This window comes from Leucopleurus acutus (genome assembly GCF_964270905.1).
Source record: "Leucopleurus acutus genome assembly, chromosome: 2".
NCBI lineage: Eukaryota > Metazoa > Chordata > Mammalia > Artiodactyla > Delphinidae > Leucopleurus > Leucopleurus acutus.
The window spans coordinates 173,934,144-174,004,965 of NC_139143.1; the positions used below are offsets into that span (position 1 = coordinate 173,934,144).

Consider the following 70,822-nt stretch of genomic DNA (forward strand, 5'->3'; position numbering starts at 1 on the left):
TATTTTTTTTTTCTTGAGTCTATTCCAGTCTGGTTTTCATTCCCAGTAACCCATGGAAACTGCTATTGTTGATGTCAACTATGCCCTGTTGTTTTCTGTACTTTTAATCAAAACATTTTCACAGAATGTCAAGGAAAAATTGTTAAAAATTCCTTTAGTGAATGAATTTGTCCTCATGACAGAGGATTCTGAAAGTTATAGAAAGGAAGCTAAAGGTGTTCATTATGGGCAGGATTTTATCGTTGCATTCTACAGTGCATAATAAGGTGTGAGATTATGCATTTTTACAGTATAGCTGACTGTTCTAGGTGTCTGTTTAAGGGGAGCATATGTTAGGGTTAAAAGCCTTTTGAACCCTATTCCCCAAATCCTGCAAGTGTTTTCTTCCTTCCAATCAAGTAAAGCTATTTACCATCTCAGTGTATTCAGTCAGCTTTTGAAAGGTAGATTCAGTATTTCTGACAAACTAGGACCCTGCTGCTTGATAAGCAGATGTTCACATTCATGGTTCCCCATAATCTGCCCCAATTCTACATCTCCAGCTTGATCTTCCAAAATTCCACACCACAAACTCGTTGCTCTAGCCAAGCTGGTTTGTTTTCTGTCCCCAAGTTATAAAATGGGCAATTCTATTTCTATCATTTTGCTAAGAACTTTGTTCCTGTCTAAAACATTCCCTTCCTTTCCAGAATTCCCTGGTGGTCCAGTGGTTAGGACTTGGCGCTTTTACTGCCATGGGCCTGGGTTCGATCCCTGGTTGGGGAACTAAGATCCTGCAAGCCGCGTGGTGTGGCCAATAAATAAATAAAATAAAATAAAATATTTCCTTCCTTTCCCTCTGCCTGCTCTTCAAGATTTATTTGAGAGTCTATGCCATTTGCTTATTCAGTAAACATCAACTGAGTGCCTTCCATATGCCATGTACTGTCTGGAATACTGGGGTACAATAAAAACAAGCCTGTCCTTATGTAGTTTATATTCTAGCAGGAAAATGACACATTACAAAATGAATTAAAACGTTATTACAGTTGTGATAAATGCTAAAAATATGAGGCACAGGAAAATAGGATAACCTATACTGGGAAAAATTAACTGGTCTGGGGGATCAGAAAGGCTTTCTTTCAGACATCATTGCTTTTTGGAAAGCAATATGGCGATATATTAAATCACACAAAAACTTTAACCCAGAAATCCCACTTTTGAGACTTTATCATATAACAATAAAAGTACCAGTACTTAAAAGTACCAGTACTCAGTGACTCTGACTCCTAGTAAAGTTGCAAGCATTATAATGTATAATATCCCACCAACCCAGGCTGCCCAAGAGGTCAAATCTCCAAGTCAGACTGGTGGATTGAGGAAAGCAAATGCAGGTAACCCAGTAAGTCATTAAAAAATATTCAGGTGGGTGGACTCATCACGAGATGCTTAGAACATTCCAGATAAATCAGATTTAGGTCCAATCGCATAATACAAAGTATCCAGCACCTGAAAGCTTGCTATAAGGTCCTGATGGAAGTCTCCCAGTAAAAGTTTATCCATTAATGGGGTTTGATGAAATGGTTGTTGAACATGGGGGCGATGGCTAGTTCTGGCTACCTGGAGCACATTTGTCTTACTGGCCAAACTGGCTGATATGTATGGTCCTTTGCCTATGGGAGGCAAATTGCTGTATGAGATCCTGTTCCATTGGTAAAACATCACAGTTGCATTACATTGTACCTTGAAGTAAAGCTCACCTGTTGTTAGATTGAGGACAGAATAGTTTACCTTTACATAGGGCAAGACAAGTGCTGAGTCTCATGAGATAATATCTGTGATTATTTGGTTGTTGAGCCAAGGTCGCAAAAATTGAGTATGGTCAAGTAAAGGCTGTGAGAAGCTTGAGGGAGCAGGACACAGAGTAGATTGCATGACATGTATCCTTTGAAAAGGAAGTCTCGTACAGAATCAATAGTGTAGCCTTGTGCAGTATTTCTCCGTTTTCTATGCTGGACCCATCGACATTCTCGTTATTACATTGCCTCTGACTGTGCCTTTACTGAAGTCAAATTCCTTGTGCAGGTCTTATAACCCACAGACGTACAGTTAGTTATGGTTCCTCTGATGTTCAGGTGCGTATGGCCGAGACGGCTCATCTGATTGAGGAGCAGCGCTCTACTGAGCAAAGGTGTGCCCTGAAGAGTTATATTGCTGTGCAGAGTAGAGCAATCCTCAAACAAGCAATACAGGTGGCCATTAGGCATGGACACAAATGTCACATTCTTAGTTAGGCAGAGGCACCGATCAGTCCTTATATTGTAATGACACCACTTTTGTGGGTTATTGGGAATGCTATTGACAGGTACACATCTGGATTTGTGTGCTGTTTGCTTGCTTTTCCTGGCTTCTGAGTAGAGACCCAAAAGCCAAATGACATGGTACAGGAGACTTCTTAACACCTCTCGATGGTGGCTGCAATGGGGACATGGTGGTCAGCTTCCATGGTGATACTGTAGATAACATCCTCCTGTGATAAGTCTTCATGGCGGGAAACAGCTGTGTCAAGCTGGTACATCGAGGGGTGCCTCCTGAATAGCATTGCAAGCCTGGTATTTCCATGCCAGAGCCACCAACCCAAGAAACATTCATCTGGAGGAGCAGTAGGAATAACAGCCTAGTTATAGCGAGGCTCAGTAATCACAGGCAGTGGAGTGGCGAGCCCACATGGGGTGATGTTTGAATCAATGGCAGGAGTTCCTTGGGACATCTTGGAAGACAGGAATGTCACATCAGGCTGGAGTTTATTGATCTCTGTGTTAACTGCCTTGAATGCTGCACTGGTTGACTGTAGCTAATGATTCTATAGCAGCTCTAACAACAGAGATGTCTCATCTCAACTCATCTCTGATCTAAGATCAATGAATATGTCTTCTGTGTCAGAATTCCTCTTTGCAGCTCTCACTCTCTAGATGAGCTCCGTGGTTGCAAGTTCATCTTATCCTGTCGTCTGAGAGAGCTAAGCTTACTTCCTGAGCTACTATCTCAGGTACTTTGGAAGTAACTCCTCCAGTAGTGCTGGAGTCTTCATTGCAATCAGCTGCTCCAAGTTGTATCCCGGACATGGCTCTGTTGACCTTGAAACATGTATTAAGAGCCAGTGGAGTAGCTCCACTCTGCAACTGTTCTTATGTTTTTGGAATCTGACTTTGGTTCCAAAGCATAGTTTTTAGTGGTGGAAAAACTGGATACCACATGAATGTCCATGAACAAGCAATAAGGGATAAAAGATTAATTTCTGGTTTTTCTAGACATTGGAATATTAGATAGCTGATTGGAAATAAATTAGGTCTAAATGGTTTGTCTTAAAGGATATTGATTGTAAGAACAAGTTTCAAATCAGTTTGTTTAGAACGAGCCCATATTCATAAAAAATACCATATGCTTGTATATTTGAAAGAGTTTGAAAATGTTAACGTTGGTTACTTCTAAGTTATGGGGAAGAAGAATGGGGACCTCTTTTAGAGGATTCCATACTTCTAGGGAATGGATTATTAGCTTTTACTTTATATATCTTTGGATTTCCTCACCTGTCACAAAATTAGCTGTTATTAAAATTAATGAAAGAATTTAATTTTGGTAGGGGAAAGGACTACTAAATTTTTCTTAACCTACCCTACACCATCTAATACGGTAAACATTCTATAAATATTTATGGAAGGAGATATGGGGGAGGAGGAACAGGTTAAAATATGTTTCACAGTGCTAAAAAGATAACCCTTAAAGCATTAATGTATGATGAAGCATTGCAGAACCTCTAAATGAACAGTAGGAGGGAGGAAGAAAGAGATACTTGATTAGGCTGGCAGAATAAAATGGGAAGAAGTGAAAAAAGCAAAGTATTATAAAATAAATAATAGGCACCAATGGAAAAGATAAGATCAATATTGCAGTTACTCCAATAAATGTAAATGGGTTGAATTTACCTATCGAATGACAAAATCTTTCATACTGGGTATAAACACTCAGGTAGGTGTTATTCACCTAACTAGATGTTGTGTACCTTTCAAAACACATACAACAAAGTGAACCTTTAATAAAACGTGATCTCGGGTGGCCTTGGCCTGCAGTGGCTTGCAGCAAGATTTTGGTGTCCGGCCTGAGATTGAGGTTGGGCAGCGGCAGTGAGAGCACTGAATCCTAACCACTAGACCACAAGGGACCAGTGGCCCGGGACAAGGCCCTGGCCCATCAGCTGTGTAGAAATGAAGCTCCACATGGAGACGGAAAGTAGTGAAGCAGGTAAACTGTTTATTAGGAGGAAAAAGACTACAGTACGTGCGGATAGACACACGGGCGGGCTCAGAGAGAGAGTCTTGCCCTCCTGGAAGTTGGAATCACTTTTATGGGGCATTTCCTCTGGGTTTCCTTTGACCAATCATCTTGCTTTGCCTGGTTCTGAGTCCGTATTTGGTACCTCTCACCATCCTCCCCTGTGTGCGTGTGCCTCTGTTAGCCAAGATGGATTCTAGTGAGGAGGCCTATGGGCAGCTGGCATCACTTACTATGAGGTGGCACCCCTCCTTTTTTGAACTCCAAGGAACCCTTCTGTGCATGTGTAGTCGGTGAAGTCTCCTTGACTTCAAGAATGAGGAATACGTGGTCTTTTATCTCTTTTCTGGGCAGGGCCCAGCCTCCTCCATTATCCTGCTTTTATGGAGTTTCTGCTATTATGGAGTTTCTGTCCACAGGGGAGAAACTGTTCAGCCTGGGGCTCATCTATCTTCTGCCTCAGAAGGATACTATTTGCAAGCCACAAGTACCGTCAAAATATTTTAGAATACACCTAGCAAGACAAGTACAAGATGTGTATGGAAAACAGCTACAAAATTTTGGTGAATGTATTAGTTTTCTATTGCTTCAGTAACAAAGAGCCACAGACTTAGTGACTTAAATCAATCCCAACTTATTATCTTACAGTTCTGTAGGTGACACGCCTCACGGAGATAAAGTCAAGGTGTCAGCAGGGCAGAGAGTGCATTCTTTTCGTAAACCTAGGGGAGAATCCCCAGCACTGCTCCTTCAGGTGTTGGAGGAATTCACTTCTGAGGTCATTGGATTGAGATCTCTGTTTCCTTGGTGCTGCCAGCTGGGAGCCATCCTTAGCTCCTAGACATCTCTCAGGGGTCCTTGTGGAGACCCCACATTTCAGAAGCAGCAATAAAATGTGGAAGTCTTCCGCGCTTTTAATCTCTCAGGTGATTAGATTAGGCCCACCCTATATAATCCAGGATAAGTGATTTCCTATCTACCTCCCAAGAAAGTAGCTTTTGTAAAAATGCCTGCAAAGCAGCATTGACTTGCAAAAGCAGCTCATAGGACTAATGCTCCTTACATAAGTGGTTAGTTCATTCGATGAAAACTTATTTCAAGGCAACTGTCATGCTTTATTAACAACAATAAATATGTCTAAAATGTATCCTACTTATAAATCCCTGGAAATAAAACAGTCACCATTGTCTAATCCTTAGCACCAAGAACACTGTCCTCAGAATAGACATCTCAGACGTCATTCTGAACCTTTAGACTAACTTAAAGGTCAGCTATGAGTGCCCTCTGCATTCTGTCTCCACCTTTCTGACTTTTCCTAGCCAAAACACGGGAGTGAAAAACGTTTTCTAAGATAATGCATTGACAGGCATCCTGTGACGTCCCGGGGAAGGCGGCCCGCCGGCCGGACATGGGTCAGGACGAAGTGGCCAAGAAGGGTCCCGGGAGGCACAGCCCGAAGGGGAGGAAACGACCCAGTTAACATCGGCCAGGCACTCAGCCCCAGAGTCCGGTGTAGCCGGCGCGAGGCCCCCTCGTTTTCACCCGGTTTCAGCCAAGAACACCGAAGAGCCACAGGTTGCTACCCGGATGGAGCTGCGGCTCCCCCTGCCCACCTTCCGTGCTAGGGCGCGCATGCGCATCCTGGAGGCCATTGGGTGAGGCGGAGGGTGGGGCTCGGGGTGGAGAGAGGAGGGGAGCGGCGGTTGGACGAGAGGGGAGCCGCGCCCACCACGCAACGTCTCTGCGCAGGCGCGGGGCGCCAGCTTCTGGTATTTTCGACACGTCTGCCGCGACCCCGTTCAGTTCGCTTTTGGACGTTGGACGTCGGAGGTAGAGGTTGTGAGTCCGCCGTTCAGGAGAAGCAGCGAAAAGCCTCTCTCCGTCCTTAACTTGAGAAGGAAGGCGTCCGTTGGGCCTTTCTCTCCTTGAGTGAGGCGTCGACGGCCCGTGGTGGGTTTCCTGGTGACGGGGTGGCCCTGCGGTCGGTTACCTCAAGGCGAGCGTAGCCGGGCCCTGTGGCCCCGCGGAGCGGGGACGGGGACGGTGGCGGGGCGGGAAGGCCGGCAGCAGACGGCGCCACAGCCGGAGTTCCGTAGGCCGGGAGGCCCGTTTCTTTCTCGGCCCGAGGCTGCCCGCGCGGCCCACTTCGGGACTTCACTTGTGTTTTGTTTCCTCCCGTTTGTTTTTAGGAACTGAGTTCTCGGGCAGGGGTCGTCAGAGCAAAGGAAGCTCGGAAGCTGCCGTCCGAGATGTCCAGCTACGTGAACGACCTGTGGCCGGGCTCGCCGCACAAGGCCTCCCCCTCGTCGTCGCGGTCGGGCCCGTCCAGCCGGCTGTCCTCGGCGTCCGGGAGCCGCTCTCCCCCGAGCTCTCCGTCCCGATCCGTCGTCTCGACTCGGTCGTGGTCGCGGAGCCGCAGCCGCGGCCCGCCCCGGCGGAGGAGCAGGTCGAGGTCTCGCTCCCGAAGGCGCCACCGGAGGAGGTACCGGCGCTACTCGCGCTCGTACTCGCGGAGCCGCTCGCGCCCCCGCAGCCGGCGGTACCGGGCGAGGCACCACGGCTCCTCCAGGAGGTCCTCCCGGCCCCTCAGCCGCCCCCGCTCCCGAGGCCGCTCGCCTTCCCGGAGGGCCTACGCCTTCGCGCGGGACCGCCCGTACTACGGCTTCGGCCGCACCGTCTACCCGGAGGAGCGCAGAGGCTGGAGGGGGCGGTCCCGGACCAGGTCGCGCAGCCCAACCCCATTTCGTCTGAGTGAGAAGGGTGAGTCGTCGGTCGTCGAGAGAGGCGTTAGGGGAAAGAGGAAGGACTCCAGTAGGTTAATAGTTAAAACTACACTGTAGTGGGCGCCCAGTTTTATAATGGACGGCATGCTTTCCCCTTGGGGGTAACGCTGTGCACGTTAAATGGCTTGGTGGAGGGCGGTTCTGGGTGGAGCCTTGAAGTTGTCAGGGAGGTAGTTATTTACCCACCGTGTGCTTTTACTTGTTGATCATTTAGGGATGCTTGTTTTTCTCAGCAAAATAAGTAGAGTTCTTTTTCCATCAATAGAAATATATCTTACATGTGGAAGTACCGTGTAAATGTCTAGATACTACTAGTTTAAAAGCACAAACATAGGGCTTCCCTGGTGGCGCAGTGGTTGGGAGTCCGCCTGCCGATGCAGGGGACGCGGGTTCATGCCCCGGTTCGGGAGAATCCCACATGCCGCGGAGCGGCTCGGCCCCTGAGCCATGGCCGTTGGGCCTGCGCGTCCGGAGCCTGTGCTCCGCCACGGGAGAGGCCACAGCAGTGAGAGGCCTGTGTACAGCCAAAAAAAAAAAAAAAGGCACAAACACAGTTTGTGATTTTTGAGTTTTCTGGAGAAATACTACAGGATAAATGAACACTTTGTGTTTCTTTTGTAGATCGAATGGAGCTGTTAGAAATAGCAAAAGCCAATGCCGCAAAAGCATTAGGAACAGCCAACTTTGACTTGCCAGCCAGTCTCAGAACTGTTTCTGTATCTAAAGAAACCAACCGTGGAACAGCTGTACTGAATAATGGTGCAAAGTCTGAGGTAAGTGTTTTAGATTTATCCAAGCAAAATCTTCAGGAAACTACTACCAGAAAGATCTGATTAGCCATTTTTATTTGATTTGCCTTAGACTGCTTCCTGGAAAGGCTAGCTAAATATAATTTAAAATAACAGATCTGACAATACTAGATAGTCTCCCCCCGTGAAAATGGGAGACTAATGAACTTTATTTTCAGTTGACACAGTACTAATTACTTTCATAATTGTAGCTGGTACTTTGGTGATTTCTATGTAGTTACCAAGTTTTTCTAGCTAGTTTTTTACGGAGTATTTATCTGTAGCGCTCATTTGCAGCATTATGTTCCCACAAATTCCGTACTCAACATACAGTATAGTTTATCTGCTTTATTTCTGTCTTATAGAAATCATGAATGTGGTCTCCAGACATTGATGAAGAAAATCTGTTGGTAATTGATACATGCACAAAAGCATCAGAGGTTTAACTAATTTGAAGTTTATGTTGACACACTGAAAACTTAGTTTTTTGTTGGTAGATCCCTGTGCATGCTAGAATTTGGGACAGGTACTAAACTAAACAAAAGTGTACTTTGTAATGGTGGGGCATCTGATATAGATGTCCCTTTCATAATATATGCAATATATTCCAGATATTTTGAGAGATTACAGAAGAAGAGGCCTGCTTCACTTGCAGATAAGTTTATTACAATTCTCCAGAAATGTGCAGCATAAAATCCATAGCTTAAAGGTTTAAGGTAGTTAGGAATTGATAACACTCAGTTAACATAGGAAAGATGGGTTATCTCCTGTCATTCAGATCCAGATGTGGGTTTGCCTAAGTATTAGTGGTGGACAAGAAAGATCTTAGTTCAGTCGCTTTTTCAGACGGTTAGGTTCCCAACTGGATGGGCAAATGCCTTAGTTCTTTGAAACTAGGTGTTTTCTGGTATGACTTGACTTTCAAAGTTACTTGAATTTGCATCAGGGGGATACAATACTCCTTTATGGGGAAGAGTGTCTTAAGCCTATCATTGAATCGGTTTTGTTATGGGGAAAACTTAACAGAGTACTATGTTATTTATTTTAGGATGTTAACTATTTGGTTACATCCAACTTGATTTGTGTCTCTACAAGTGAATTTGTAATACAGTTGGGGTGCTTTTTATACCTACAAGGGTATGGTTTTTTAAAATTTACTTTCTCTTACCTGTCTAGCTGTCAGATAAGTTAATAGAAGATGAAACAGAAAATCCCAACGAGAAGTCTTCCCAGCAAAAAAGCATAGCTTTTAGCTCTAATGTAAGTATATCTAAGCATTGACCACTCAAAAACTGGCCTTAAACATATTTCTGTTATGTGGGTTTTTATTTTTGTTGGCTCATTGTTTTTATGCTGATAATTCGAGGCCTACTAAGCCGCTAAATAAATAGAATTAAAAGAAATTTTTTTGTATGGTTCTTACAAGTGACCAATATAATGGGCTCCTACTTTAATATCTACATTCTCAGTCTCAATGTTTTGTCCTCCTTTTAATTATTCCTGTTTTCTTTTTTAACTGTTAAAATATTCAAAAAACAAGTCTCAGAATATCCTGTAGTCAGAATATTTTTTTTTTTTTTTTTTTTTTTGCGGTATGCGGGCCTCTCACTGCTGTGGCCTCTCCCGTTGCAGAGCACAGGCTCCGGACGCGCAGGCTCAGCAGCCATGGCCCACGGGCCCAGCCGCTCCGCGGCACGCGGGATCCTCCCGGACCGGGGCACGAACCCGCGTCCCCTGCATCGGCAGGCGGACTCCCAACCACTGCGCCACCAGGGAAGCCCTGTAGTCAGAATATTTTAAAATGAGCTAAGGGCTTAATAAACATAATTCAAAACTATTTTTAATACTTCACTACTGCAGTAGTGACATATGCCTTGCATATGTCTGATTTGATTGAATCAAGTTGCAAGTGCAGTCCGTGGCTTTGCATTTATTTGGTTGGTGTCTCTTTTAAGTTCTAGTCTTAAATGGAATTATTTAATGTATTTTGTAAAAAGCGAGTATTTTAAATATGTATAATAATATTTGTTTGGGAAGCTAACTTAAGAACTTGTTCTCTTACAGAATTCTGTAGCAAAGCCATTGCTTCAGAAATCAGCTAAAGCTACTACTGAAGAGACCTCTTCAGGATCCCCAAAAATAGATAAGAAGAAAAGTCCATATGGACTGTGGATACCTGTCGAAAAGAACATCAATAGCTAAGGTTGCCTGAAATGCATTTTTTTTTTTGCAAGTTTGTTTCCAGCATTATTCCATTCCTTTGAACCATTTAGTGATAATTGTTGCAATTACAGATGACAACACAGAAAGATGTAAATACTTAATATTTAAATATTAACATTTTAGATTTCTCTTGCAGATAGGAGACAGCACAAATGGACCAGAGGTTACGCACAGGTGGCATTCTTGTATATATACTTGTAAATGTTTTATATAATATGGATTGGTTATGTAGAAGTGAAATTTTTAAGACAAACAGTAATTGAACTGTTTGTGTTGTATATATTTTATTAATAAATTTGTTTTTATTTTAGTTTCACTTTATTGTATATATTTTACATAATGGGTTTTTATTTAATGAAGAAGAATGAGGTGGTATCTCTTGTTTAAAGCCTTGCTAATCCCAGATCCAAATCCATGAACTGACAGCATAGGGCTCTGTGATCTTACCTGAGAGTTTGTGAGAAATGTTGAATCTGAAATCTACCCCAGAACTGAATTAGAAGCTGATTTGTAAAGTACTCCCGGTTGATGTAGATACTCATTAAAATTTGGGAAGTTTGGCCTAAGACTTAAAAGAATACTGGCATAGTGTTATCCTGGAAGAATTGAGCTTCACGGCAGGAAACTAAGCCAGAGAGGGGTTGAAACAATGCCTCACTGGGTTATAAAATCAGCGGTTTCGTTGCATTTTTTTCTTATTATGTTTTAAAAAGTATTTATTGATTTGAAATTCTTCATTGTTTCTTACTGTAGCTGGGAAAGACCTTAACTAAGCACATAAAAATTTAGAGATGAATGTTAACACTTAACTGAAAGGTCTGGGCAGTTGGTTTAAACGTTAGCTGATCATGGATTTTTGTGGTTTTTCCTGTTAATACATTCTAGTGGATACCAAAACTAGGAGGATTTAAGCCAGTTTTAGATGGTCTCTCCAAGTGTTAATTTGACTTAATCAAATGTTTGGATTAAACATAAAATGCCAGCTTAATGAATTTATTTTGCCTATGTGCTAGGCTTTAGCAACAAAACATGTCTTGCTAGAACCTAAGCAAAAAATAAAAATCCTAGTAGATCAAAAACATGCATGAGGTTTTATTTTAGTGATGGGGGTGGGTACTATTGATTGCTTGAATGTTTTTCTTTTCTACTCCTTGGAATCTTGCCCTAATTTTGAACAGACTCTTTAGTTTGGGAAATAATGAAATAGACTTCCAATAGGCAGGGATAACAAGTTAGAGAATAGGATGAGGAGAACATTAGAAGCAAGACAAAAAACCTGGGAAAAGACAAACACCCAGAAATTAGATAACAGATGAGCAGGCTTAAGTCCTAAATTTTTAAGTAGAAGTTGACTTTAAAAAGATGGTGAAGAATCCTCAAGTGCAATGTAATACTGTATTAACTAAAGCTGTGCTGTCCAGTATTTTACCTGCATTTCCCATGAAGACAGCCACCAGCCACTGTGGCTATTGACCACTTGAGAAGTTGGCTACTATGACTGAGGAACTGAATTTTAAGTAACCACTTACTGGAAAGTGCAGATAATAGAATACTTCTATGGTAGAACATTGTATTGGATAAGAGCTGCTCTTAAATTTGACCCTATGAAAAATTTAAATGTACAAATTTAGACTTGGATATATACATTCCTGGACATATAATTTCTATTCCTATAGTAAAGCTATAGAACTCAAGGATTTCCTTGTAAGGGAGACTTTTGCAATGAATTGATGACATAATGCTAAGATCATTTTCACCTTCACTTAGCTGGTAACAGAAAAGCACCTGCTTTGATTATGACCTTATGTAAGACGTTTGGCTAGTTGCCATGGATATGTGCCACTTCTGAGATTTCACTTCTACAGTGGTCTTTTCCTTCAGCCTTGGAACTTGCCTATTTTCCCTTTATTAGTTCATTTTCTTTTTACTACCCAGTATCCTGAAAAGAACGTACACTTTCTCCATTTTTTTTTCATAATCACCCCATGAAGTCCTGTCAGTCCTTGTCTAACCTGACCTTGTCGTTTGTGTGTGGCCAGGACAACTGTGCTCAGTCTCTCCTAGGCTTTGTAACACAGAAGATAACTCATTGTGCATATTCCCAGACTGCCTGTCATTACATAAGTGGGATGCAGTTGCCCAGGTGTGATACCACGTCATTACATAACCTGCGGACAATATAGCAAACAGGCACTGACAGTGAGAAATTGTACCAAGAGACTAGATTTAGTGCTGTCCAATAGAAGGGAGAGCTGCAATGAATAGTAAAAAGGTGAATTCGTTTTTTACCCCAGTAGATGTTAAAATATTTAAACATATAATGTAGAAAAGTGGTATTTTACTTTTTTTGGGTAGGTGTTGTGATTCAGTGTGTATGTTACACTTAAAGCACACCTCAATTTGCCCTAGTCACATTTCAGATGATCACTAGTGACATATGGTGGGTGGAAAGCACAGCCCTAGATTGTAGGTTCAGGTGTGTAATGCTTTGCTTTTTTTCTAGAGAAGCCATGATTACTGAACCAACCACAGCATGCTGTCCTTTGGTTTTCTTTGCTGAAGCACTTACTAAACTTACCTAGCAAAATAAAACTTGTTCTTATGCGGGCTCACTTTTCACTATTTCTTCATGGAGTCCTTTCTCAAATTTTTCTGTCATTCAGGCAGAGATTTCCATGCATTTGTCTTCTTTTCTTTGACCTCTTCCATTATCTACAGTGGCTTTTTGTCCTTTGCCCACTGTTAGGATTCTATCCTTAGCCTACTCCCTCTACAAGCTCTTTTGCTAATTTCCTCCACTCTGTCTTTAACTACCATCTACTAACTGAAGAGTATCAATTTCTGAACTCTAGTTTCCAAAGCTTGCCTCAGCTCTTCACAATGAACCTTTCCCATACTGAGCTAATGACAGTATTGCCTGTTTGAATTAGTGGCTTTTACCGTCCACCTAGTCACCTTCAGAGTAGTCTTCAGATCATGCTGACATCTGTTTTTTTGGTTGACTGTTGGGAGCACTTTTCTCCTCTGGGGAAATCCTATTTGTCCTTTAAGCTCAAGTCAGTATGATGTCTTTGAAGACCTATTAATATTTCCCTCCCCTCCTTTTCCCTTAGTAGAAAGGTATTATTAAATGTTTCTTTGAAAATACAGGAGAAGAAAAAACTACTGGAATGTTATTACTCTTGATAAGATTGGGCAGCATGGGTGTGTATTTGTGTCAAATTATTTTAAAAAGTAAGTAAAATTACCACATTTGTTCCCATTCCCAGGAGCAATCACTATAAATAGTATGGTGCACATCCTGGATTTTATTTCTGTGCCTGTACAAACCTCTTTATATAGGTAAGAGCATCTTTTCATGTTAGATCTGTCTCATTCTGTAGTTGTATGACTGTACCACAATGTTAAAATTTCCCTATTCACAGTACACTGAATATACCTTTATTATTAGCATTTATATTACCATCTTTATAAACCCGTCATTAGCTAAATCGGAGCTTCCTACTCGTTGATCAATAAGTGTGCCCAGCTTATACTGATCTCAAGCCTAGGCATGTTTTTATTCACGTAACATGGCACAATCTTCACTTTCATGGGATACTCCTGACTTCAGGTTTTCTATCCTCTGTTTCCCATAATTGCTACTAAAATCGCATGTCCTAATTTTTTAGTTACAGTTGAAATAAGGTTAGAATTCCAGTTAGCCTTTAAAAAAAAAGATTGTATTATGTGTATTTTAATATTTTCACCAAGTGTTTTAACTTACCTTCTTCCAAGGGATATTTGCTTTTTGAAGGATGGCATATTTGTAAAATGCTACTGGAGAATCAGTCTCCCACCCTCTATGCTTGCCCCATAAATGCACCTGGGCCATAGGATACAACATGGGACAGGCAAGCACCTGCTAATTGTGACCTCTTGGAGCAGGGAGGGATTAGGTTGAATTTCCAGTGACCACTGCCTGCCTTTCACTACCTACCATAGCTTATAAGAAGAATTAGTGCCAATTTAGCAACTCACCTCTGAAGCTCCCAAGTTCAACTCCAGGTCAAGTCAAATGTATGACAGATTTCAGCATGATGATGACTTGTGTTCGTATCTAAGGATTTTAAGCCTAGCAGAGTGCACACATTAAGCACACACTTCAAACACAGAAATACAAGACATTTTTCTAAAACAAATGAATAATAAATATATAAGTATGAAAATACACAGATTTGTAGAACATGTCTTTACAAATTATAAAAGGAAAGAGTCCTGATTTACTGGTACAATTTGGCAGAACAGTTCCTGAAGGAGATTAGACAGCTGTTCTTCTTTCCAAGTTTTGTTTAATTTAAGCTGTATATTTCCCATAGAATCTTTCTGCCTTGTTGAATTTGGCATTCCTTTCATTAATGTAGTCAATATCTGCATCATTGTTATAAGGACGTCTCCGGCTGTATTTGTCTCGTTTTTCAATTCTGTAACGGAAACAAATATGCAGAATTCAAAGCGGCATTCCTTTTTTTTTTTTTTTAATTTATTTATTTTTGTGTTGGGACCTCGTTGCTGTGCGCGGCCTTTTCTCTGGTTGCAGTGAGCAGGGGCTACTCTTCATTGTGGTGCACGGGCTTCTCATTGCGGTGGCTTCTCTTGTTGCAGAGCATGGGCTCTAGGACCGCGGGCTTCAGTAGTTGTGGCTCGCGGGCTTAGTTGCTCTGTGGCATGTGGGATATTCTCGGACCAGGGATTGAACCCATGTCCCCTACGTTGGCAGGTGGATTCTTAACCACTGTGCCACCAGGGAAGTCCCTCCTTTTTGTTCTTAATAGTTAAGCCTGAAAGCAATATCTTTAGAAAGCATCCTACAAGGATATGTGTTCAATGAGCATTCTTCTTGAATTTAATCTTAACAGTATCATCAGATGATCTGGTCTGAAGTTTGGGAAATTACCCAGGTTCACGCTGAAATATGAGTGGTCACATATTACGTTGAGAGAATTTCTATACGTACTCTGTAGATTCTGCCTAGTAGTTACCCCATTCAAAACACATATAAGCCACATAAGTGTCCATTGACAGATGAATGGATAAAGATGTGGCACATATAAATGGAATTCTACTCAGCCATAAAATGAAACGTAATTTGAGTTATTTGAGGTGGATGGACCTAGTGTTTGTCATACAGAGTGAAGTCAGTCAGAAAAAATACCATATGCTAACACATATGGAATCTAAAAAAAAATGGTTCTGATGAACCTAGGGGCAGGACAGGAATAAAGACACAGACGTAGAGAATGGACTTGAGGAGGAGGGTGGGGTGGGGGGAGGGTAAGCTGGGACGAAGTGAGAGAGTAGCATTGAAATACATACACTACCAAATGTAAAATAGCTAGTGGGAAGCAGCTGCATAGCACAGGGAGATCAGCTTGATGCTTTGTGACCACCTAGAGGAGTGGGAGAGCGAGGGTGGGAGGGAGACGCAAGAGGGAGGGGATATGGGATATATGTATACATATAGCTGATTCACTTTTTTATACAGCAGAAACTAACACAACATTGTAAAGCACTTATACTCCAATAAAAATGTTAAAAAAACCACATACATATAAAAGTGGTGGTGAATGGGACCATTCTTCAAACTAATAATTCAAATGTTCCTTAACTTCAATCCAGTTGCTACACTTCAAGACCATATAGTTAATTTTGTTATTAAGCATGAATCACTACTAAAACTTTAGGCTGCATTTGTAGTACTTACTGCTTTTCCAAGTCTACGACCATCCTATCAGTTTCCTCTGTGGAAGGCACGTGTGTTCCGTGAAGAAGACTGTTAGATGTTGAGTAGAACTCCTCTCCACTGAAAAAGAGTGAAGTGGTGAGTAACACAAAAAAAGATCCTATACCTTCAGAACTGGATAATGTTTAGTGGTCAAAAGTGGAAAACTTTGAGATACTTGATTTCAAAGAAATAGAATTCAGACCAAAAATATATATATTTAAGAAATATCTACTCCTGGGACTTCCCTGGCAGTCCAGTGGTTAAAACTCCATGCTTCCACTGCAGGGGGCGTGGGTTCGATCCCTGATCTGGGAACTAAGATCCTGCATGCTGTGTGGCCAAAAAATAAAAAACCTCCAAAGCCCAAATGAGTTAGCTGAGGACCACAGGTTAATGGGATTAACGGAGTTCATACAGTAGGAGAGCTTGGGTAACATGCTCAATTGAGGGCACAATTTACAGCCCTCTCCACTATCTACACTATCACTATTAAAACAGTCTTGATCTTTAGCACAGTACCTGTCTTACATAATTAGGTAAGGAGTGTAGTTTACCATTGTTTACTGTGCATGACGAAAGAAAGTATTACTGTGTCCCCTACCTGTGGATAAGGGTAATAGCAACAGTAATAATCAATGATAACAAATAATAGCCAATACATATACAGTGCTTTCTATGTGCCAAGCACTGACTGAGGGCATTGTATGAATTTATTTAATCTTGATAATAACCCTGTGAGGTGGGCACTGTTGTTATTCCCTATTTACAGATGAGGAAACAGAGAAAAATAGTGTGACACAGCTACTAAGTGGTGGAGCCGGGACCCAAGGCCAGGAAGCAAAGCTCCAGAATCAGCACTCTTAAATTCAAGGCCTTTCAGTAACATACATAATGCATGCTTTTAAATCACATTGACTTACTGCTTTTCTCTCAGTCTCTCATATGTTTCCATGTCAGGTCTGATCTGCTTTGTCAACCTATGATACTGGTGTAATTGGGCAGCAGCATAATCTGAAAAAATGAGAACCCATACTATCTTAGATGTTGGGTGGGGCATTATTAGACTTGTTAAATGGGCCATTAATAGGCCCATTCAAAAGTAAAAGCCATTTTTACCTGAAAATCCCACATTGGGGTTTTTCCTCCTCTTTTTCCTCTCCCATTTTTCTGCATCTTCTGCACTGATCTCGAGCAACTTCACTTTCTTATAGTCTTCCCCTCTTGCTGTACATTCCTAAAACGAGGGGAAAAAACATTAGCTTTATTGCCTTATACAATTCCTTAATTCCTTTCAAATCAAAGGCTTAAAGACTGCCATCAAGACAGTAAAATGGCCAGTTTACAAAGAAAATTGTGGAATCTGCTATATCTGTAAGAATACATCTATAAAACTGACACCAAAAATAGCTGTGGGGGACACATTAGATGTCCATCAAAATCCTTGCTTGCCTCCTTTCTGGGCTCATGGCCGCCCATTTCTCAACATCCCTTGCAGCTGCATCAGGCCAGGTGACTTGGCCTGCTCAGCTGGGAACTGATACAGGAGAGGCTCATGAGCTTTATCTTTTCTTATTGTTGGAGCTTTTGTTACTGTAGCTTAACCTTTTACCCTAATATCCATTATGTGGCTGCAACTATGTGCCAGGCAGTGTTGTAAATGTCTTCCATATTTTATTCTCAAAACTCTCTAAGGTACAGATGAGGAAACCAGAGCTGGAACGCTTAATGCTTAACTACCATGCAATATACTGCCTGAACAAAACACAATATAATATTTGAATCCACAGCTTATGAAGGTGGCAGGAGTGTACTTACTTTTTCTTTTCTTTTTCCTGCAATTCCCATTCCAAATGAGCTTTCTTAGCTTCCCAATTTGCAGGTAATTTAAGTCTTTTATCTTCCTCCACAACTTCCTGGTTTCGAGCTTCATTCTACCACCAGGACACAAAGTTTGTCAGCAGAGGTATGGAAACAAATCCAAATAAATGTTACCTATCTTGTATGGTAGGCCATCCAAAATGGACTTATGGATTTTATCCTGAAAGGAAGGGAGCCACTGGAGAAGTTTGTGTGAGAGTGTGTTTGTACTGAAGAGATTTCATGTAGGGGGAAGAGAGGTAAACACCAATATCTATACCTTTAAGTATTATGTTACTGCCTTCAAGGAACCATGTGGTAAAGATGGAAAGAGCAATAGTTTGGGAGTAAGAAGACCTGAGAAATATACTGATTTGACTACTCCCTAGCTGTGTGATGTAAGCAAGTCGCTTAGGATTGGATTGAAACAGCATTTCCCAAAGTATGAGTTCCACTGTACAGAGGTACTTGAGATGATTTTAGATACTACTGAATGACACAGTCACATACTGAGAAAGTGATTCCATTTCTCATTCCTTTTTTAATTCAGATTGGGTTGAAGACAAAATTTCAGTTTTAACACGTCTAAAAACACCTATCTTAATGCCTCATTTAGTCTCCCTTTAAAAACAAACAGAGGGGGCATTCCCTGGTGGCGCAGTGGTTAAGAATCCGCCCGCCAATGCAGGAGACATGGATCGAGCCCTGGTCCGGGAAGATCCCACATGCCTCAGAGCAACAAAGCCCGTGTGCCACAACTACTGAGCCTGTGTTCTAGAGCCTTCTAGCCACAGCTACTGAGCCTGCGTGCCACACTACTGAAGCCTGCACTCTAGAGCCTGTGAGCCACATCTACTGAGCCTGCGTGCACAACTACTGAAGTCCACGTGGCTAGAGCCCATGCTCCACAACAACAGAAGCCACTGCAATAAGAAGCCTGCACGCCGCAACAAAGAGTAGCCCCCGCTCACCACTAGAGAAAGCCCACGTGCAGCAACGATCACCCAATGCAGCCAAAAATAAAATAAATATTTATTAAAAAAATAAAAACACTGAGCAAGTGGACAGGTGGTCACATTTACAGTATAAACCATGAAGGTGGTATGAGAAGGACTACAATCTGATTTTCCTATTATCTATGAAGTTCAGAAAGTTTTAGGTGACAGAGTTAGTGGCAGAGTTAGGCCAAGAACCCAAATTTCCTGATTTCTAGCTGGTTTTCTTTTCTACCTATAATATTGTAATATCTCTTTAACCACAATACCATCAGCATACTCCCCAAATAATTCCTTATTATCAAATATCTTGTCAGTGTTCACATTTTCCTGATGGTCTCATAAGTGTTCATTATTATTTTTACAATCTGTTTGAATTGGAATTCAGACAAGTCCCACATGTTGCGATTAGTCAACATGTATGTACACCTCTTAAGGTTTATTTAATGTATAGTTTCCTTTTCCATCTTTTTTATCCATTGCTTTTTTGAGGAGTGTGAAAATGTGTTGACTGTCCTATTGTTTCCCAAAGTGGCATCTGCTAGTTGCCTCCCTATAATGTCCTATAACATATTTTTTGACCCCTGTATTTCCTGTAAATTGGTCAATAGATCTAGTGGCTTCATCCAATTCAGGTTAGATTTATTTTTTTTTTAAGATTTATTTATATTTATTTATTTAATTTTATTTTTGGCTGTGTCGGGTCTTAGTTGCGGCACGCGGGATCTTCGTTGAGGCATGCAGGATCTTTCGTTGTGGTGCGCGGGCTTCTCTCTAGTTGTGGCGTGCGGGTTTTCTCTTCTCTAGTTGTGGCGTGTGGGTTTTCTCTTCTCTAGTGGCATGTGGGTTCCAGAGCGCGTGGGCTCTGTAGTTTGCGGCACACGGGCTCTAGTTGAGGTGTGCGAGTTCAGTAGTTGTGGCGTGTGGGCTTAGTTGCCCTGTGGCATGTGGGATCTTAGTTCCTCGACCAGGGATTGAACCCGCGTCTCCTGCATTTTAAGGCAGATTCTTTACCACTGGACCACCAGGGAAGTCCCCAATTCAGGTTAGATTTATTTTTAGCAAGTCTACTTATATGAAACTGGTGCTACATACTTCTATCAGGAGACACATAATCTCTGATTGTATCCTTTTTGTGATGTTCACAGCCACTGACTGTGATCCAGTGACTCATTAAAAACTGCAAAATGGGGATGTTTGAATTATATCATTGCTTCTTCACACATCATCCGGCCTCCTATTTTTTTTTTTTTTTACAGTATTTCAAGTGAATTAAGTATGTCCCACTAGTTTTTAGATTGCGTTTTTCTGCGCAAATAGGGATAACTACCATCCTCACACATACCTCTTGTCTCCAGCTGCCTGCTGACCTCCTATCCTAATGAGGACTTTTCCTTTGCTCTGTTCCTACTGCTCTATACCACTTCCCCCAACTCCTTTACTTGTCTAATAATATCCTACCCATTTTTCAAGCAGCGTAGTTGTCACCTTAGTCTCTAGTTGTCAGTCTTCTCTGCACTTCTGAGGCACTTTGTTCCTCCCTCTAACATACCATTTACCAAGTCGTGAAGTAATTATTTGTTACGGATCTGCCTCCATAACTGGGCAGAAGCCTTACCATATTTACCGCTGTATCCACACCATCTGTTGATAGTTGGCTATAGCACACTAGAGGCCATTAGGCGAGGGGCTGTTTTTGGATGAATGACGCCAACTTGCTGCGTGACAACAGACAAGTTACTTTCCATTTCTGGTCCACGGTATCCCCCTCCATGAAAAGAAAGGTTTGACAGAATCACTTGAGCTGAGAGGAGGGTGCAGGGAGAGGATGCTTAAAAAAATACCAATGTCTGTGTTTAGAAACTGATCAAATCAGACACTCTGGAAGTGAGGCCTAAGCATGTCTAGCTTTTAAAAGGTCTCAAAGTGACTAAAGTGTGATTCCAGGTTGAGAACCACCGGGACCGAACTTTCATCTAGCTCTGCAGGTCTGTCACACGGGCTGGTGCGGCTTCCTCGTCGCTCCACAAACGCGCACGGGCCTGGCCACGTGACAGGTCTCAGCTGGCCTCTGGGGCGACTCACCCGCTTCAGGTGCAGCTCCCGGAATTTGCGCAGTCTCTGTTCGCGCTTCTGGGCGGCCAGCTCCTCGGCCGCCGCAGGGGGCTGCTGCTCCTCTGCGCCGTCCACCGGCACCTGCGGCGGAGGACAGGCTGGAGGCGGGGCCGGTTCGGCTTCTTCCCGGACGGCCCAGCTGATTCCCCGCGGTTCCCGACAGGCCGGGCGCCTTCACCGCCGACTCCGACCCCACAGTGTCTGCGCCCCCGTCTCTGCCTCCCTGGCACTACCTCTTCGTCTAGCCGCCGTCGTCTAGCCTACACTCCCAACCGTTGGGCAAGACCAGCCCCACCTCCTCTGCCTTAGCCTTTGCCGCCATCACCCGGTAGCGCTTTTTTTTTTTTTTTTTTGCGGTACGCGGGCCTCTCACTGTTGTGGCCTCTCCCGTTATGGAGCACAGGCTCCGGAGACTCAGGCTCAGTGGCCATGGCTCACAAGCCCAGCTGCTCCACAGCATGTGGGATCTTCCCAAACCGGGGCACGAACCCGCGTCCGCTGCATTGGCAGGCGGACTCTCAACCACTGCGCCACAAGGGAAGGCTCCCGGTAGCGCTTTTTCCCCAGACTTCCTGCGACAACTTTTCCGAGTCTCCAGCTCACTTCCGTCAGCCAGCAGCCATAGGTTTCGGGACAAAGCCCCGCCCCTTTCTGCTTCCCCAGCTGAGGAACCAATCCCTTGGGCTGTATCCGATTGGGCCAGGCTTGGGCCCAGGCGCATTGAGTGGAGACACGAGGGCAGCGCGGCGGAATCGTCTGAGGAAGAGGGGTAAAAGGAAGAAAACGCCACCGAAAGTGTGAGAAAGCAACCCAGAGCACAGATTGTGTCCATCAAGTGACCAAAGTAGGCCTACAGTCACCATCACAGCATCCTATCTTAATCTTTGCGTGGCGGTACAACGCCCGGTACAACGGAAGCTCCAAGAGAACAGGATATATTTCTGTCTTGTTCACAGCGGATTCCCTGTGCCCCGAACTGTTTGAATGAAGAAAGGAAGGAACAAATTGACTGAGGGTACTCGGGATCTCTTCCTCAAGCATCTCCGAGATGCAGAAAGATTTCTTGGATTAATGTGAGATTTTGACTTTCTTCTCAGAATTCTGCATAGGACACCATTCTTCGTATATCTGTCCATTCATTCAGTAATGAACTGTATAACCATTCTCTATTTAACTCGTCTATTCTTTGGTTCATCATCTATGAAAAATAAATAATAATACAATACCCATGTTACAGAGTAGTTTGAGGACAAATTCGACAATATTTGTGAAATATTTGTGACTTGTGCCTGGCCCATGGCAAATGACCAATATACCAGTTGGGATTAGGTGTGTCCTCCTCCTAAGATGTCTTTAAATGTTTTTCTTCAGGGGGCCCTAACCTTCACCACCTTAAGGGTCAGTTTCCCCTGTTACAGCTTTTCATACTTTCTTCTTTGTGGCGCCTACATAAATAATTAAATAAGCATGGAACTGACTGTTTAGTGCAGTTAATTTAAATGAGACAAGTTTCTTAACAACTATGAAAGCAGCAAATCTAGCAGTCATAAGCTTATATTTTTTCTACATTATGATTTGACAGAGCAGTCGTAACACGTATTTTTATTCTTTAGGAATACAGAAATGTCAGTTATTTTCAGTATGATCACTTAACCAGAATTACACGATTTGTAAAAATATTTTATCCGTCAAAGCCCTACATACTCAAACCAGGTAATTAAGGAGAGTTTAATAAAGGGACTGTTTACAGAATTGTAGACTGGGTTAAGAGAAACCAACAAAAGAGTGAAGCATTCCAGGGCTAGCAACAAGAGGGAGCCATTGCTACCCCTAATCCTAATAAGAAGGAAGGATAGGATAGGATAGGAGAAAGTCTTCAGACAGAAGATGTGACTAAAGAAATGCAGCCAACCCATAATCCAGTCAGGGAATAGATATCCTGACCATTTATTCTCTTCTATTCTAGAAAGCATCACTTTCCCACTAAATCCACTTGTGAACTTTCTATTCTGTTCCTTTTTTTTTGGTGGCCCACATGGGGACTGAACTCATGACCTTATTCTGTTCCGATTATGTGTCATTTTCTGTGCCAATGTTTTTACTGAAGTCTCTTTTTAAGTTTTAATTCCTAGTAAGATAAGTTCCTTCTCAGTTTTTTTTTTTTTCCAAAACTACTCTTGGCTGTTTCTGTAAAAAATTTTTTTTCTTTTTTTTTTTTTGTGGTACGCGGGCCTCTCACTGTTGGGGCCTCTCCCGCTGCGGAGCACAGGCTCTGGACGTGCAGGCTCAGCGGCCATGGCCCACGGGCCCAGCCGCTCCGCGGCATGTGGGATCTTCCTGGACCGGGGCACGAACCCGTGTCCCCTGCATCGGCAGGCGGACTCTCAACCACTGCGCCACCAGGGAAGCCCTGTAAAAAAATTTTAATTTTGGAATTGGAAATATATTAATATGATTCGACGTATATATGTATATATATAGTAAATCCCCCAGATTGTCACTTATATTAGCTTCTTGCAAAGCAAAAATATGTTCTTAGTAACCCTAACCCTGCCCATTGCCTCTTAAATATAGCATACTATAACCATATACAGTTCTGTACCTTGCATTTTTCATTTAGTATACTTTGGAGAACTTTCCAAATTAGTATACAGAGAGCTGCCCCATTCCTTATTTATTTATTTATTTGGGCTGTGCCACGTGGCTTGTGGGATCTTAGAACCCCGACCAGGGATTGAACCCATGCCCCCTGCATTGGAAGCACAGTGTCCTAACCACTAGACCGCCAGAGAATTCCCTGCCCCATTCCTTTTTACAGCTTCCCCCGAATGTACCATAATGTATTTAACCAGTCTTCTATTGACAGACGTTTGCGTTGTTTCCAATTTTTTGCTTTTACAAAAAACTGAAATGAACAACCTTGTACATAAGTCAGTTTATGCCTGTGCAATTGTACCTGTAGGATAAATTCCCAGATAGCTGGGTCAAAGATTAGATGCCTTTGTAATTTTTATAGATATTGCCAAATTGCTCTCCCTAAGGGTTGTACCAATTTTCAGTCCTACTGAGACAGGCTGGGACCTGGGACCACAAGGAAACAATAAGGGACTAAAAATAACTGGGTACATGAGCAGCTGGGGCAAATTACGAACCACACAATACAAAAAGGCCCAAAACCCAACTGCCACTTCTGAGATGTCAGGAACAAAAGCAGTCTACTGCAGCATGATCCCTGAACACAGCACCACCAAACAGGTGGGCAGACCACCTAAGCCAACCCTCTGGCCCAACCTATGGATCCGCCCGTACCATTTAAAAGGACCAGCTAGCGTGCCCCTTCTCCACCACTCCTTCAGGGAGCTAACAAGGGCACCTGTTACTTGTTTTCACTCCCTCCTGCTGCAGCAAGAGTCCCAATTCAAACCTTGCTTGAATTCCTCATCTGGCCTCATCAATTTCTATTGATTAAAGAGTCCAAGAACCCTGGCTGGTAACACTTCACAGGCTCACCGATAGTGTTTCACTGAACTTTTAGATTTTTGTCACAATATTTTACAGTTCCAAAAAAACAAGAACAACCCACTGAGATTGATGGACTAATATTACATTTATACTCATTCGAGATACTCATTTGTGATATTACATTTTTCTATTGTCTTCCAACCAGAAAATCATCACTTACTGAAATTTAATTTCTTTGTACTTTATTTCGTATTTTTCTTCACATTACCGTTTAAATCTTATACCCAGGTATCTTTTCATTTGGGGGATTACTTTTTCATTTCCACATCTAATTAATGGTTTTAGTGAAGAAAAAAATTATTTTCATGTATTTCTCTTGTATCCAGCACCTTAACTGAATTATATTAATAACTTTAGCACTATTATTAATTCTGGCGCAGTTTCACCGCTGAGCACGGAAGAACGAACAGGATGGGACGGGTCCTGCTCTCCTGCAGTTTACAACGTCGTTGGGGAAAAAGAAAACGAACAACGAGAAAAACATCTTACATATATTAAAGAGAAAGAAAATGGTAACATATGACAGTACTAAGGGCCTACGCGATACAACGTAGTCAGGGGAGACCTGCCTCGGAGGAGGTGACACAGGTTAAGCGGTGAATGGAAAGCACTTTTCGCTCAAGGGTGCAGCACACAGTTGACGTGACTTTCCACGAGGCTCCCAGCTCCACCGTTCCTACCTAGCCACCCTCTACCGAAACCCCCAGTGCTTCTCTCTCAGCCTCCACCCTTCCGGCCCCCGCCTCTGCGGCCTTTTGCGGCTGCGCAAGGCCCTGCCCAATTGGAAACGTCTCACTGCCAAAAGGGGCAGGGATTGGCCCTAAATTCCTGAGGCTGACAGGAAGGGGCGGGGCTTATATTAGGCTATTAATCTGTATTGACGCTGCAGTCCGAAGGCCGGCGGAAGTGCTCTGGGTTGTTGCCGGAAGTGGGCGAGGAAAGGTTGTGATGGCGGCTGCGACTGCAGCAGAGAAGGTGCGTGCTGCCGGCTCTTTCCAGGGGTTTTAGTTGGGGAGGGCTCTGAGGGACGGCAAAGGCGAGAGGTGGAGGAGGTGCTTGTGTGCCAGGCCAGGAAGGCGCAGATACTTTGGGGCCTGGGTCGGCGGTGAGGGCCCGGCCTGGGCTGTCGGGACCCGCGGGTAATCCGCCTGGGCTCTCCGGGGAGAACCGGCCCCAACTCCAGCCTGTCCTCCGCCACAGGTGCCGGTAGGCGGCGCGGAGGAACAGCAGCCCTCTGCGGCGGCCGAGGAGCTGGCCGCCCAGAAGCGCGAACAGAGACTGCGCAAATTCCGGGAGCTGCACCTGAAGCGGGTGAGTCGCCCCAGAGGCCAGCTGAGACCTGTCACGTGGCCAGGCCCGTGCGCGTTTGTGGAGCGACGAGGAAGCCGCACCAGCGCGTGTGACAGACTCGCAGAGCTTGATGAAAGTTTAGTCCCGATGCTTCTCAACCTGGCAAGGCACTGTAGTCACTTTTGGAAAGGGACATGCTTTCACCAAGCTTTCTTTCACCCCCATCTGTTTTAACTTAGTTGGGCTAGTTTGGGGGTCTCTGTTACTAACCGCCTGCGTCCTGTATGATTCTAGTAAACTCTTCATTTTACCTAGGGAAATGTGTGGAGCTAGAGACTGGAAGAAACTTGTCCAGTAAGAAAGCTGGTTGCCTCTTCATTCAAAAATAATCAGCAAATCTCGGGAAGTCTATAGGGTCAGTGGTTCAGCTAGTAGGTGGGGAACTAGATGAGTAAGATAAGCCCTCTGCTCTTAAGTAGAGGAGACGTTCTAGATAGAAATAAGATAAGCCCTCTGCTCTTAAGTAGAGGAGACGTTCTAGATAGAAATTATATTGTGATAAATGCCATGCTTGAGTGAGGAACAAAGTGCCTTGGGAGTGCAGTGAAGGAGAGATTGGTATAGTTTAGGGGCCCCCAGGGAGTGCCTCGTATACGAGGTGACACCTAAAGTACTGCTATAAAGATGAGTAAGATGTTAGCAGAAAAATAAAGAAGTTTGAGGAAGAAATATCTAAGCAGAGGGAACAAATGCAGAGGAAGAGAATTCATGTCAAGGATAAGAGTCCAGCAAACAACTGGCTGCAGTTGGAGCTGAGAAACAAAAAAGCAGCTCTTGACTGTTTCACCTCAAAGGGGCCTGACTGGTAGCTTGGCCATGGTTTCACAAAACTCCAACATCACTCTGACTGTCACAGTGTGACGAAAACAAAACTGTTGAAACCACAGAAATGACCACACAGCACCCACTTCTGCTAACACCAGTGACAAATACAGCACTAGCCTCACTCCATTAGTTCTGCTTCCTGTATAAAAACTGAAGATACCCAGTCATAGAATGCCCTGGCTTTCTGACAGTGCCTAATCCAGGGCACACCATGCTTCCTTGAACCTTTCCCTCCAGTCACCTGATACAAACTCAAATCCTGTAAGTGGCTCCTCCTAACACCCTCTCACTGAAATGCCTTCAGTTCCCCATGGTTTGCTGTTTCCTTCAATGCAATACACACAACTTTGTTTGACTACACATGTGTTCTTGGTGTCTTCAACTGGAGGGCATTGTCAGAGCCAAGAGTATGTGAGGGATGGTTGTTGAGACGAATGTTCTGGGTTTTTCTCTTTACCCAGAAAAATTTAATAAAGAATTCAGCACACTTACATATTTACTTGGAGGGACTGTGTAAAGAACATGGGGTTGGATTAAGAGACATGTCTTCCTGGACTAACGGCCACCAGCCTGTAACCCAAGAAACATCTAACTTAAGTTGTCCCTAAGATGGTATACTCATTTTGTTTTATGCAGTTATTTTGTTTTATGCAGTTATTTTGTTTTATGCAGTATATAAAACAGACTCTACATACAGTAATTTAAATGGAAAATGCCTTTCATTTGACATGATGTAAAGTGCTAAAATATCTAAAGAGGAGGGGGCACTTGGGAAAGGTTAGAGATATTATGATAGGTATTAAAGCCCCCAGCCCCAAATTGAGGCTTCTTCTTTGCATCAGTCAGGATTAAAAGAGAATTGAAAGTAGAATATCTTTCTCATAATGTGAAACATTAACGCCCAGGCCTTTGGCACAGCAAACTAGTGCAGCTCAACACATTTCTTGACTGTATACAAATGAGCCCTAATTAGGCCGTTTCCTTGCTTAAAATCCTCTGATGGTTCTCTTGCTTTTAGGGTAAAATGGAGTCCCCTTGTTAACGTGTCTTGACCTTCCTCAAAGAGGGAAATATTTGTTTGGATTTATTTTCATGTTTCAGCCGATAGCCTTTTTGCGTTTATGGTTTTAGAATGAAGCTCGTAAATTAAATCACCAGGAAGTTGTTGAAGAAGATAAAAGACTTAAGTTACCTGCAAATTGGGAAGCCAAAAAAGCTCGTTTGGAATGGGAACTACAAGAAGAAGAAAAGAAAAAGGTTAGGAACTACTCCGCTATTTTCATAAGTGGTTTATTCAATCTTTCTAGAGTATTAAGGCAGTAAAAAATGCTTTTTACCAGCTACCAAGCTTTGGGTAAGTAATTTAACCTCTCTGTGCCTATGTTTTCTCATCTGTAAAATGGAACCTGTAATAATTATTTGAGTTAATTATGAATTAAATGAGTCAATGCATGTAAAACATTTAAAAAAGGGTCTGACACTTGATAAATGTTGAATAAGTATTATTTTTTAGATTGATGTACTCACTTCTTATATACCATAGTAGATTATCAAATTTCCTTCAAATATTAACCATTATTTTTAATGTATTGCTGGATATCTTTATTTAAAATAGGTCAAATAATTGCTTGAATCATTTGGGCAGGCATTAGCTTTTTTCCTTTCTTTTTCAGGAATGTGCAGCAAGAGGGGAAGACTACGAGAAAGTGAAGTTGCTAGAGATCAGTGCAGAAGATGCAGAAAGATGGGAGAGGAAAAAGAGGAGGAAAAATCCCGACCTGGGATTTTCAGGTAAAACTCACCTTTACTTTATTGAATGAGCCTGTGAGGTAAGCGTTGCCTTCAGTGTTTCTGGTTTTAAGAAAGGATATACCCCTTCATGGAATATTCTCCAAGAGGCTTACTCCCAAGAAAAATACAGACATATCTCATAGGGTAGAAGTAAAAAAGGCTGTGCTCGAGGCAGCTGGATCCCTTTACTCATTGTGCTAAAATTAAAGCCTGTATTATCAGCATCTTCAGGATAGAGGCTCTGCTTAGATTAGTGCGTATATTGCTAATAATAATTTTGATTTTTCTCTGAATAGTAATGACCAAACAAGGAAATATATAATTTCCGATTCTCATTTTATTTTTAGATTATGCTGCTGCCCAGCTTCGCCAGTACCATCGGCTGACCAAACAGATAAAACCGGACATGGAAACATATGAGAGACTGAGAGAAAAGCAGTAAGTTGACAGGACTAATGCCAGTCCTTTTTCATCCTGAAGTGATTTTTTTTTTAAACATTACACTTTATTTATTTATTTATAAATTTATTTATTTTATTATTTTTGGCTGCGTTGGGTCTTTGTTGCTGTGCGCAGGCTTTCTCTAGTTGCGGCAAGCGGGGGCTACACTTCGTTGTGGTGCACAGGCTTCTCATTGCGGTGGCTTCTCTTGTTGCGGAGCATGGGCTCTAGGCGCGCAGGCTTCAGTAGTTGCAGCCGGGCTTAGTAGTTGTGGCTTGTGGGCTCTAGAGCACAGGCTCAGTAGTTATGGCGCACAGGCTTAGTTGCTCCACGGCATGTGCGATCTTCCCGGACCAGGGCTCAAACCCATGTCCCCTGCCTTGGCAGGTGGATTCTTAACCACTGCGCCACCAGGGAAGCCCTTCTGAAGTGATATTGATGTACTTGTGCATGTATATAAACGTACATACATAAATACAAACAGACTGCAGTGCTTGGGTATGGGTTATCCACAGCTGTTTAAGAATAGTTTCTGGTCGTGATGACACTATTGCTCATCCACAGCAGTTAAGCTAACCACCTGGTTATCTTTCTAGTTGGGCATACTATGACTGGGTGTTGAGAGTTTAATACCCAGATTATCATAGTTATTCAGATATTTTGGGACGCAGAATGCTTTAGTGCCAGGATGGGTGAACTTCTGCTGTAAAGGACCAGATAGTAAATATTTTAGGCTTTGTGGGCTATGTGTTCTCTGTCATAGCTACTCCACTCTGTCCTTGTGATGTGAAAGCAGCAGCAGCCTGTAGAGGAGATATAAACAAATGGACTGTGTCCCAGTAAAACTGTTTATAGAAACATGCTGCAGCTTGTTGGCCTTCTGTAGTGGAAAGAGAAATACCCTGAGCCTAGAAGCAAGTCCTTTAACCTCTGGCCCTGGGCTCTTTCATCTGTAGAATGAAGGTGTTGGCATAAGTGATTTCTTACTTCTGTCCCTTCTAATTCTGTGTTGTTTTTTTTTAAAAGGTAAGGTAGGATCCCATAGTATAAAGATATGTATGTATTTTATCTCTCATCATGAATGGTAGTTTAGTTTGAAAATGTGGAGCACTTGCAGTGTTAATTCAAGTCCCTGTTGCCATCTTTCCAGTGAGGAAGAGTTTTACCCAACATCCAACAGTCTTCTTCATGGGACACATGTGCCTTCCACAGAGGAAATTGATAGGATGGTCGTAGACCTGGAAAAACAGTGAGTACTCCGTGTAGCAGCCTGAAATTTTAAACGTTTAATGACAAAATGGACATAATATGCTTAGAATGAATTGAGAAGACAGATATTATACTTCCTAATTTCTGACCTAGCATCTCTAGTGGTTTTGGGGACAGACAGTAAGGATGGGTTGAGTCCCTATGATTTGGAATGAAGAAACAAAATATTGATGGAATTGTTATAATTGAAAATTATAAAGAAAATTATTCTTTAAGAAATTATTCTTGTTTTTACTTTAACAACCATTCCACTCTTTGATTTGAAGAAGTACAAATGTTCTAGTAAATCTATCTTTGTATATTTGTGTTTCTTAATACTGATAGGAATGTGTTTCCTGATGCTGATCAGGCAGAGCAAAATGAATTTATGTTATAGGAGCTAATACACTTAAGTATTAAGAATAGTGTCTAGTATATACTGTGTACTCTGTTCATATTAGCTGTGGTTATTATTAATATAATTACTGTTGTAATTATTTTCTGTTAAGTGATACTTCATGTGTCCAGTTCCTAGCAGTGTAGCATTGCTCTTCTAGAAACATTCTAAAGATGAGTTTGTATTTACTAAATTTCATGGTTCATACCCAGGGTTGTGCTGTTAATTGGCAGTTTCAACTTCATCTTGATGAAACTGGCCTTCTTCCCGCCCCTTCCCAAAGTGCTAGTCTTAAGTGTACTGATTCTATTCTATTTGGCCATGTTTTATTAAGATCAATAAAGAAGGCAGTTTTGAATTTTATAAATTATTTTCTTCTCCCAGAATTGAAAAACGAGACAAATATAGTCGGAGACGTCCCTATAATGATGATGCAGATATTGACTACATTAATGAAAGGAATGCCAAATTCAACAAGAAGGCAGAAAGATTCTATGGGAAATATACAGCTGAAATTAAACAGAATTTGGAAAGAGGAACAGCTGTCTAATCCCTTCAGGAACTGTTTAGAAGCTTGAGAATGGAGTGAAAATTTCTACTAGCAAATTGAAGTTCTCTTCAGAGTTACACCAGTAAACCAGAACTCAGTCTATGCCTTTCCACTCAGCATTTAAAAATAAATGTTTTTTCTTAAACTTCTACTTCCATGTATATTTCCACATTTTTGTGCTTGGATATAAAATGTATTTCTTGTAATGTACTTGTTTTGTAAAAATCTACTTTGTATAAATTCTATTATTTTTCTATGTATTTTAAATGTGTATGACTGTTGAATCTTTGAAGCATTTTGGCTTTAAGAATGCTGGCAGCATACGTAAATGCAGTCATTGTTACTTTGAATGTTTTTATGAATTTGACAAAATCTAGAGCTGGACTCAGGAACTATTTGGGGTTGTAGACTCCGAAGCTAAGGACGGTGATGAGGAAGGGAGCAGTGGCTGCTGGAGGGTGGGTATAGGCTCTACCCGGGCTGCTTAGGACCAAGTTCAGGAAGTAGCAGAACTGTCTTCCCATGAATACTGACTATGCACAGTTCCCTTTTAAAAAAGGAAAAGTCTTGTGGAATAGAATCCCTACTAAACAATTTATCATTTAAAATAAATATTTGTATTTGTACATTTATATATACACAAATATACACATACATGCTTCCATTCCACAAACATTAAAAATTTTTCTATTATAGGAAATTCCAAACATATTCAAAAGAAGACAGAATAGTACAATGAGTCCCATATACCCGATGCCCATCTTCAATAATTATTAACTTAATGCCAATCTTTGTTCTGTCTTTGTTTCTATCCACTTTTCCCTGTATAACTCCTGTGTTATTTCGAAGCAAATACTAAATATATAATTTCGTCTATAAATATTTCAGTATGTATCTGAAAGATAAAAACTTAAAAAAGGCCACAGTACTATTATCGCAATAATAGTTTAATAAAAGTCAGGAGTGAGAGATTGGTATAATTTTTTTCTATGTGATGGTAACAAGTACCTAATTAGGACATTCCAAATTAAGAAAAATCTGAAATTCAGAGAAAATTTCACAAATATTTCAGCTTTTGTGTTTAATGAACATTTAATGACACTGGTAATTGTTCCCTTTTAAAATTCATGTAGTACTTTCTATTTCTGCTCTTATTTTGTTTCTTCTAGCATTTAATCTGTGTGCAGTTAATCAGGTCTGATCATAGGGCTTTGATGCTGCCTCTGAAAATAGATATGTTTCTTTTCCCATTTCCACAACTTTAGTTCAGGTCTTTAGTCCTGAGTATTGCAATAGCCTTAAACAAAATCACGTCAAGAAACATTGTCAAATAGAATCTGGCAAGGTATTTAAAAGAATAATTCACTATGAGACAGCAGGGTTTATTCTAACAATGCAAGAGTGGCTTGTAGATGTGTTAGTTACCTGTCCAATATCAATTCTCTTTTCTTCATAACCATCCAAACCCTGATTTTTTTGGTGAATTTGTGGTAGAATTTCCAGCTAAACATTTGTTTCCCCAGACCAACTTGCTGTTACAGGTGGTCAAATGTTATAGTTCTGGCTAATAAGACACAATCTAATTATTCTGAGAAATCTTTTGCTTTCCTGGTGAGGGAGTTGCCACTCCCTCCCCCTTCCTTCCAGCTTGGATCACATATGTGAGGCCTGGAGTTTTAGCAGCCGTCTGTGCCATGAAGTAACAAGCATGAGGGTAAAGTCAGTGTGCTGAGGAGAGTGGAGAAGAGCTTGCATTCCTTTTGGCATTGCTGAGCAGCTGCACCGGCACTGGATGCCTGCCTCTCATCTTCCTGTTCCTTGCTGCTGAATAAACTTACGACCAATGCATATTTCAATTTCAGAACACATGTTACATATACAAAAATCAATAGTTTTTTCTCCACTGTAGAAATAAATACATAGAAATGGAGATGGGAGGAAATAGTTACAATAGCAATAAAAATAAGAATCTACTGAGACACAAATTTAATGAGAAGTCATAGGAGAGTCTACTGAGACTAATGAGAAGTCATAGGACCTACGTGAAGAAAATTATAAAATCTAATGAAAGAATTAACAGGAGTATAACTGAGTCACTTTGCTGTACAGCAGAGACTGGCACAACATTGTAAATCAACTATACTTCAGAAAAAAAAAAAGAGTTAAGACTTACTTCCAGCCAAGATGGAGTGACGGGATGGATTTACCTTGCCACTTGAAATGGTATAAAACAGCAGTTTTCAAGGTAATGGAAATCAAGGAAGGCCAGTGGTTCCTAAGAGAGGAAACAAACAGCTGTAGCCCTATGATCACCTCAGCTTACTGTCTTTAGCGAACTTCCAGCCTGTGGCGCATGGCGGAAGAACCCAGGCAGAGCCCAGGGGCGCCCTTCGTTGAGGAGATAGAGCTGAAAGTCTGGGGACACCACAGTGGCAAGATCTTACAGTACAGAGTGTTGGAGAGGTGGGAGCTGCACACAGAACTCTGAAAGTCCGCAGAGGTCTCTTCAAGTATCAGGCAGAATATGTGTGTGAGGAAACGACTCGAGGCCGAGGGGAGAATAGCACCTGGCCCTCACGTGTGGCCAGGAATAGTGTTTTCCACCAGCTGAACTGGAAAACCTCGTAATTCATGGAGTAGTATAGTGAGGATTTGCCTCAGTAGTGGAGAATAATTAGTCCTAGACTAAACACTGCTTGGGTCTTGCCTAAAAATCTTAAAAGTTAAGACCTGAAAGAAACTGTTTCTGAATAATTTAACTACAGCCTAAAACAAAGAGTAAGAATCATTGTAAAAAAAGACAGAAATATCCAGTACCCAAAAACATCAAGTTCACAATGTCCAGCATCTAACAGAGAAACGGGAAAGTAGGACTCATAATGAGAAGAAAAATCAATCGAAACTTACCGAGAACTGACATAGACGTTTGAATTAAGAGAAAAATCAGGGAATTCCCTGGCAGTCAAGCGGTTAGGACTCTGCACTCTCAGTGCCGAGGGCCTGTGTTAAATCCCTGGTTGGGGAACTAAGATCCCACAAGCTGCGCAGTATGGCCACCAAAAAAAAAAAAAAAAAAAAAAGGACAAGTCAAACAGTTACTATAGCTGTACTCCACATGTTCAAGAAGTTAAGAAGAGACAGGAAGATATAAAAAAAGACCTACATCGAACTTCTCAACATGAAAAGTACATGTCTGAGATGAAAAGTATACTGTATGGGCTTAATCGCAGATTAGACATCATGAAAGAAAGTAGTAAACTTGGAGACACAGCAACAGAAACCTTCCAAAAGGCAACATAGAAAGTAAAAGAATTAAAAAGTGAACAGGGCAACAGTAAGATGTGGGACCCTGTATGTGTAATTTGGATTTACCAAGCAGACACTGCTGCCCATGGAAGGCTCTGGGTCTGAAGTCCGGTCTCTCTTTGTTCAAGTATGAGCAAATATGAGAGGCATTATGAAAGGCATATTAGCACCAAGCCTTTTCCTTGACATAGCCACAAGGTTGAGAAAGATTTGAAAAGGGTCTACCTGTCTCAGGGGTGCCCACCTGCGAGACACATCTTGCCCTTTGGAAAATGCTGTGCCAGCAGAATGGAGATGATTTATGTCAGTCCTTCCTAACCCATCCATGGGACTGATGAAATTGAGTGCCTAAAAAAGGAAGCGAGGCCTATTTGGGGGGATGTAGAGGTTGTGGCTGGAGACAGAGGCAATGTGAGCAACCCCTCTTTGACCCCAACCTGACTGCTGCTGAGTCCCCATTAGCCATTGCTTATTCAAAGAGAGAAGGAGCAAACAGTGGTCCTGTGGCCCTGCTGCAGCAGTCCTGGATGGGTATGCCCCTCTGACAGTGCTCCTTCCTACCCTCTCCTGCCCATCAGGGCAGAGCTGCCTCTCCACTGGCCCTTTGTCTTCAACACTGTGCTATCTCAGTGGGCACACCTTCCTCACTGGCTCATAATTCTCACTTGGCTCAACTGTGTTCTCATATTTGGGAAACCCAGTTGAATAGTTTTTGGCCAGGTGGTGAAGCTGACCATAACAAAATGATCTCTAATAGTTATAATTAATTGTGGTATAGCATAGTGTTCACAGCTGGCTCTGGAGTGAGTTTGCCCCCACTGGATTCCTCCTAAGGCCTTAGTGAAATGGGGGGTGGTGGTTAATAGCAATAACCTCACAGGGTTGTTGTTGGTATTAAATGGATAATCCATGCAAAGCACTTAGCGAGGTGGGCTGGTGCAGAGTAAATGCTTGCAGTTCCTATGGTCACCGTCATGTTCTCCAATGGAATTCTCCTTTCTCAGGGCAATAGACACTGTACAATAGCCATGAAAAGCATGGACTCAGGTGTCAATACAGTCTGGATTCAAATCTCAGTTCTTCCATTTACCAGGCAAAAGATCTTGGGCAAGTCACTTGCACTGTTCACTAGGGCTTCCACAACAGAATACTACAGACTAGGTGGCTTAAACTACAGAAATTTATTTGTTCACAGTGCTGGAGGCTGGAAGTCCAGGCTCAAGGTGCTGGCAGGGTTGGTTTCTGGTGAGGGCTCTCTCCTTGGCTTGCAGACAGCCACCTTCTTGCTGTCCTAATGGCATTTTCTCTATGCATGTGTATTCCTGGTGTCTCTGCCTCTTCTTATAAAAACACAAATTGTATTGGATTAGGGCCCCACCCTTATGACCTCATTTAACCTTAAGGACCTCCTTAAAGGCTCCATCGCCAAGTCTAGTCAAATTGGGGGTTAGGCCTTCAGCATATGAATTTGGGGGGACACAATCCAGTCCATAACATCAACCACCTACTCTGTGCTTCAGTTTCCCCAGCTCTAAAACTTGTTAATAATGCCTACCTCTGAGGGTTGCTGGGAGGATTGGATGAGTGTAATATGCTTAGACATGTCTGGTTTATAGTAGGTACTATGTGAGTAATAATAGTAATAATGAAATGAATACATACTGTCCTCATGGATATTTCCTGTACTTTTCTCACTTCCAAATCAAGATAATGCCAAATTGAACATTCAGAAATCTCCAAGAGAGGTAGGATTTCTGTGTGACTTGCTCCCTGCCCCCAAAAGTCTTTGGCTTTTTTTTTTTTTTTTTAGGACCAGCGGAGACTTCCTCTTTCTGCCAATCTGAAGTTTTGAAGAGATAGGAAACCCAGGAGCTTTGAAGCCACCCTTCCCCAGGCCTTTCCTGGGGCCTGCATGCTGCAGCACTGCTCCTTGCTCTGTTGGCAAGCTCTCTTCAGAAGCTCACTGCTAATGCAGATTTAACCTTGAGCTCTCCTTGGGCTGCTTCTCCAATCCAAGGCAGTTAGACTCAAAGTCCAGTTTCTTTCTTTTTTAAATATTTATTTATTTATTTATTTAATTTGGCTGTATCGGGTCTTAGTTGCGGCACGTCATGGGCTTAATTGCCCTGCCGCATATAGGATCTCAGTTCCCCAGCCAGGGATCGAACCTGCGTCCCCTACATTGGAAGGTGGATTCTTAACCACTGGACCACCAGGGAAGTCCCCAGAGTCCAGTTTCTGACAAACAACAACTACTTGCAGAACCCAGGGATCTGAGAATCAGAGGTCCCTCCTGGATTTTTTTGCTACGATAGGACCGGCACTTATGGTCAAATCATTAAAGCCAAAACAAACAAACAAAAAATCCTTATCTATAAAAATGTTTACTTTTTGAATGAATAGTTTAGCTTTGGATCCAGTCTTGTCCCTGCAGATGAGGTTGTCGGATTTTTGTTTGGAAACCTGCAGGCTGTTGGGAGCTCAACAGGCTGGAGGGACCACGAGAAACTGGGAGATACTGATAACATCTCACCTGGCTGAAACCTGTGTGTGTACATGCAAGTGTGTGGTGTGTGGTGTGTGGTGTGTGGTGTATGTGTGGTGTGTGTTGGGAGGGGCAGGTGTGTGTTTCTTTGGCTAGAAATGACTCCTTGGGGAAAGATGCAGAAAATACCCCACAATCTCAGAGGTATACTCTACAATGTATGGAGTCTTCCATACATAGGATATCAGTCACCACATGTATGTAAAAGTAAAACACCTAAAATATACCACAATTTTTACAAAGTCCTGCTTTGGCATTTCTCATTCTTATTAATGTAATAGAAGCCCTCAAATAAGGAGGGGTCTGTCTCTCACCTGTTGCTTAGAGGCCCTTGTGCACAGGGACAGAGCCTGAAAGCAGAAAGGGGTGGGGAAGAAAAGCAGGGACAATTAAAGAGCCCTTTGGAGTGATCATGGCAACTGTTTAGCTCTCCCTTGTGGGGTTTGAGGAGCATAGTTTCAAAGTCAGTCGTACTTTTTTAAACCCAAGAAGAAAGCATTCGGCTGTTTCCTAGTTATAACATTAATCCATAGTCATTGTAGAAAATTATTTCTTCTAATTGGGAGGTAGGGAAGGAAGTATGGAGTTTGATCAGTTTATGAAATCCTTAAGTATGGGAACCACAGAACTAATTTAAACCTCTTGTTAAAAAACTAGGTATAACTTACATAAACGCACAATCTTAAGATGAATTTTTACATATTTACAACCAGGTCAAGCCTAGAGGGATACCTCATGACCTCTCGCCGTCAAACCATCCCCCAGAGGTAACCATTATTCTGACCTCTATCACCTCAGATCAGTTTGCCAGTTTTGAGCTTCCCATAAGTGGAATCATATAGTGTCTAGTTTTCAGAGTCCGACTTTCTTAGCCCAACATCATGTCTAGAGTGAGATTTGTCCAGGTTGTGTGCAGGGCCAGCTTAAACTTTAAATCCCTTTCCAACTCTGAGATCATCTAGTTCTATAAGGAGGGAGGAAATGAGGGAAGAATACAATTTGAGAGAGACATTTGATGGAGTTTTAGAGTTGATAGTTTCAGGCTCTTCAAAGAATGAGGATGACGAAAAGGAGAAGATGTTAATGACCTGTTCCCCCATTGCCTGTGGCCCGTAGGGGTGGGTAGATAACTGGTTTATTTAATTGACGACACTTCAGATCCAGAGGAGCTGTGCTCCTTGACTGAACTCCAGAAGTCTCAACTCCATCTGGACCTGATTTATATGATAAGATCCTGGACTTTAAGCTGGTGCTGTAATGGGATGAGACTTGGTGGTTTGCAGGAGGGGACTAGTGCATTTTGTGTATGGGAGGGAGGTGAATTTTTGTTGGCCAGGGGATGGGCTGTGGCAGGTTGGAATTTCCAAAGATGGCCACATCCCTAACTACCCCTTTCTGCAAGCTCTTCCTACAATATGATGTTGATGATTCTCCATCAAGAGGTGGTGGATTAGTTTCCTAGGGCTGCTGTGATAAAGTACAGTCATCCCTCGGTACCTGCAGGGGATTGCTCAAGTTCCAGGGTTGGCCCTCCATATCTGTGGATTCCACATGTGAGGATATGGGCTGATAGTACCACAAATTGGCTGGCCTGAACCACTGACCCTTATTGCCTCACAGTTCTGGAGGCTGGGTGTCTGAGACCAAGAACAGGCTGGTTCCTCCTGAGGTCTGTGAAGGAGAATCTCCTCCATGCCTCTTCACTAGCTCTGAGTGGTTTTCTGGCAATCTTTGGCATTTCTTGGCATGTAGAAGCATCACCCTGACTTCTGCCTTCATCTTCATGTGGTGTTCTCCTGGGTGTGTGTTAACTGTCTTCAAATTTCCCCATTTTATAAGTATACCACTCATACTGAATTAGGACCCAACTGAATGACCTCATTTTAACTTGATTAGCTCTCTAATGACCCCATTTCCAAATAAGGTCACAGTCTGAGGTATGGGGATTAGGACTTCAACATATGAATTTTGTTGGGGCATGTGTATTAGAGAAACAGAACCAATACACACATATACACATGTATATGTAGTGTTATGTACACGTGTATATATACAATCTCTATATAAATCTCTCTATGTAGATAGATTTATTATAAGAAACTAGCTCACATGATTTTGGAGACTGAGAAGTCCCATGATCTGCCATCTGCAAGCTGGAGACCCAGGAAAGCCAGTGGTGCAATTCAGTCTGAGTCTGAAGGCCTGGGAACCAGGGGAACCGAAGGGGTAAGTTCCAGTCCAAGGGCAGGAGAAGACTGATGTCCCAGCTCAACAGGCCAGTGGGAAGAGGATGGATCCTCCCTCCCTCCACTTTTTGTTCTATTCAGGCTCCCAGTAGATTTCATGATGCCCACCCACATTGGGGAGGGTGATCTGCTTTACTGAGTCCACTGCTTCAAATGCTAATCTCATCTGGAAACACCCTCACAGACACACTCATAAAGAATGTTCAGTCTGGGCACCCTGTGGCCCAGTCAAGTCGACACATAAAAGTAACCATCACAGTGCATACTGCGATCCATAATTGGAAGGGACTGTGTTTCCTCTACTTGAACTTGGGTGGACCTTTGTAACTGTGATGGAAGTGACGCTGAATGACTTCTGAGGCTCGGTCACAGAGGCAATATAGCTTCCATCTGGTTCTCTCTCAGGAATCCAGCCACCACATCAAGAAGAACATGCATAGGCTGTGTGAAGGTCTCAATCAACAGGCAGCATCAACTGCCAGATGTTTGAGTGATATTTGCTATTTCAGTCCCCAGCCTTCGGGTCTTCCCACTGAGGCACCAGATGTTATGTAGCAGAGTCAAGCCATCCTGCCCATGTCTTAGCCACAGAAACTATAAGAGCTAATTAGTTATGGCTGTTGTTTTAAGCTGCTAAGTTTTGGGATGATTTGTTACGCAGCAGAGCTAACTAATACATGCTACCCACCTCATAGTGTTCTTGTGAAGTTTAAATGAACCAGCAGCTGGAATAAATCTGGTATAATGCTTGACATATAGCAACTTAGAAAAAACTTATTAGTAGATAAATTAAAAAGTGGGACATTATAATTTTAAAGTACACAGTAGTTTCTGTTACTGCATGTAATTAAAAGAAGAAAAGGGAATTCTAAAAGCCATTTAACATTTAAACATTTCACTAATTCTGATCACACTTTTGCTCTACTAGACTGATTTTTTTTTTTTTTTTTTTTTTGCCAGACGTGCTAAGAGATGGGATTTTATTGGCTGAGAAAATAATGATCTTTTCCTTTGTTGTGGATACAGCCATTCTAAATCAGTGACATGTGAGTTAACCAGGTTTTCATAATATTTTGTATATTATTAGGGAGAAAAGAATTTTGGTTTCATAATGCAGCCTCACAAAAGTTTTCAGCAAAATTAGACTATATAAATAAGATCAAATTTATGTCTGTACATTTTTCTAAAGAGGTTGTACAAATGGCCAATAAACACAAAAAAGATGCTCAAAACCATTAACCCTCAGAGAAATGCAAAGTAAAACTACAAGGAGATACACCTCACACCTGCTAGCTATAATCAGAAAAACAGATAATAACAAGTGTTGGTGAGGATGTGGAGAAATTGAAACTCTCCATAAACCACTGGCAGGAATATAAAATGGGGCAGCTGCTTTGGGAAACAGTCTGGAAGTTCCTCAAAAGGTTAACATAGAGCTTGACCCAAAAATTCTACCCCTGGGTATGTACCTAGGAGAAAAGAAGATATATTGCCACACAAAAACTTGTAAGCAAATGTTTGTAGCAGCAGCCTTCATAATAGCCTAAAAGTAGAAGCAATCAAATGATGAATGGATAAAGAAAATGTGGTATATCCATATAATGGAATATTATTCAGCAATAAAAAGGAATAAAGTACTGATACCTGCTACAACATGGATGAATCTTGAAAATATTTGCTAAGTGACACAAGTCAGACTCTAAAGGCCACATATATTGTATGGCTCCATTTATATTAAATGTCCAGAAGAGGAAAATCCATAAAGCCAGAAAGTAGGTTAGTGGTTGCCAGGGGCTGGGTGGACGGGGGAGGGAGTGATGGTGAATGGCTGTTGATGGTTATGAGGTTTCCTTTGGGATGATGAAAATGTTCTAAAATTATATTATGGTTGATGGTTGCACAATCCTGTGAATATGCTAAAACCCACTGAACTGTGCACTTTAAAAAAGTGAATTTTATGGTATGAGAATTATATTTCAATAAACTGTTATGATTTCTGTTTGTAATCATATCATGAGAAGACTTCCATTGAGTTTGGAAGGTCTGTTTAGTGTGCAGGCTTCACAAAACTCACTTTGGTGTGATTTTCAGGAGGCTTCTTGAGAAGACAAAGCAGATTCCCAGGAGACACGTGTGATGGCCCATCCAGAGAAATATCAACACCTCAATTAAAAATTTCATTTAACAAGCTCTACTGAGCACCTGTTATATGTTAGGAAGTGTTCTAGAAGTTTGACTACATCAACAAACAAAATTTAAGGGTTGATTTTAGTTAAGCTGCTTCTCACATGGACAACTCTAAACTGATCACTCCAGGAAGAGTGGCAGCAGTTATCAATTGACTGATATTAGCAAGAATTTGTGACTTCCCTCCTGCTATTTTGGAGAGGTTTGACCAACTTAAAGAAAAAAGAGGGAGATGTGAACATATAGCTTTTGTAAAACTTCTTCTTTGCCATGCTTAAGAGAGTCAATAGCAGTTAAGAAAGGCTTTGGCTGTAAATAATAGAAATCTCAACTAATGCTGCCTTGAAAAAAGAGAAGATTGTTTGTCTCAAAAAATGTGGAGGTAGGGCTTCCCTGGTGGTGCAGTGGTTAAGAATCTGCCTGCCAGTGCAGGGGACACGGGTTTGACCCCTGGTCCGGGAAGATCCCACATGCCGCGGAGCAACTAAGCCCGTGTGCCACAACTACTGAGCCTGCTCTCTAGAGCCTGCAAGCCACAACTACTGAAGGCCGCGAGTCACAACTATTGAATCCCATGCGTCTAGAGCCCATGCTCCGCCACAAGAGAAGCCACTGCAATGAGAAGCCCGCGCACTAGAACGAAGAGTAGCCCCCACTCGCCGCAACTAGAGAAAGCCTGCGCACAGCAAAGAAGACCCAATGCAGCCAAAAATAATAAATAAAATAAATAAATTGAAAAATAATGTGGAGGTAGGCAATTGTTCAGTGGCTTGAAAGATCGCCAAGGACCTAGGATCAGTCCTTTTTTCCTACTTTGGCATCCTTAGTGTATTGGCTTTTTGTGTTTGTGTTTGTTTCCTGTGGTCACCAGATGGCGCCTAGCACTAGGTACAATGTCCTCTTACCAGTGCCCAGGGAGGAAGAGAGGGGTAAGGTCCAAAAATATTTCTCCTCTGGAGGCTCAATTTATTCTAGAAACATTTCCCAGAGTATCATGGACTAGAACATGATGGTGAGCTGTATCAGTGCATGATGTATACAACCAGTGGGGTGGCCGGGGTTTGATGATTAAGTCTGGCTTCAGCTGGGCCTGGCTCTGGGCTTCACTCCAGTCTGGGTTGGCTCCATGAATCTCCTTCTGAGGCCCATGAGGATAAGGGGGTACACCAATGGCACAAGCACATTTCAAGCCCCACCTTGGATCACATGGTGCAACATCCCATTGGCTGAAGCAAGTCACATGGCCAAGCCCAAAGTCAGGGGACAGGGGGACCCACTCAGTCCACTATGAGGTCATGGTAGCGGGTGAGATATAAACCTACTTCTGGGGAGGGAAGGCCACACCTGCCTTGCCCTAGACCAGTCAATAGGGCTTGGATTGCCATGGATGGCTTAGACCAAGCCGGGCTCATGAAGTCGTAAGGTGTAGTTGTTGAGAGCATGGCCTCTGGAGAAGGACTTCGGGGATCAAAACCTAGCTTCTCCACATACCAGCTGCTTGGTCTGGGGCAATCAATTTCATGTCTCAGATTGCTCAACTGTAAGATGAGGATAACAATAGCCCCTGTTGTAAAGACTACATGTGCTTCTAACAATGCTCAGTGCACAGTAGGTCTGCATAAATGTAGCTCTGATACTCCGGGGCCAGGGGAGGGGAGGGTCTTGCTGCTCTTGCTGTCCCTGGAACTGTAGGTTTGCACGTCTTTCTCATTCCTCCCAAACAGCTCACCAGCTAATGCACCGCGATTGCTTTTTCATTAGTAGCCACAGAATTCACATCCAGTAGCTCTCGACCACTGAGGTTTGCAGTTAATGGTGGCCTCATACTCGAAAAAAATGAAGCTGCATGATTTACTCCAGATTTGTTAGTCTGGAATCGGCCACTGGAATAAAGACTGCCAATGCATTACCTGCTCTTGGGCCAAGCAGGAGAGAAAAAGACTGTCTTCACCAGATGGTCCACGTGCTGGGGCTCCAGACTTCTCAGGGGTTCCAAGTGTGTTCATTCCAGAGAATTCTCAATCAAAGCGCAACCCCAGGCAGACACATTTTCACACTAGCATGCCCACAGCATGTGTGGGAAAAAAGGGGAAGATCTGTGTAGATCTAAGTCAAACTAATTAGCTGTCAGCTGCATTGCATCTGGAGATCAAATATAAACTGTTGGCATCAAAAATAGTTCCGGTCCCTGTCATTTCCGTGCTCTTGGTACCAGGCCATCCTTTGTAGCACGGCCCTAATGTGTTTCTTCACAATGACAATGATCCAGCAGCCCGCCACGCATGGTATCCCAAGTCATCTGCTATTGGCAACTGTAGCGCCCCTTCATTTTGTGCCAGGTGGAGTTAGATGAAACTAACGGGGATGAATAGGTGGGAGTGGGTCATTGCATTGTCAGTATGTTGGAATGCAAACATTTCCACAGTTACCCATTAACAGGGTCCTTTACCATTGCTACTGTTCTGTGTGTGCAAAGATCACAAAGTCCAGGGTCTGAAACAGGTTCGTTTTAGCTAATCTCCTGCTGAATTTCATCAATTACACCAGGTCGAAGTGGTTCATCGATAGGGGGTTGGAGGGCTGGGGTGTGGATTTTGCCTTTCAGAAGAGGTATGTGCATCTGGACAATGGGAGAGTGGCCAGAGAACAGAGCCAGCAGTGGTTTTATTCTATTTAAATATTTTAAGTGTTTTTCCCCCTGTGGAAAATAATCTGTTTTTAGTTTAAGTTGATTTAAAATTGCTGCCATGTTATCGTAAATAAAGTGACATCTCATTTCTTTAAAGAAGCTTGGAATATGGTTATGGAATCCCAAGTATACAAATGACAAATTGGCTTTATGAATTTGATTCTTCTCCATGGCAAAAGATGTGTAATTTTTAGTACACTTTAAAAATCAAAGAATAGTTGGTGTAGGGTACCACTAAGAACCATCCACTAGGTGGCAGTATACCTCTAGGTTTTTAACATGTAACCCAGCAGTTCTCAAACCATGGTACCTGGACCAGCAGCATCAGCATTGCCTGGGAATTAGTTAGAAAGGTGAATCTTTTGGTTCCACCCCAGACCTATTGTATCAGAAAGTCTGGGAATGGGGCCCAGTAATCTGTGTTTTTAAAAGTCCTCCAGGGACTTCACTGGTGGCGCAGTGGTTAAGAATCCCCCTGCCAATGCAGGGGACATGGGTTCAAGCTCTGGTCCGGGAAGACCCCACATGCCTCGGAGCAACTAAGCCCGTGCACCACAACTACTGAGCCTGCGCTCTAGAGCCCGTGAACCACAACTACTGAGCCCACGTGTCACAAGTACTGAAGCCCATGCGCCTAGAGCCTGTGCTCTGCAACAAGAGAAGCCACCACCATGAGAAACCCACACACCGCAGTGAAGAGTAGCCCCCGCTCGCCACAACTAGAGAAAGCCCATGCTCAGCAATGAAGACCCAACGCAGCCAAAAATAAATAAATAAATAAATTTATAAAAAGCCCTCTGGGTGATTCTGTTATGCTCTCAAGCTTAAGAGCCATTAATCTAGTTAAGCTTAGGTCTTTCTGTGATCTGAAAATGCCAGCATTACAGACGACAAAGTCTGGTGGGCTTTAGCCACAAGTATTGTGATTGAGAGACACTAAAAGGCACCCATTCTTAATATCTTTTATACTGGACTTTTCCCAGTGTCTAAAATGTCCCCCATTAATTGTGACTTAGGGTTAAAGTATAAAAAGCCCCAGAAGGAAGTGAGGAAGTGAACCTCTAGATCCAATATATTAACCATTATAATCCCATAACACCAAAGAACTATTTAGATTCTTGGGCCAAATCAGGCCCATCGGTTGTTTTTGCAAATAAAGTTTTATTGGAACACGGCCACACTCACTGGCATCTTGTCTATGGCTGCTTTCACACTGCAGAGGCAGAGTTGAGGAGTTGTGACAGAGACTGTATGGCCTGCAAAGACTGAAATAGTTACTGTCTGGTCCTTTACAGAAAAAGGTTTAGGTTTAGATAGAGTTATCTAGCAAGGCCTTGAGGGATTGGGTCACCAGACGCAGGACAGATGAGGGACCCAAGGTGGGAGACCTTGAGTAGTAATATGGGCAAAAGTGTGAGGGGTGAGGAGAAGAAAGGAGGAGCAGTATGGGGGAGAGGAGGGGGCTGCGTGAGGGTTGCAGGGACACTGAGATGCTACAAATGCCCCCAAATCCAAATACCAGCCAGCAAATCTACTAACTAGAATCATTTTGACTCATCTGCAAATAACTATTTATTCATTTATAATCAGCTAAAATGATTCTTATGGGGACTTTTCATTCACTTACTTTCAAAGGACTTGGAGTGGGCAAGCAGGTTAAAAGCGCAGTGAAAAATAAGATGTTTGCTGATAAAACAGAATGGACCATGTTCGTCAGACCTCTTTCCATTTATTTCCATTCTCAGTACAAGCTATTAGGCTGGAATTTCTTGAGCAATGTTTCCATGCATTTTAAGCCTATTTTCTGGACAGTTTTCATGCATGGCATCTACTGGATTTCCACAACAGCACTGACAAATATACCTCAACCCTTCCATTTATTGAGAGAGGAAACGCTCAGAGAAGGCAGGTAACTTTTAGGTCAAATAGGTGGACCCTGGACTTGAAACCCCATGAACTAAGGGCGGCCTTAGAGCTGGGTCCACTATTTCGTGTTCCCTCTGTCTTGAATGTCTTTCTAATTGTGCTATTCTTGGTGTTCTTTTTATGAACTGGCAGCTAGGCCTTGCAGTCTTATTTAAATTGTTATATTATTATCCTTCCTAGTAAGACTCTAATTAATTAATCATATAGAAATGGTTCCCTGTTTAGTCCATTAAGTTAAATGGAGGTCTTTAGCAGAGCCTTGTGTGAGGTGTGTCGGTCTCATTGGTGGCTCTGACCAAACATCTCAGAGACACTAGCCAGGGGTGTCAAAGGCAAGAGGCCGGTATTCAGAACAGATGCACCTGCAACTTGCCACCGTTGGGCAACAGGAAGAGAATCAGACAAAACCAAGCTCCGTGGGCCAGGATAATTTGTGAGACCCTGTTCTAGGTCTTCACTTTCAGTGTTGGCCTGTGGAAGAACAAATTATCCCGGCCTGGGAATGGCCCCCCATCTCCAGCCTCAGACTGGCTTTGGCAGCTGGCAGAGTTCCTTTTGGTGAGCAGAGAATTCTACAAGGGCATCTGGAAATAGATGTGCCAGGGAGCACATTGCTCTTTTATTCTTTGGTGTTTAGTTTGTTATCTTGGGAAGTGTTGACAGGTGTACAAATCAGAATTAATAAGTGTGGGTGCCTTTGGAGAAACACCCACCCAGAAGGTCTCGATCTCCTCCATCCTTATTTTTTTCAGGAGGTACTGAAGGCGGAGTAGCGTCATGGCTTATACAGCATCAGGTATGGGTAATTGGACACTTTCATGACCTAACACCCTCCGGCTTCCTTCCCAGTCCGGCCACACTATTGGAGGACACAGGTCGGTGACATGGTCTTTAGGATCACATCACCTGGAGGTGAGGCAGCTCAGAGGACATGTTCCCAGGGGATTTAGTTACCTGTGAAACTGACCTCTTGGAAGGCTCCAGAGGACTTGTTCCCAACAAGTGACCTCCAGCCTGTATGGGTGAGAGGTGGACATGGAAGCTGATGACCTTGAGGGACCTGGGAGTCGCAGAGGTTGTCTGCTGGCTGGGCAGGTCCATGGGGATGGAGTGAGGCATGGGAGAGCAGCACACACTGATACAGTTTTCACAGAGAATGGACTGATGGGGGTAGGAAGATCACAAAACTTAAAAAAGGTAGAGAGGCTATAAGAAGAGGCCTAAAGATCTATTCCCTGTAGAGGAAACTTCCCACGCAGGAGCTCACTTAGTGTGTTTGCAGCCCCATGAGTGGGTGGTGTGGTTAAGGACCCAACCACCAGCCACAAGTCTTCTCAACTTGGCCTGTGTGCTGAAGCTCGCCTCAGAGGCCCAGGCTCCATCTTTCCCTCTCCCTGCGCTCCTGCCGTCTGTCCGGAGTCCCTGCCTGTCAGTTCGGGTCCCACATGGTATTGACCTTCTAATGGGCATGGCTTCGCCTGGCTGGGCCCCGCCTGGGAGAACTCTGATCTGCTGTGTCCCACGTGCATGCCGGCCCCGTGGCAGTGTTCTGGATGCTTCCTGAGCGTGCAGAGAGCTGGCCAGGGTCTTTTTGGGGTCTCGGACTGGAGCCGGGGCCCTCACGTTCCTGCCGCCTGGCAGAGCTGTCTCCAAACGCCTGTCAGCCAGTGAAGGCAGGAGTTGGGCACAATAGCTGCAGAAATCAGGCTGGGTCAAAAGAGCTCAGCTTGCAGATAAAAGACAATTGCTTTGGAAAGAAACAAGCTACAAATAACTTATAATGACCAGAGCTGGGCCCTGACAGCTTTGCTCTGGGTTTAGTGAAACATCGCAAGATATTTTTCCAAAGCCCTGAATTTGGCCACACCTGAAATGTCCTTTGCCAAATGCTTTCCTCCTCGCCTTAATTTTTAAAGTCGAGTCTTTGGAAGGCCATCTCCCCTGCGGTTTCAGATTCACTTATTCTTCACACGTCACGAGGCTGTCTGGTGAGTAAGAGCTGTGAGTGGGAGCAGATTGTAGGGATCAGAGGCCAAAGCAGGAAAGATTTGGTCCATCCCCTAAGCACATCCCCCTACACAGAGAGAAATACATATTCCTCCATAATACATATTTCTCCAGAAATTCTTCCACATGGAGAGAAAGTTCTGGAAACAAGTGACAGGTTTGGGATCCTTAATGCAGGTGGGAGGTACCTCTTCAGTCACCCCTGGGGCACCGTAGTAACATGAAGGACCCTTTCTGGTGCCTGAAATCCTCTTCACTTTGCTCTTCTCCTGGATTCTAGAAATGCTCCAGAACCCAAACCCCAGACTCCCAGAGGCCTGTCACACAGTGAGCAGCTGGGATAGAGTTCACATTGATCATCTTCTTCCCCAACCCCTCCCCAGCTCTTCCCAGCATCCTGGCTTTTGGGGGGGTCCTGTGATTGGCTTCCGTGGAGCTGACCCAGGAGCCTCAGCTCTGGAATCAGGCCCAGAGCTCCAAGGTCCCCCAGGGACGCAGAAATAGAGTCCTGAAGCCTTTGGCTCCTGGTGTCCAGCTGCCCCCCCGGGATCCTGCCTCACTCCCCGCTGGACTCTGAATCCGAGGTGTAAGAGCAGACAGGGTGTCATTCAGCCACTCAACGGCGATGACTTGGAATTGAACTTGGGATCAAAACCTTGGGGTTTGCTCCTCAACAGCAATGCAGGGCTGGAGATGACGGAGAACAGTATTTCACACACACACAGCCTCTTTCTTTTGGCCTCATGTTGGAAAAATCTGCAACAATGCCTTCTGAGTCAATTCCACTGGGGCTCTGGTGACAAACCACTCTGGTTGTGTCTGGTGGTTTACAGTGTCACCAGAGCCCTTTGATGGAGTTATAGCTGTTGCTCTGTGCCGTCATTGTCTCCCGCCTCTGTCTCTCTTGGCTTCTGGGCCTCTGTTTCTCTCTCTCTCTCAACATGGCGTGAGCTGCAACCAAATTGGAACGTGTACTTGGGCAGCCTCTGTCCTGAGTGACCAGAGGCTGGCGTGTCTTGGCACAGGTGCCCTGGTGGAGCCAAACAGATGAATGGGTAATTAAACAGAGTGTTTCTTTACTGATGCTCACTTCCCTGGTTCCAAATTTATTGCTTAATTAAAGGGCGTTCACAGCCAGCCAGAGATGCTAGCTCTTTCTTTCCTTGTGCCAATGGATAGTTCATATAATACCCCCTTTTGCCTTTAGTTCTCTCTCTCTCTCTCTCTCTCTCTCTCACACACACACACACACACACACACACACACACACACACACACACACACGGAGTCTTAGATCAAATAAAAGCACTGGCTTTTGGTAATTTGAGATTACTCCCTGGATAAGACCTGGATATTCTTTGCCCCAGCACAAGGCAAGAAGACTAGCGCTAGCTCCTCCCTTCAATGGCCATTTAATGGGCTGGCATTTGGGTCCAGGGAGAGAGGTGTCGAGGGGAGGTAGCCCCGACCACACTGTGGCTGGCAGGGCCGGTGGAGACACGAAGGACCCGACTTCCCGGAGGTTGCCCCCAGATCTGCATTGCCTCACAGGCTGCTGCCTTGGACGCCCTCCTGCCCCCGCCGCACCCCCCATTGCCCTCATTCCTTCTGCTGCCCCATGCAAGATGAGCCTGTATGCTTTGGAACACAGCAGACTATTGTTCCAAAGACAATAAAAAAGATTGGGAAATGCAGTGGCTCCCCTGTGCCCCCAAGTTAGAATTCGACGTGTGTGTTCGAAATTCTCTGGCCATCTCGTGGACCAAGGTAGGACAAACGAGAAGGAACAAGAGCGAAAAAGGAAAAAGGGCTGCAATCAGGCACCCCAAAAATAAGATGAAAAGAGACAGCTGCTCCCTTAACCTCCTGTGACTGATTTAAAGCTTCAGTAGTGGCCCGCGTGGAGTTCTCGAACAGCGTCTGCCTCATCATCGTGGCCATTAAGCCGAGCGCAAATGACCCGGGAGGGCCCTCAACCCGTCAGGCCGCTGTCACCAGCATGGTTTATGGCTTCTGAGCACCAGGTCCCCCATGGGCAGCACGATCCCTTTTTCCCTCGCCAGTGAATCTGGACTTGTGAGCTCGTAAATTCAGCAGGGTTTCCCAGGGGCAGACGGACATCTCTGTGGTACGGGGTGAGGATTTACGGCTGAGTTACCGGGAGCCAGAGGTGACCAGTGGAAGCATTGGAGGGAGGATGCTGACTCACCTGCCCAAGGCAGCAAAAGGTGCCCACGCTGGTGGCTCCAAAGGAGTGATGCTTTGTCGGCGTGATTCGTTACTGGGCCCAGCTGACATTTACGGAGGCGCTCGGCACCTCCCGTCAGGGGGTTGAGTCAGGATTCAATCTCAGCCTGACTCCCTGGCCTGCCTCTCCCCACAGGGGCAGGTGGCTCCTCACTGCTCACCGTGGGCCCTTTCCCTGCTGCTTCACTCCCTGGGCTGCCTCTGCTCCGCCTGGGGCTGGCTTTGCCCATTTAGGACAACCTGGGGCTGAATGTATCAACACAGAGGTGGACGCCTAGGGTTCCCGATGGGCAGCTCACAGGCAGGGGCAGGGCATTGCCTCCTCTCACCCACCCAGATTGCTCCTGCTCTGTGCGAACGCCCCCAGTGTCCCCTGAGTGGTCCCCATCTCCAGTCATCTGAATTCCTATCGTTGCTTGTATTCCTTTTCTGGAGCCACCCTTCGAGGTTCAAATCCTCTCTCTGTCCTTACCAGCTCTTACTGTCCTTACCAGATCGAGACCTTCAGGGCAGGTGTTGAACTTGGATATATTACTTAACCTCTCTGGGCCTCAGTTTTTCATCTGCAAAATAGGGGTTTTTACAGGGTGCCTTCGTCGTAGGGTTGTTGGGAGGATTACAAGAGATAACCCCCACGTGTCTGGCCCATAGTCCATGGTTGATAAATGTCAGCTTTTTATTGATGTTCTCATCACCGACTCACCCAACACACACCTGCCAGGCATAGTGGTGAGACCACCTGCCTGGTGTCACTTTGAGTGTGTGTGTCTCATTCCTGGAAGCCCTCGAAGACTGGATCCCACCTCTGTAGCCCTAGACAGGCCCCCCTGTGTCAGAGGAACCACAGACGAACTTCAATTGCAGACTGACCAGGGCGGGGCCAGGTCCCCCGAGTCTTGTATCCTGGGAGGTGTGTTGATCCGACTTCTCAGGAGACTTGAGGCCACCTAGGAAACCTTTGTCCTGATAGTGACTCCAGAGCTGTTTAGGGGGGGAGGGCGTGATGATCTGAAAGGCTTCTCTCCAGCCTGTCCTGGGTGCTCTGGGGCCTCCCCAGTGCCGGTTCCCCAGGGTTGTCATGCTGCCTGCTCCCCAGCTCCGTGATTTCACCATCCGGACCCTGCGTACCCCTGCCCCTCCTGTGTCTCCCGCTCCTCCCGGGCAGGGGGTGCCCACATGGCCCGGAGGTATGCCAAGCTCCCCTGCGGGGTGGGGTGGGCCGCTTGTGCTTCCTGCCGGCCCTCGCACACATTGTTGGTGTAGACAAAGGGAATGGAGTTTTGGTTTCAAGGTGTGATCCAACCAGGCACATCCATCAGGCCCGGCTGTCGCCCTCTTTCTTTTTCTCCCCTTCTCATTTCCGCTTTGGGCTGTGGAGGGGAAATAGCAATTGTGAAAAGGCCACTTGTCAAGATAAAAATCACAGTGCTCGACAGTGCTGCTGCCTCGGGCCGGGCAGCCCAGCCAAGTGCCAGGGGGCAGCGCTAAGTGTCGCCGCCCCAGGTGGAGGTGGAGCTGCCCTGCCTGGCTTGCAATCCCTGCCTCTTCCTGGCTGTGCCTCCTAATGGCTCTGTGCCTGTTTCCTCACAGGTCTAATGGGGATAATATTTCCTATATCACAGGACTGGAAAGACTGGAAGGGAGAATTCAACGAGTCCCTTCATGTAAAGTCCCCGGAGCAGTTCCTGGCGGAGAGTAAGCTCTCCATACAGCATGCCATTTTATCAGGAAGCAGAAAGGGGCCACGATTTTTGTGGGAAAGTCCAGCATCCACTGGGAGTTTGGATGGGAGCATTTGCACCCGGGATGGATGATTCCAAACCCAGCTGTTCATCAGGATCACCCAGGGAACTTTAAAAACTTCATCCCGGGCTTCCCTGGTGGCGCAGTGGTTGAGAGTCTGCCTGCCGATGCAGGGGACCCGAGTTCGTGCCCCAGTCCGGGAAGATCCCACATGCCGCGGAGCGGCTGGGCCCGTGAGCCATGGCCGCTGAGCCTGCACGTCCGGAGCCTGTGCTCTACAACGGGAGAGGCCACAGCAGTCAGAGGCCCACGTACCGGAAAAAAAAAAAAACCAACTTCATCCCACCAGAGTGTCTACTATTTCATTCATGGACATGATGTTTAGAAGCTCAGGCTTGTGGGGGGTGACTGGCCTGGGTTCTACTTTGGGCTCCCACCACTCAGAGGCTGATCACTGGACAAGTAATCTGACTTCACTGAGACTCAGTTTGTTCATCTGCAAAATGGGTACCCTTGGGGCTGCAGCCAGGATCCAATGGGATGAGGTAGCTAATTCTGTGGTGACTTAGTTCTTCACTTGGTTCCTGGGCAAGGTACTGGGCTGCAACCATGAGAGGCAAACCCCCGGCCCCCCGGGACAGCAGACAGAACAGAGGCTGGGATGCTGGTGTTTCTCAGGAGTCCTAACTAGTCATGAGTTTAAAACACCTCATGGATGCCGGCACTCCTTTTGAGTTGCTGTGACCTGCAGACCAAAAGAAACTGAGGCCTTGGCACTTCCCCCTGGTGGCCTCGCATCTGTCACACGCCAGAGGAGCCACTTTGGCCTGTGCGGCTCCTGGGCCCAGCAGCTCGAGAGCGGCGCTGGACGGCGGTGGAGGCCTGGCATGCGCTGCTCTGTTCCCTGCGCACTTCCCTTCGTTCCCCCACCAGACCAGATGCCACAATGATTACAGAGAGCAAATCCTCCTTAGGTTCTGTATCACCCAAGCAGGGTCTGTGTCTGAGGAACAGGAAGGCTGGTTCCCTAATCCAAATTAGATCGGGGTGGGGAGGGGGGCCGTGCGGGGCTGGGTGCAGGCCCCGCGCCTGGGGGTCCTCGGCGCTATGGCTCAAAGACGGGTCCCAGGGACCACCCGCGGGAGGGGGCGTGTGAGCGCGTGTGAGAGGGTGTGAGTGTGTGAGAGGGTGTGAGTGTGTGTGAGGGTGTGAGGGTACGAGGCTGTGTGGGGCTGTGTGAGAGGGTGTGAGTGTATGAGGGTGTGTGTATGAGGGTGTGTGAGAAGGTGTGGAGGTGAGAGTGTGAGTGTGCTTTCGTGAGTGTGAGTGTATGAAAGAGTGTGGCTCTATGTTTGTGCATGCGAGCTGTGTGATAAGGTGTGTGAGTGTGTGTGCGTGTGTGCTGAGGGTGTGAGAGGGAGGAGGGAGCTTGGTCAGAGCCCTCCGCTGGGGATGGGGGACACCGAGGCCCTCTGTGGATTTTACCCACGGTTCCTGCAGGTCCCAGAGTTGCTGCCCCGCGCCCGCCGGCACCTGAGGTCCGGCAGCAGTGCTCCCTTTGTCCCCTCCTCCTGCCCCCTGCCCTGTGGGCTGGGGACGGATGTTCTCAGGCTAAGCTCTCAGGACCATCTCTCCTGTCCCCTCTAAGGGTGACGTGTTACATCTGCTCCCACCTACAGGGGCCCCTCACGGCCAACCTGTCACCTCTGCCCCCCGTGCCCACCGCTGAGTGGGCGAAGCCACCAGATCATTTTGCAAGTGGGTCAGGCAGTGGTGGTGTGGGTGCTTCTCTCTGGAATTCGTCGGGGGGCCACCCCCAGGTAGACAAGGGAGAGGCAAGCGTGGTGCCTGGGCGGGGGTGCCGGGAGAGCGGCGGAGCGTCAGGACACGGGGGATGTGCGGGGGTGGGGATCTGGCTGAAGGGAAGCAGCCAGGCCCCCCAGACTTCGGGCCTTGTGGATTGGTAAGGGCCACCTCTCTCAATCTTGGGACCACTTGGGGTGACAAACGTCTTATTTTGCCAGTTGAGGATGTTAAAACTGTGGCCAAAAATAGACCACCATTATCATATCATAAAAGGAAGGACATTTTAAAAAAGGGAAGTGACATAGTCTCATGTTAAAGAACAGTATTTTCCAAGAAAGAACAGTTAGTGACTTTCCTAGAACATGTTTTACCTTGGACCAGTGAGAGTCCAAGTGGGCAGAGAGTTGGGGGGGAGGCAGGTTCTGGGACCCAGGGGTTGGAAACCACTGATAGGGTGAGCGCAACAATGAGGAGGGACCACCAGCCCTGCTCCTTCTGCGCTGGGTGCTGGGACATTGTGTGTAGCAGTGAGCCCGGGTCTGAGTCTACGGGAACTAGAGGGGCAAAACAGGGTGGTGTGATACCTGAAACCACCTCAGGGGGTGGGGATGTCCAGCTTGAGGATGTTTCCCCTGTTCAGGTCCTATGCCATGACTTACTAGCTGTGTGACTTTGAGAAGTAACTAAACCTCTCTGGGCCTCCATTTTTTCATTTGCATGATGGAAGTGCCCATCTTCCATGGTTGTTGGAAGGATTAAATGAATTAATACACCGAGAGCCTCAGAATAGTCCCTGAGGCACAGAATTCAATCTGTGTCAGTTATTATTATTATTATTATTATTATTATTATTGGGTCTCAGTCCACCTTTTTGGACAAATCTCATGTGCAGAAGGATTCAGACCTTCTCTGTGTGGCTCTGGAGGACAAAGCCCACATGAATACGTGCTGTGAGCCAGGCTATGCATCAGACAACTTTACACATGATATTACAGGGAGCTCTTATTTTTTGGGTGAGGAATCCGAGTCTCAGAGGGCGAACAATTTCCCAAGGTCACATAGCTAGGATGATGCAGGGCTGAGAGAGGGGCCAGGGTGGTCAGACTCCAAAGCCCCCAGTGTCATTTTGTAATGAGTCGTTGGAGCAGACTTTAAGTTTCACCTTATCGGGAATCACAATGTCCTGTTCAGGGCTGTCTGGTCAGCACCTTCTATAGCGCCTGGCACAGAGAGGGCACTCAGGCAATCTTCTGTGAATGAATGATGGGAGGTCATGAGTTCCCCAATGGCAGAAGTCTTCAAGCAAAGAGCTACCAAAGATGCCATATGTGCATTAGGGACCCACCGGGCATCTGGCCCTGGATTCTGTGAGTCTGTGGTCAGACACTCAGGGCATGAGGGCCTTTCTGAAGTGTGTGCACAGCCAGAAGCCCCCTCACTTAATATTCAGAGGCGCTCAATCCCTCTGAGGCCTCCAGGGAGTAGCTGACTAGCTCCTTGTTAGGGACCCCTGCCTTAGCACAACCTGTATTGCCACCTACATCCGTGTCTGATAGGTGGATTCAGTCACCCTCTCCTGCTACCCAGCTCTGGTCCCACATCCAATCATGGGGCCTTGGGTCACGTGGACACTTTTTCTTCAGTGGCATCCTCCATCTTCTGCCCAGTGGTGTGCTGGAGCTGGCTGGTACCAGACCGAGATCCGCTCCTTAAATCAGCAGGAATTTTATGAGCCAGCCATCATTATAAATTACATTATATAAGTTTACAATTATATTAAAAACAAGGACAAGAAGTATTCAAAACTCACCACTTCCTAATTATTTCCCTATATTTTGTTATTATCTATGGTCTTGAGGTTATTGACAGCTGTTGCATCTGTGGTGGAAACACTATACGATGCTACTGTGCATCTCTTCCCAAGCCTGTGCCCACAGACTTCACATTAGTAGTTTGATGTTGGCCGTGGTGAGAGTATTTATACCCCAGAAATCGGCGAACACTGCAACCAGGATGGCCCCACCCCAGGAGCTGGTTGTTAAACACTCACCAGCTCACCTCTGTGTCTACCTGTACCAACAGGAATTTAGGGTTTAGGAATCTTATCGACAGTGGGGGGTAGGTGACGAGGCCCCAGAGAAGCGCTCAGGATTGGGAACCTCCTGGGCTTCACCCAAACATTTTTATTTCCAGCTTCCTGGACACTATTTTATTGTGTTAAAATCATTTTCCCCCCTCCTTGCCTTCACTTAGAAATAAATTTGAGTTGGGCCTCTAGCAGGCAGCATGCCTTACATTCTGCACCCTGATTTCATTTCTAGCGCTTTTTAGTTTTCTACTTGTACTTCCTCTTTGCTTTGTCTCCCCTTCTCCTTTTGCCAGTAAAGTGTTTTACAGCTTTTTTGCGGTATAATTGACCTGGAGTGAGCCGCACGTATTTATTTATTTATTTATTTATTTATTTTTTTAACATCTTTATTGGAGTATAATTGCTTCACAATGGTATGTTAGTTTCAGCTTCACAACAAAATGAATCAGTTATACATATACATATATCCCCATATCTCTTCCCGCTTGCTCTCCCTCCCTCCCACCCTCCCCATCCCACCCCTCCAGGCGGTCACAAAGCACCGAGCTGATCTCCCTGTGCTATGCGGCTGCTTCCCACTAGCTAACTACCCCACTTTTGGTAGTGTATATATGTCCATGCCTCTTTATCGCTTTGTCACCGTTTACCCTTCCCCCTCCCCATAGCCTCAAGTCCATTCTCTAGTAAGTCTGTGTCTTTATTCCTGTTTCACCCCTAGGTTTTTCATGACATTTTTTTTTTAATTCCATATATATGTGTTAGCATACGGTATTTGTCTCTCTCTTTCTGACTTACTTCACTCTGTATGACAGACTCTAGGTCTATCCACCTCATTACAAATAGCTCAATTTCATCTCTTTTTATGGCTGAGTAATATTCCATTGTATATATGTGCCACATCTTCTTTATCCATTCATCCGATGATGGACACTTAGGTTGTTTCCATCTCTGGGCTATTGTAAATAGAGCTGCAATGAACATTTTGGTACATGACTCTTTTTGAATTATGGTTTTCTCAGGGTATATGCCCAGTAGTGGGATTGCTGGGTCATATGGTAGTTCTATTTGTAGCTTTTTAAGGAACCTCCATACTGTTCTCCACAGTGGCTGTATCAATTTACATTCCCACCAACAGTGTAAGAGGGTTCCCTTTTCTCCACACCCTCTCCAGCATTTATTGTTTCTAGATTTTTTGATGATGCCCATTCTGACTGGTGTGAGATGATATCTCATTGTAGTTTTGATTTGCATTTCTCTAATGATTAGTGATGTTGAGCATTCTTTCATGTGTTTGTTGGCACTCTGTATATCTTCTTTGGAGAAATGTCTATTTAGGTCTTCTGCCCATTTTTGGATTGGGTTGTTTGTTTTTTTGTTATTAAGCTGCATGAGCTGCTTATAAATTTTGGAGATTAATCCTTTGTCCATTGCTTCATTTGCAAATATTTTCTCCCATTCTGAGGGTTGTCTTTTGGTCTTCTTTATGGTTTCCTTTGCTGCACAAAAGCTTTTAAGTTTCATTAGGTCCCATTTGTTTACTTTTGTTTTTATTTTCATTTCTCTAGGAGGTGGGTCAAAAAGGACCTTGCTGTGATTTATGTCATAGAGTGTTCTGCCTATGTTTTCCTCTAAGAGTTTGATAGTTTCTGGCCTTACATTTAGGTCTTTAATCCATTTTGAGCTTATTTTTGTGTATGGTGTTAGGGAGTGATCTAATCTCATACTTTTACATGTAGCTGTCCAGTTTTCCCAGCACCACTTATTGAATAGGCTGTCCTTTCTCCACTGTACATTTCTGCCTCCTTTGTCAAAGATAAGGTGACCATATGTGCGTGGGTTTATCTCTGGGCTTTCTATCCTGTTCCATTGATCTATCTTTCTGTTTTTGTGCCAGTACCATACCGTCTTGATAACTGTAGCTTTGTAGTATAGTCTGAAGTCTGGGAGTCTGATTCCTCCAGTTCCTTCTTTCGTTCTCAAGATTGCTTTGGCTATTCGGGGTCTTTTGTGTTTCCATACAAATTGTGAAATTTTTTGTTCTAGTTCTGTGAAAAATGCCAGTGGTAGTTTGATAGGGATTGCATTGAATCTATAGATTGCTTTGGGTAGTAGAGTCATTTTCACAATGTTGATTCTTCCAATCCAAGAACATGGTATATCTCTCCATCTATTTGTATCATCTTTAATTTCTTTCATCAGTGTCTTATAATTTTCTGCATACAGATCTTTTGTCTCCTTAGGTAGGTTTATTCCTAGATATTTTATTCTTTTTGTTGCAATGGTAAATGGGAGTGTTTTCTTGATTTCACTTTCAGATTTTTCATCATTAGTATATAGGAATGCCAGAGATTTCTGTGCATTAATTTTGTATCCTGCTACTTTACCAAATTCATTGATTAGCTCTAGTAGTTTTCTGGTAGCATCTTTAGGGTTCTCTATGTATAGGATCATGTCATCTGCAAACAGTGACAGCTTTACTTCTTCTTTTCCGATTTGGATTCCTTTTATTTCCTTTTCTTCTCTGATTGCTGTGGCTAAAACTTCCAAAACTATGTTGAATAAGAGTGGTGAGAGTGGGCAACCTTGTCTTGTTCCTGATCTTAGTGGAAATGCTTTCAGTTTTTCACCATTGAGGATGATGTTTGCTGTGGGCTTGTCATATATGGCCTTTATTATGTTGAGGAAAGTTCCCTCTATGCCTACTTTCTGCAGGGTTTTTTATCATAAATGGGTGTTGAATTTTGTCAAAAGCTTTCTCTGCATCTATTGAGATGATCATATGGTTTTTCTCCTTCAGTTTGTTAATATGGTTTATCACATTGATAGATTTGCGTATATTGAAGAATCCTTGCATTCCTGGAATAAACCCCACTTGATCATGGTGTATGATCCTTTTAATGTGCTGTTGGATTCTGTTTGCTAGTATTTTGTTGAGGATTTTTGCATCTATGTTCATCAGTGATATTGGCCTGTAGTTTTCTTTCTTTGTGACATCCTTGTCTGGGTTGGTATCAAGGTGATGGTGGCCTCGTAGAAGGAGTTTGGGAGTGTTCCTCCCTCTGCTGAGCCGCACGTATTTAAAGCGTACAGTTTGACTTCTAACATATGAACGCATCTGTTAAACCATTGCCACAATCAAGATACTGATCATATCCATCACCTCTGTAGGTCCCCTTGGTAATCCATCCCTCCCATTCGCCAGGTTACCACTGACTTTCTTTCTATTACTATTGATTAGTTTGCATTTTTAGAATTTTGTATAAATGAAATCTGTAGTATGTACTTTTTTTCTGAGTCTGATTTTTTTCACTTAGTATAATGTCTTTTTGAGATTTATCTACGTTGTTCATGTTCTAGTAGTTTCTTGCTTCTTATTGCTGAGTAATATTCCATTGTAGGGATATACCACACTTTGTTTATCCATTTACCTGTGGATGGACGTGTGAGTTGTTTCCAGTTTGGAGCTGTTATGAATAAAGCTACTATAAATATTTGGGTACAAGTCTTTACGTGGACATATGCTTTCATTTTTCTTGGGTAAGTATCCAGGGGTAGGACGGCAGGGTTGTATGTTAAATGTCTGTTTAACTTTTAAGAAACTGCCAACTTCAGTTTTTTTTCCTTTTTATCATGCTGTGTGACCTTGGACAAGTGACTTAACCTCTCTGGGCCTCAACTTTGTTGTACAATTCCATGATGCAATTCCTGTCCGTTTCTACCTTCACAGAACTCTTTAGGACAGACATGACTGTCTTTGTGAAAATGTTTAGGGCTCTCAGGAAGAAAAGTGAGCCTGAGAAAGCCAGGGTCTTATTTCCACCATCTTCAAACTCTCAGGACTCTTTAATTGGATTGCTCATCTCCCCTGTGGACCTGAAGGGGATGCTGGGTTGGGGTGGGGGGCACTTTAGATTCTTATCAAATTCAACGCTGCCCAACTCTTCCCCCAGCCTCTGGGCAGTGTTGATGCTGTCATAGATCACAGACCTGTGAGCTGCCAGCTGAGAAGGCCCTGGTCAAGGTGATGGGTTCCTCCTGTGATGTGTGAAAAGTCCTAATCAGGTTTCTATACCCCCCAAGTCAGCTGGTGACCCTTGTCCTCAGACTCAACAGCCACATTAAATTATGAAACACGCCCCCCACCCAGCCTAACAAACTCCAACACCCAGACAACTTGGTTAGAGGGGAAGCACTTTTGCAGAGGACTTGGAAGGGGGCTGCGGGCCTGTGGCTGTGCTCTGAGGCCTTGTAGTGCTGACCTTTCTGTGCTGTGCTTGATGGTGAGACTGTGTGTGTGTGTGTGTGTGTGTATGGCAGGGGATGGGCAGTCAAGAGGACTTTCCTGTTTGGAGTGACCAAATACATCTGATTGGGACATGGGACATGGTGGGGTTTCGGGAGAATGGGTTGGGAGGGAGTGGGGAGACGGGTGAGGGTTCCGTGGGCAGGCTGGTTGAAGGAACTCCACTGCATGGCTCCTGCCCCTCGGGATGGGTGCAGGGACTACGGATTCTCCAGCTCTGCTGAACCCTGAAGTGTGCGGTCCCTCCGGGTGCCTAAAAAACAAGCCAGGCCAGCGAAGGCCCCCTCCTGCCCTTGACGTGTGATAACAGATGTGTGTTCCCGGAGACACGCAGACTCAGAAGGAAGCTGATTTTCAAGATGAGTCCGTTTGTCTAGTCTCCCTGCCTCTGCAACTGCAGCTTTTCATTTATGTGCTGGTGACTGGGGCAGAGGTGGGAGGTGAGGGAGGACACTGGGGAGGGAAGAATAATAGAAAAAAGAAGATTTGTGTCAGCAAGTGAAAGAGCCAAGTTTTTCATGTGTTTCTGGGGAAATAGAATTTGCAGCGCTTATGCTCGACTGTAAATCAAGACAGCTGCTTTGGGCAGCTGTTGGCTCTGTGTTTGGTCTGGGGGCTGGGATGTAGGTGGGGTACAGAGCCAGGCAGAGCACGTCCTGGCTGTAGATGTGAAAAACGGTCCCAGGTATGGGGTCTAAGAGAAAACAGAAGCTGGCTAATGAAGGTCAGGTGGCGGGCAGTGGAGGGTGAGGGGCAAGGACATCTGTTAACCCAGGGTGGTTCCCTGCTTGTTACCTCTCACACCACGTCCAAACCCAAGTTCAAGTTCTTTGCTGTGGACAGCAAATGTTTGAACTTTCCTTTTGCCAGGTGATGTAGGAAGAGGTTGGAGAGATCCTGGGGGACAGATGGAATGAAAAGGGGAACAATTGTACAGAGTGTTGGTAGGGCCAGGGGAAATTTTGTAAGCAAAACTGGACTTCTGCAGGGCTAATGAGTTTGGAAAATGTTTTTGCAGAGCTGCTCCAGCTCAAAAGGCTCTCTGGGAACTAGGTAGCACCCTGCTTAGTTTTCCAACTTGAGGAGTTATTTTGTAAAGTAGAACTGATGGAACTCTAGGCCCCCTTCTGCCTGGAGAACCTCCTCTGGCTTGATCCAAACCCTGTCCATCCCATCCCTCAGAGGGCACCCCCCCATTCCCATCTCAAGGATGTTTGTTGTCTATGTCAGGACCTGCTTATTGTTATTTGAGTTTGACTTTCTTCACTGGGTTGGAAGGGCTCTGTGAGGAGCCCCAGCCCATAGCCTGTTGAACAGACTCAATAGAAGTCGTTTATCACATATGTGCTTGTGTCCAGAAGCTGAGGTACACCTTCCGTGTGTGTGTTTGTGTGTGCATGCAAGGGGGAGGGGGTAACCTTTCTGTCACCTGGGGAGCTTGGGACACCTTAGCTGAGCACCTGGATGTCTCTTGGGACCCCTGAGACCTCTGGCAGAATTGGTGAAGGGGTTGACTTTGGAAGTGCAGGTCAGCCCCCCAGAATGGTAGAAATGAGATTTTCAAACAAAGAGGGAAATTGGTTGGTAGGAGCACAGATTGGTACCACACTTATGGAGGGTCACTGGTAAGATGAATTAGAAGCCTTCATTTTGAGTGCCCTTCAGCTCAGCCTTCCCACATCCATGATTTTATCTTAAGGAGACAACCACAGACGTGTGTAAAAGTTTAGTTACTTAAACTCTTGGGGCCTCAGTTGCTTCATCTGTACAATGGGGATGCTCAGCCCTCAGATCCCCTCTGCGGAGAGCTGTCAGGAGGATAACGTGCTCGGTGCCTAGTCAGCTGTTGGCCGTCACTAAGGACAGAGAGCCTGAGTGCCTTGCTCCGGGGCACAGAGCAAGGCAGCCGCATGCCTGGGACAGGCAGTCAACCCGCGGTGCCCAGGCAGTGGAGGATGGGGCTGGAGGAGCATCAGGAGTGCTGGGTGTGGAAAAGAGACCAGGGTGTCGGCCCACACGCCTTCCCACAGTTTCTCCGTTTGCCAAATCAAGACAATGGTCCACCCCCCTCCTCTGCCTGCTTGGGTAGGAAAGCAGAGGCTTTCAGGTTTGGGGGTCTCTCAGGTGATCCTGGAGCCTTCCAGAAGCAGTAAGTAGTGGCAGGAGCCCTTGCCCATCCCCACCATATCCCTCAGCTCGGTTCCTCTGGGCTCAGCACCAGGAGGCCTTGGGAAACACACATACACACACCCACGTACACACACACTCACATACTTCCACACACACACACACACACACACACACACACACACACACACACACACACTTACTTTCCCCCCTTCCCCGTCTCCATGACACACATCTGTAACAGCGTGGCCGGCTGAGGTGAGTGGTTCCATTCCCGGGTCTGCCTCCGTAAGTGAAACTGACAGGTGAGGGAACGTGGCTGAGAGGCCCTAAGAGGCTGGTGGAGAGCGAAAAGCTTTTTATTTGCTGGTTAGTTCTGAAATGCCGGCAGCACATTAGCTGGGGTGGGAATTAGTAGCTGGGTTACGGGCGAGCAGAGGTTCAGCAGAGCCTCCGCCCACGGGCAGAGATGCAGAGCCTGGCCTGGGCTGGAGCAGGAGGCCGTGGGGACCAGGCTGTGGCTCAGGCTGGGGGAGCCCTGCCCACACAAAGACCCCTTGTGGGGGCCCCTGGCCTGGAAGTTGCCCCCAACAGAGCTGCTTTTGTGACCCTTAGGGGCCTACCAGGTTTGAGGCTGTGTGACCGTGGCCAAAGCCACTTTGCCTGGCTGGGCCTCAGTTTCCTTTTCTGTAAAAGGGGAAAATAAAACACCTACCTCATTTGGTGCCGTGATGGTTTAATGAAATAGTGAAGGCCAAGGCTTACCTGGTGCCTGGAACGGGTGAATACACTACAAATAAGCCCTGTGTGTGGACCCTTTGCCATGAGCCAAATACCCTCACCTGGGTAATCACCTTAAGTCCTCACAAGAGCCCAGGAAGTAGGATATGATTATTATCATCTACGTTTTACCCACGAGGAAAACGAGGCTCAGGGAGCTTGCCCAGCGAGCATGTGCGCCCGAGCACTGGGCTCAGTCACCTGCTCCCCTGCCTCCCTGGTAGGTGGTGAGGGATGAAAACGAGTCTTGTTTTTAGGAAGGTGAGAGATGGGGAATCAGCTGGAATTGGCTCTACGGCTTATGTAGCTGTTCATCTATCTTCCTCATATCCCATTCTCATTAGATGGCATATTCGACCACCTTCCGGAAGTGCAACGAGGGCCCGAGTCCTGACTCCTTCTGCATGTGAGCTCGGCTTGCAGAGGGAAGGGTGGGCAGTCAACCATATTTTAAACCAAGAGATGGTGGTTTGATCTCAGCCGCGCCTAAAACTGTATAATGTTCCCATCCAGACCTTTCCACACATGACACATCCTTCAATAGACACTCCACTGTGGTTCATAAAACGACTCCTTTATACCCTGCTTTCATGCTGCAGACTGGGAAAAACAAATCTGTTCTAGAACTTCCCAAGACCAGTAAGGAAGCTGCCCCAGTGGAATGCTGCGGAGAGACCAGATGCAGACAACTGAGCATTCATGTCCCTGCAGGCGACTCAGCCCCCAGGAATGTAGCGCCCTCCTTATACCAAGTGTGTATCTGCTTTGGGAGCGCCTGGCCCCTGCAGGAATTAGTCATCTGTCACCTGCCCTCTTCCTGCACAATTACCAAAGGACAGTAGTGATGTAATGAAGTCTTTCTTTTCTCAAATGGTTTTTGTGGCCAAGCGGGACCCCCAAATGGTCAGGTATTATACTCTAAATATAATTTAGAAAACTATAGTGTCTAAATATTTCTAAAATTTATTTCTAATGTTTCTAAATATTCCAGGCTCAGTGAGGCTATCCTAGGATGAACAGGACTGACTCTCTTCTTGATGCTGAAGTGTCCTTTTGAATCCTGATTCAGGAGAGGACAACATGCACCAGTGATTACCCTGGAAGTTGTTTTTATGAAACAAGTGACAAGTAACCTTGTTCCCATAAGTGACGAGTAACATTTTGGGCCACAGAACACTGCTGCTTTTTGGCCAGTTGCCCCATTGAACCGAATGAAAAGCTGCTTCCCTTGGATGTTTGATCACCTTCGTGAAAAGCTTTTGTTTTTCCCTATTGGAAACTTTTGGTTTTTCTGACTTTCAGGAAGTCGCTGTTCTCGTGACATCTCCAGCCCCACCAGCACCTTCATCTTCCTTCTCCACCGTAGCCATCTCTCCTTCTTTAAACTTTTTGAGTGGGTGGGTTCTGGATGGAAAGAAGTGGTACGCTGTGTTTCCTGGGCTCTCAGCTGCTGTGTTCACTGGACAACCTCTCAGCAAACGCAAAGCCAGGCCAAAATTTCCCCTACATTCTGGACAATTTTCAGTGCTCAGCTGAATTTAGAAATGAAAAATACCATCTCGCAGCTCTCTTGTGCAGACTGGAGATGATGCATATAGAGCACACCTGGCACCTGATAACTGTACTAACGTCACTATTTTCCCAGGCAAACTAGGTGTTCATAACAGCATTTTCTTCCCCTTTCAGTCTGATTGAGTTGTAATTGGCATACAGCACTGTACACATTTAAGATGCACTGCCTAATGACTTGATTTACATATATAGTGAAATGATGACCACACTAAATTTAGTTAACATAGATCATCTCATATAGATACTTATAATAGCATTGATGTGTGCATATATTAATGAAATTAAAAGTCCTATATAGGACTGCATGACAAATCAATTTCTCTTGAAAGAGCCAAGAGCTTTTTTTAAAAACGTATTTATTTTGAGATAATTATAGATTCACATGCAGTTGCAGGAACTAATACAAAAAGATCCCATGTACCCCTCCCCCAGTTTCCCCGAAGGGTAACATCTTATATAACTATAGTATACTATCACAATCAGGAAATTAGCATTGATACAATCCGTTGAAAATTAACATTAATACAGTTCATTGACCTTATTCAGATGTCACAAGTATTACATGCACTCATTTGTGTGTGTATTTAATTTGATTAGCATTTCTATTGTAAATAATGTCAAGATCTTATTGATCAAGGAGGCACTTTTTCACTTTCTAAAGAATGACTGGGTTATGATGGCTTATTGGTCTGTTTCCCCTAGTAACCAACGGGTTCTTTCGGGGAAAGCCTGTGTCTTCTGCATCTTTATGTTCCCATAGTCCAGTGAGGGCCTGCCTCAAACAGATAACAATATAACGAACACTTATTGAGCCCCTACTACGTGCAAGGCTGTGTTCTGAGTGCCTATCCAACAAGGCACGTTCCATTACTATTATTCCCACTTTACAGATTAGGAAACAGAGGGTAAGACGTTCAGTAAACACTTACTGAATGAGTGAGAGTCTGTGAGGGATCTGCCAGCATCAGTCATTGGAGGTGGCCCTTTTTTCTAATGGTGGATCCTAAGCTCCATAGTGTCAGAAAAGAAATGCTGCTCATTCATTCTCCAAGCACTTCCCCCCCTTCTGGAAGCATCATGTAGGGTTTAAGGGCACAGTTTCTGAGTCAAATTTTGTGAGTCCAAAGCTGGCTCTGCCACTTAGCTGTATGGCCTCAGGTGAGTTACTAAAACCCTTTGGGCCTCTGTCCTCTCATCTGTTAAATGGGCTAGGGTAGTACCTGCCGCAGAGGGTTGTTGTGAGGATTAAATAATAAGTATAAAGGGCTTAGAGTAGGGCCGGGCAGTATTCAGAGTAATACATGTCAGGAACTATACTTTCTGTACTTTTAACACCACCAGTGCTACTGAACTCCAGAAAGCCGACATAGAGTATATGGTACCAATTTGTGGGTCGTTCCCCCATTATGATTAAAATTCCTATTTCCCTGCCCCCTCCCCACCCCCTATGCTTCCAGGCACTGCACAGGAAGACCCTGGGCTTAGGATTGAAGATTTGCTTGGTAATAATGACATTTATCTTGGGAGGACTGTTCCTACCAATGCTAGTGGCTCCTTCCTCCTTCCCTCCCTCCCCCCTTCATCTTCCTTTTTAATTCCTTCCATAAGTAATTATTGTGAGCTTGTTAGCTCTTGTATTAGGCAGATGGGGACACAGTAGTAAGCAGAAACTGGCCTGGTCCCTGCCCAGATGAAGCTTGCATTCCAGTGGGGGAGAGAGAGCCATTGCCTAAATGGTGACACAAGGGCAGTGACATCACAGGTGCAGTAAATATGGCTACAAAGGACAGGTGTGGGGGCATGTGAGGTGCACAGCCTAGAAGTCAGCAGCAGTAGCCACTGATTAGCCAGGCCACTCTTGAAGCTAGGTTGGGGAGAAGGTCCTGGTTTACAAAGTAACAATCATAGCTGACACTTGCTATGCGCCCAAGCATTTTCCATATATTAACTCAAGCAATCCTTACATTAAGCCTATCAGCCCATTTTACAGATGAAGAAACTGAGGCCCAGATTCAGTAACTTGTGCGCGTAGAAGATGATCAATAAGCAATGTACACATGGTTGAATATCTAATTGGTTCCCACGGACAATGGACTTTTATAGGCATTTCATGCGCTGAACATCCAGAGGGCAGGTAGTGACTATCAAAGGTCAATGGTATCCCCTTAAATCTTTCCTCTTCTAGGAGACCTTTCCAATGAAAAAGAGCTCATAGATTATAAATGATGCTGGCGGTCATTTCCAACACTGTCCTGGGCCCTGCACTAGGAAACTTAGTTCAGTATCTCATATAACGACACATATATGAGCTTTTTCAGTCCCAACAAAATCTTGTTACCTTGTTTTGGCAAAACGAACAAGCAAACCCAAATCAAATTCAGGTAGCAACCTTCATTACAAGTGACAGGTACCAGCTGCTCTCATCCTCTCTTTTTAAACAACTTTATGAGGCATAATTTACATTCCATAAAATGTACTCATTTTAAGTGTATAGTTCAGTGCTTTTTCGTAAAGTCACTGAGTTGCATATCCATCTCCACGATCGAGTTTTAGACATTATGCCACCTCAGTAAGATCCCTAGCGCCCAGTTACAGTTCATCCTTGCTCTACTTCTGAGCTCCAGGAAACCACTAATCTAATTTCTGTCTCTATAGATTTGCCTTTTCTGGACATTTCCTATGTGTGGAATCATACACTAGGTGGCCTTTTGTGTGTACCTTTTTCCAGTTGGCATAATGATTTTGTGGCTTATCCATGTCGTAGCAGGTCTCAGTTCTTCATTCCTTTTTACGGTGGAATAACGCTCCTCTGTGTGGATAGACCACACTCAAGTTTATCCATTCATCTGCTGATGGGCATCTGGGTTGTTCCCAATTTTGTGGTATTACGAATGAAGCTGTTGTGATCATTTGTGCACAAGTCTTTGTGTGGACACCTGTTTTCATTCCTCTCGGGAGTGAAAAAAACCTAGGAGTGAACATTGCTGGGTCGTACGATAAGTGCACGTGTCACTTTTTAGGAAACTGACAAACTGTTTCTGCGGGGGCCGTAGCATTTACATTCCCATCAGCGCGGGGGGAGGGCTCCAGTTTCTCCCCTTCCTCACCAGCGCAGGTTCTCCTCTGTCCTTTCCAGCAGACACGCAGGCTCAGCGGCCGTGGCTCACGGGCCCAGCCGCTCCGCGGCATGTGGGATCTTCCCGGACCGGGGCACGAACCCGCGTCCCCGGCATCGGCAGGCGGACTCTCAACCACTGCGCCACCAGGGAAGCCCTCCAGCTTCTCTTCTTTTTTTTTTTTATGAGACAGTTTTTCTTTTTTTTTAATTTTTTCGGTACGCGGGCCTCTCACTGTTATGGCCTCTCCGGTTGCGGAGCACAGGGCCTAGCCGCTCCGCGGCATGTGGGATCTTCCCAGACCGGGGCACGAACCCATGTCCTCTGCATCGGCAGGCGGACTCTCAACCACTGCGCCACCAGGGAAGCCCTCCAGCTTCTCTTCTTAAGGGAAATGACGGCACCTGACATTGACGGAAGGCTCACCGTGCACCAGGTGCGGGGCGGACTGCTCCCCAGGCTTTGTCTCCATGACCCTACAAGCAGGTGTCCTCGTCACGCCCCAGTTGAGGGGCCTGGGAAGTGGACACATGAGGCGAGTGGCTCAGGCCACAGGTGAAGTGATCACAAAGCAGGATGGGAGCACGTGGGAGTCGGGCCCAAAGAGAGCAGAGGGGACAGAAGCTGGGAGAAGGTGGGGTCTGAGGTGGGAGCACTGGGCCTGTCCCGCTGAGGCCTGTGGTCCAGAGGAGACTGGAAAGTACGGTTGGGAATGTTCCTTGTATGACAGGAGGGTCACACTCCACCGAGGAATGGGCATAACTTGGAATGACCAGTTCCCGAAGCCCAGCACCTCCCGCTCCATGGAACAAAGAGGCCCCCGTGCCAATTCCCCCCCTCCCCCTCCCCAGGCTTGGAGAGAAGCACGGAGTGTGTGTCCAAAAGAAGCAGCATCCTGTTCTCCCCAGGGACAGCCTCTCACGTGACACCTCGTTCCGGGCCCTCAGCCGTTAATCATGACAAGACTCAAGGAAGAAAGTTCCCGTCCAGTGGCCAGCAGGTAGGAGGCTGGCCTGGGCTCCGTGGGCCTCAGTAAATCACCCTGTTGAGTTGGCGTCTCACTGGATTGCAATTACAATCCTTCAGGCCTGACACAAAATCACTGGGCTGGTAAGAGGAGAGTACCTGGGTAATGTGTTTAACAGAAATTAACCTGGTTAAGCCCTGACTCCATTGAAAATGAGAAAGTGTGGATGGGCCTGATCAATGCGTCCGCAGCCCAATTGACTCCAGAGCTGGCTTTGGATTTCAGTTAAGTGGGCCGACCCGAAAACGGGGAGACTCATTTTATTAAATTACCTCTTTGTCATAGAGTTCATATCATGGTGGAGTTTGCTTTGTCAGCCGTGGGGGCTGGTGGCTGGAAGGGCCTTTGGTGCCCATGTGTGCACCCATCTGCAGCCCTGCAGACCCCCGCCCTCACAAATGTGCACACAAACCTTGCCAGAGCGAGAAGGGTTAGTAAATATCTATCCCCCTCCTCAGGGAGTTGAGAGTATGGATTTGATCAAATACTCGTTTACTCCCTGCCCACCGTCGCTTCCCACCCCCTTGGGCTTTTGGCAGATAAATGATGTTATTTGAAGGTATTCTTGAAATTTCTGATGGAGACTGTTTCTTAAGTGCTTTTAGAGCAGGCCTATACTTTGTAATACTTGTCACATTCTGGCTAGTAAACTCCTCGCCTTTAAAAGCCGGAACCTTACTCTGTTTCCTGAATCCGAGGGAATAGGTCATTAACTGTGAATTTCAAATGAAGCAGATTTACAGTATATATCACAGAAATATGTTTATGAGAGACAGTGAATACCAAGGAATCCATGGAACAGGAAAAAACCGAGGACCCAGAGAGAGATCAGCTGATCTGGGGAGCAGGTTTTTTCTTTTCTTTTTCGGGTTCTTTTGGCTGATTTGGCCAAGTCTGGGTCTCTTGTTCCAGGTTCCTGATAGAAATATCTTTCTGGTTCTGTTCAGCTCCCATCCCAATACAGTACCCTACTGGGTGAGGCCCCTGGAGATCTTGACTGTGGAAATGCCACAGAATGGAAGATAATTCTTTGAGATAAGGATGGGAAGTTGGGTTTGGCTGGGTTGGGGAAATAGGAGAGAGGTTAAGGGAAGCACAGTTGAGGCTGGGTCAGCTGGGGTGATGATCAATGCTATGTGTCAACTTGGCTAGGCTATAGTACCTAGTGGTTTAATCAAACGCTAATCTAGGTGTTGCTCTGAAGGGACTGTAGTTGACACCTACAATCAGTTGCCTTTAAGTAAAGGAGGTTACCCTTGATACCGTGGGTGGGCCCCATCCAATCAATTGAAGGCCTTAAGAGCAAAAACTGTTTCCAAGAGAAGAAATTCTACTTCGAGGCTGTTACATCAACTTCTGCCTGAGTTTCCAGCTGCTGGAAAATTCCAGCCTGCTGCTTACAGGATTTTGGACTTGCTGGTCTTCACAGTTGTGTAATCCAATTCCTTAAGATAAATCCATCCATCCACCCATCCATCCACTCACTCATCCATTCACCCATCCATCCATCCATCCACCCATCCATTTACTCATCCATCCACCCATCCTTCCACCCACCTACCCATCCATCCATCCATCCATCCATCCATCCTATTGGTTCTGTTTCTCTGGAGAACCTTGATTGATATAGCTGGTTTCTGGCAGTAATTTTGGACCTTTTCTCCTCATCATTTCTGAAGAGTTTCTTCACTTGCCACCATCTCGAAGAGGCAGGAGAGCCCCACGTAAGTGCTTTGAACAACACATGGCATGTGGGAGGGCGCAGTGAGCAATAGTTAGTTCCCTTGCCCCCTCTTTCTCTCTCCTTCTTTCTCTCCCCCTCCTTCCTCCCTCCCTTCCTTCTTCCTTCCCTTCTTTCCTTTCTTCCTTTCTTGAGTCATCCTTAAAAGAAGATAATAACCAACCAGTTTTTACTTATCTTTCATCCACCTCCCCAATCCGCACACCCATCCATCCATGTTTATCTACCTATCCATTTTTGAAGGAATTTGGAAATAAAATACATTCACAGGACCTTAGTTTTGAGGGGCCTTTCTTGATGTCCAGACTCTTCATTTTACTGATGAAAAAAACCCATGAGGCTCAGAGAGGAAGTGACTTGCCAAGAGTAACACAGCACATTATGATCAGTGTGGGGACTGGACCC

At 44.8% G+C, this 70,822-nt stretch overlaps 3 protein-coding genes across 3 annotated transcripts; 2 read left to right on the forward strand and 1 right to left on the reverse strand.

Moving 5' to 3' along the window:
- Nucleotides 1–6,132: 6,132 nt before the first annotated feature.
- On the forward strand, nucleotides 6,133–10,431 carry RSRP1 (arginine and serine rich protein 1). The gene is made up of 5 exons (XM_082834123.1): nucleotides 6,133–6,261; nucleotides 6,501–7,071; nucleotides 7,716–7,867; nucleotides 9,059–9,142; nucleotides 9,947–10,431. The coding sequence occupies exons 2-5, from the start codon at nucleotides 6,561–6,563 to the stop codon at nucleotides 10,082–10,084; spliced, it is 885 nt and encodes a 294-aa protein (XP_082690249.1). The 5' UTR covers nucleotides 6,133–6,261; nucleotides 6,501–6,560; the 3' UTR covers nucleotides 10,085–10,431.
- Nucleotides 10,432–14,253: 3,822 nt separating this feature from the next.
- Nucleotides 14,254–17,787, reverse strand: LOC309958722 (pre-mRNA-splicing factor SYF2-like). Its single transcript, XM_082834836.1, has 4 exons — nucleotides 17,685–17,787; nucleotides 16,986–17,103; nucleotides 15,849–15,947; nucleotides 14,254–14,568 (listed from the first exon to the last, which is right to left on the reverse strand). The coding sequence occupies exons 2-4, from the start codon at nucleotides 17,030–17,032 to the stop codon at nucleotides 14,442–14,444; spliced, it is 273 nt and encodes a 90-aa protein (XP_082690962.1). The 5' UTR covers nucleotides 17,033–17,103; nucleotides 17,685–17,787; the 3' UTR covers nucleotides 14,254–14,441.
- A 7,481-nt stretch (nucleotides 17,788–25,268) lies between these two features.
- LOC309979079 (pre-mRNA-splicing factor SYF2) lies at nucleotides 25,269–31,220 on the forward strand. Its single transcript, XM_082865684.1, has 7 exons — nucleotides 25,269–25,333; nucleotides 25,559–25,669; nucleotides 27,665–27,790; nucleotides 28,207–28,324; nucleotides 28,672–28,762; nucleotides 29,916–30,014; nucleotides 30,795–31,220. The coding sequence occupies exons 1-7, from the start codon at nucleotides 25,307–25,309 to the stop codon at nucleotides 30,958–30,960; spliced, it is 738 nt and encodes a 245-aa protein (XP_082721810.1). The 5' UTR covers nucleotides 25,269–25,306; the 3' UTR covers nucleotides 30,961–31,220.
- Nucleotides 31,221–70,822: the final 39,602 nt, after the last annotated feature.

Bases quoted from the DNA above. Each gene is read 5' to 3' on its own strand.
- LOC309958722 (XM_082834836.1), bottom strand. From the start codon at position 17,032: ATGGGAGAGGAAAAAGAGGAGGAAAAACCCCAATGTGGGATTTTCAG. The intron at 15,948-16,985 runs GTAAAAATGGCT...ACTCTTTTTCAG, and splicing joins CCCCAATGTGGGATTTTCAG to TGGAGAGGAGTTCTACTCAA. The intron at 14,569-15,848 runs GTAAGTACTACA...TTTCCGTTACAG, and splicing joins GTCGTAGACTTGGAAAAGCA to AATTGAAAAACGAGACAAAT.
- RSRP1 (XM_082834123.1), top strand. From the start codon at position 6,561: ATGTCCAGCTACGTGAACGACCTGTGGCCGGGCTCGCCGCACAAGGCC. The intron at 7,868-9,058 runs GTAAGTGTTTTA...TTACCTGTCTAG, and splicing joins ATAATGGTGCAAAGTCTGAG to CTGTCAGATAAGTTAATAGA. The intron at 9,143-9,946 runs GTAAGTATATCT...GTTCTCTTACAG, and splicing joins GCATAGCTTTTAGCTCTAAT to AATTCTGTAGCAAAGCCATT.
- LOC309979079 (XM_082865684.1), top strand. From the start codon at position 25,307: ATGGCGGCTGCGACTGCAGCAGAGAAG. The intron at 27,791-28,206 runs GTTAGGAACTAC...TTTCTTTTTCAG, and splicing joins AAGAAGAAGAAAAGAAAAAG to GAATGTGCAGCAAGAGGGGA. The intron at 28,763-29,915 runs GTAAGTTGACAG...CCATCTTTCCAG, and splicing joins GAGAGACTGAGAGAAAAGCA to TGAGGAAGAGTTTTACCCAA.